Source organism: Ipomoea nil, unplaced genomic scaffold, assembly GCF_001879475.1.
Source record: "Ipomoea nil cultivar Tokyo-kokei standard unplaced genomic scaffold, Asagao_1.1 scaffold0642, whole genome shotgun sequence".
NCBI lineage: Eukaryota > Viridiplantae > Streptophyta > Magnoliopsida > Solanales > Convolvulaceae > Ipomoea > Ipomoea nil.
Window position 1 is genome coordinate 6720122 of NW_017617070.1, and position 72089 is coordinate 6792210.

General features: G+C 35.3%; 6 protein-coding genes across 7 annotated transcripts; 5 read left to right on the forward strand and 1 right to left on the reverse strand.

Moving 5' to 3' along the window:
- The first annotated feature begins 896 nt into the window (after nucleotides 1-896).
- LOC109174492 (oligopeptide transporter 5-like) lies at nucleotides 897-4926 on the forward strand. The gene is made up of 5 exons (XM_019323726.1): nucleotides 897-936; nucleotides 1444-1883; nucleotides 2550-3220; nucleotides 3737-3995; nucleotides 4109-4926. The coding sequence occupies exons 1-5, from the start codon at nucleotides 897-899 to the stop codon at nucleotides 4913-4915; spliced, it is 2217 nt and encodes a 738-aa protein (XP_019179271.1). The 3' UTR covers nucleotides 4916-4926.
- Nucleotides 4927-15488: 10562 nt separating this feature from the next.
- Nucleotides 15489-46320, forward strand: LOC109174372 (oligopeptide transporter 5-like). Of its 2 annotated transcripts, XM_019323610.1 has the most exons (6): nucleotides 15489-15506; nucleotides 41034-41119; nucleotides 43418-43857; nucleotides 44219-44889; nucleotides 45007-45265; nucleotides 45452-46320. In XM_019323610.1, the coding sequence occupies exons 2-6, from the start codon at nucleotides 41080-41082 to the stop codon at nucleotides 46253-46255; spliced, it is 2214 nt and encodes a 737-aa protein (XP_019179155.1). In that variant the 5' UTR covers nucleotides 15489-15506; nucleotides 41034-41079; the 3' UTR covers nucleotides 46256-46320. The 2 variants fall into 2 exon arrangements, with proteins under 2 accessions (XP_019179155.1, XP_019179154.1); XM_019323609.1 differs by lacking the exon at nucleotides 15489-15506 and having other exon boundaries at nucleotides 40979-41119.
- LOC109174373 (oligopeptide transporter 5-like) lies at nucleotides 15538-20022 on the forward strand. The gene is made up of 5 exons (XM_019323611.1): nucleotides 15538-15591; nucleotides 15879-16318; nucleotides 17538-18208; nucleotides 18613-18871; nucleotides 19051-20022. The coding sequence occupies exons 1-5, from the start codon at nucleotides 15555-15557 to the stop codon at nucleotides 19855-19857; spliced, it is 2214 nt and encodes a 737-aa protein (XP_019179156.1). The 5' UTR covers nucleotides 15538-15554; the 3' UTR covers nucleotides 19858-20022.
- On the forward strand, nucleotides 23596-24435 carry LOC109174493. The gene has a single exon (XM_019323727.1). It carries the CDS (start codon nucleotides 23596-23598, stop codon nucleotides 24433-24435), a length of 840 nt encoding a protein of 279 aa, XP_019179272.1.
- LOC109174494 lies at nucleotides 32524-36454 on the reverse strand. Its single transcript, XM_019323728.1, has 8 exons — nucleotides 35922-36454; nucleotides 35172-35790; nucleotides 34768-35064; nucleotides 34190-34465; nucleotides 33788-34090; nucleotides 33547-33704; nucleotides 33391-33425; nucleotides 32524-33242 (listed from the first exon to the last, which is right to left on the reverse strand). The coding sequence occupies exons 1-8, from the start codon at nucleotides 36452-36454 to the stop codon at nucleotides 32524-32526; spliced, it is 2940 nt and encodes a 979-aa protein (XP_019179273.1).
- A 17952-nt stretch (nucleotides 46321-64272) lies between the features above and the next one.
- LOC109174519 (oligopeptide transporter 1-like) lies at nucleotides 64273-68856 on the forward strand. The gene is made up of 5 exons (XM_019323748.1): nucleotides 64273-64410; nucleotides 65241-65680; nucleotides 66370-67040; nucleotides 67615-67873; nucleotides 68053-68856. The coding sequence occupies exons 1-5, from the start codon at nucleotides 64371-64373 to the stop codon at nucleotides 68854-68856; spliced, it is 2214 nt and encodes a 737-aa protein (XP_019179293.1). The 5' UTR covers nucleotides 64273-64370.
- The last annotated feature ends 3233 nt before the right edge of the window (nucleotides 68857-72089 follow it).

A 72089-nucleotide genomic window follows, 5' to 3' on the forward strand; every position in this document is an offset into this window, starting at 1 on the left:
TTTAATAAGGTTAGCTATGTCAAAATTATATTCCAGCTACATGATAATTACTTAATTGTGTTCATTTCTCTTTCCGAAACTATAACTGACGTTGCAAATTTTGTCATTTTCTATAGTTTGAGGACAAGAAGTGAGCCCGACTTGTTAAAAAAAATGACGAAATTTGAAGTGAGCACGATCAACAAGTAATTTCAAAATGTTTTTATTTTATTTTATTTTTTGTTTGTTTGGACTTTGTAGATAGTATGTTAGTAGGATTCTTATGATTTTGTTTTAAAGATTTTGTTAATACTTTTGGTAGGGCATCATTTATTTATAAGAACGGTGCCTCAAAAATCCAAAAAAGGGCCATGAAAACTATAACTGACGTTACAAATTTTGTCATTTGTTATAGTATGGGGACAAGAGTGAGCACAACGGAAAAAAAAGACAAAATTTGAAGTGAACAGGATTAACAATGATGAATCCTACAATTATTCTATAACTTAAGGACTAAAAGTGTAATTTTTTTCAAAATTTAACAAAGTACGGAGTAATATATTTGTCTTTGCATAAAGATACAATAATAGTCAAATATATTGGAACGTATATATATAGTTGTGTAAATAATATATACAAATTGAGTTTGATAATTGAATTGTCTTTTTCTGTTTAATGTTAGCTATGTCAGGCAAGACCTCCTTGTCACCCTTGTAACTTTTACTTCACCAACTTTATATATACTCTCTCTTTCGTTCCAAGAATTGGCTGGTCTGCATTCAAATTAAAACAAGAGAAAGAGTGCGTAATTGGAATCTCAGGGACACAAACGTTAACGGATTCGCTTCAACCCCCGGGCCATGATATGATATATAGTGTCCTCTTTCAACAACTAGCTTGTCAAGGTTGTTACATAAATGGAGAATACTGGGATATCTGCTGTTCAATCCTCTGCTGGTAAACCTCCATTTCTCCTCTTTTTTTTTTTGTTTTTTTTTTTGTTTTTTTTGTTTTGTTTTGGGTGACGAGGGAAACCCGCAGATATAGCACGAGGGTGTGTAATGGGAAAACCTTGATCGCCTTGTGACCCTAGTCGGCAAAAGATCATAAGTAGGTAAATCAAGGTTGCACCCACTCAAACCAAGAAGGCCAATAGGTCGAGTCCAACTTGTAACATTAGGAGTGTTTGGTAAATAGCTGTTAGCTGATTGAGTTAGTGGGTTTACTAGTTAATAGCATTAGCTGATTTTAGAAAAGTGTTTGGTAAATTAGCTGTTAGCTAATAGCTGATTACATACAAAAACGGATCGAAAAAGTTACTTTGATCAACTTTTTGAATTTTAGCATTTTGGAGTAATAAGATGTTACAAAACGCTAATTAATCAAACACGATTGTTTAACCAAGTCAATCCGCTAATAGTGGTCGAATAAGTCACTGACACCAGGAATTATAATTATGTGCAGATGAAATAAATGATTCCCCAATCGAGGAAGTGCGGCTCACAGTGCCAATCACAGACGACCCAACTATGCCTTGTGTGACATTTCGGACATGGGTTTTGGGTGTGACGTCTTGTGTCATTTTGGCATTCCTCAATCAATTCTTTGGTTATCGCCAAAATGCGATTTATGTATCGTCTGTCCCTGCTCAGATTGTTGTGCTGCCCATGGGGAAGCTCATGGCAGCATATCTGCCTACAAAAGTGGTCCAAATTCCAGGCACAAAATGGTCCTTTTCTTTGAATCCAGGGCCTTTTAACATGAAAGAACACGTACTCATCACAATATTTGCCAGTTCGGGTTCCAATTTTTCTTATGCAGTGACTATCATCACCATGATGAAAGCGTTTTACCACCGCGATATTCATCCCCTTGCAGCATTGTTGTTGACATTCAGCACTCAGGTATTTATCTATGATAGACTATGTTCTTTGGTTGATTTTGTTGGGAAAATGCAAAAGCTAAGCCAATGGAATTTTTGTGGTTCTCAAATATTCTACTGATTTAGTCTTGTTTTAATATTCACTACAAGTTGGTGAGTGACCAGATCTATTATAATAGGAAAATGCTTTATTCCCTTCTTAAATTTCACTTTTAATATTTCCCTCATGATGTGGCTTCCATTCATTAGTGAGTGACCAGATCTATTATAATATTCACTACTCCAATTCTCTATTTTTAATTTCCAGAAAATCATCCATTTTTCCATTTTAGTAAACAGCCCCTAAGGGTCTCCACTCTCTAGCATTACACATTATGATAATATGTGGCTTATACTACATCAGTTCAGACATCAAAGAAAACTTGTCTAATCTCTTTATGGTCCCTTTATTAGTGAGTATATACGGTATAAGTTTCGATCCCTGCTCCGGGTGCAGGGAGACAGGGATTGTTATGAGCCTGCACTGATAGTGACAAATTCGCTTTTATGCCAGTGGTTATACGACGCACAACATTCTTTATTTTCACATTATCAACTTAATTTCCCCCGAATAAATTTTTAATCTTTTCTATAATTTAATTTGTCAAACGCTTATGCTGAAGTAGTACGTTGTGGATTTGTTATATAGATGCTTGGATATGGGTTGGCTGGCATCTTCAAAAAATTTCTCATTGATTCGCCCTACATGTGGTGGCCTTCAAATCTTGTTCAAGTCTCCCTCTTTAGAGCGTTACATGACGTTGAGACCAGGCCAAAAGGAGGCCTAACAAGGCTGCAATTCTTCATAATAGTTCTTGTCTGCAGCTTCGCCTACTATGTTGTCCCCAACTACCTTTTCCCATCCATAACTGCCTTATCACTCTTGTGTTGGATATGGAAAGACTCTATAACTGCGCAACAGCTAGGATCAGGCTTAAAAGGCCTCGGCATTGGCTCGTTTGCCCTCGATTGGGCAACCGTGGCTGCCTTCCAAGGCAGTCCACTCGCCACCCCGGGCTTCGCCATCATCAACATGTTGATTGGTTACATATTGGTTGCTTACATAGCCATACCAATTTGGTATTGGACTAACTTGTTTGATGCTAAGAAGTTCCCTCTCTTCTCGTCTCATGTTTTTGATTCCAATGGACATGTGTACAACATTTCTAGGGTGTTGAATAAGAAAACCTTTGAATTTGACCAGCAAGGGTATGATAGTTACAGCAACATTTATTTGAGCACAACTTTTGTGCATACTTATGGTCTCAGCTTTGCAACCCTGGCGGCAACCGTCTCCCACGTTGCACTCTTCTATGGCAGGTAGGTATTTTAATCCCCTCCATTTCTTTTAATTTATTGGTTCGGGTGCTATAGTTTCTAGCAAAGGCACAACTTTTTTCCTTATATCATAATATTTTCGAGAGGTAAGGTGTTGGACTTGGCCCTTCTGGCCTCCATCCAACAATCTCCTAGCCACCTGGTGCTATATTTGACCATTCACTAGCCTCAGCCCAACAATAGCTAGTAGCAAGCGTACAACTTTATTTCCTTATACCCACCACATTTTCAAGAGGAGGATGCTAGATTTAGCCTTTCAGGCCTCCGCCTAACAATTACTCTAGCTGGACTTGAACCTTCACCTATGCCCAACAATAGCTAGTAGGGCAAATGCGCATCATTATTTTCTTATACCTACCATATTTTTGAGAGATAATGTGTTGGACTTGCCCCTTCAGACTTCTGCCTAGCTATTCCTTAGCCACTTGGTGTTAAACTTCTCCCTTCCTTAACCTTTGCTCAACTATATCTCAATATATATAAATAATGGATTTGCAGAACAATCTGGGAGCAAACAAAGGTGTCCGTGCAGGACAAGTTTAGCGACATCCATACAAGGTTGATGAGGAAAAACTATAAACCTGTGCCTCAATGGTGGTTCTACTTTCTCTTAGTAATCGTTGTTGGAGTGGCGCTGGTAGCTTGCCAAGGGTTCGGGGGACAACTGCAGCTACCTTTCTGGGGTGTATTGTTAGCAGTGTTACTGTCTTTAATCTTCACCCTTCCTGTCGGAGTGATAGTAGCAACCACTAATCAGGTAACACAACGCTATCTGTTGAGCATATAATATATAAATATATATGCAGAATCACATGCTTCAGTTTGTTATATAGTGTGCAATAAACTTGTTGTAAAATCTTGATTGTGCAGCAAGCAGGGCTGAATGTAATTGCAGAGCTGATCATTGGATACATGTATCCTGGGAGGCCTTTAGCTAGTGTGACTTTCAAGATGTACGGTACCAGTAGCCTCTCGCAATCTCTTATGTTCTTATCAGATTTCAAGCTAGGCCAGTACATGAAAATCCCTCCAAGGTCTATGTTCATGGTCCAGCTAGTGGGAACACTAATATCGTGCTGTGTGTATTTTGGCACCGGTTGGTGGCTCTTGACAACGGTGGAAAACATCTGCAACCCATCAAAGCTACCCGAGGGAAGCCAATGGACATGCCCGGGGGATGATGTTTTCTACAACGCATCGATCATATGGGGAGTGGTGGGCCCAAGACGGATGTTTGGTAACCTCGGGGTATACCAGGCTGCCAACTACTTCTTCCTCGTTGGGCTCCTCGCACCCATACCGGTCTGGTATCTGGGGCGAAAGTACCCAGAGAAGAGATGGGTCAGTTTGATCAACATGCCGATTTTGATATCTGGGGCAGGGGGAATACCAATTGTGAAATCTGTGAACTATGTGTGTTGGTTTGCAGTGGGGTTGTATTTCAATTTGTATGTGTATAGGAAACACAAGGGGTGGTGGGCTAGGCACAACTACATATTATCGGCTGGGTTGGATGTAGGGGTGGCATTCATGGCAATTCTTTGCTATTTTACTTTGCAGGGTGGTGGTATCAATGGACCAAAGTGGTGGGGTTTGGAGTTGGATGATCATTGCCCTTTGGCTAGCTGCCCTACTGCCCCTGGCATTGTAGTTCAAGGTTGTCCTGTATTTCAATAAGGAAAATACTATATGTGCATTCTTATTCTCTACTCTGGATTATTATTCACACACAAAATCTTGATATATACACTTACTAGTATTTTTACCCGTGTGATGCACGTAATGGATTTGTTGTAATATATTAAGAATATTTGAATCGATATTAAAGATATGATTTGGATCGTTTATGTATTTTGATGTTTTCATTGTTTGAATTTCTGCAAATAATTGCTCAAATTAATAGCTAATGTCTAGATGTACGCATGCGGTGCAATAACTTTGAAGATTTTATTTATCATTGTTTAGTATTTTCATAAATTAGGCAAATGTGCTCATTTTCTAACAACTCAGTTATAGGAATGAATTGCTATCATAATTCATTTGTATGGAAGATATATTTGTTGTCTAGATATATAGCAATTTTTTCATTTAAAAAAAAACATAATATCACCGAGTATATTTACACATTATTGAAACTTCTATGTAGACAACATTGATATTGGCAAAACAATCTTGTCCATCATCGTCTAGAGCTAACACCTTAAGTCGATCACGACGGGTTACTCGAGTGAAAATATATAATGGTAGAATATCACTGAATTAGTGATCCTTTTATATTTTCAGTCAATTAGTAATATCAGATTCATTTTCAGCCAACTATTCTTTTTTTATTTTCAATCAATTAGAATATCAAATGCAGTGATATTTTTACCTAATTTTCGTTCCATTTTTAATTGATGATGTAGATATTATTATTGAAATATTCCCGTTCCATTTTTAATTTACCTTTACTATTGTTTAAAATATGCATTTACTATTAATGATGTATAATATTATTATTGAAATATTTTCGTCCAATTTTTAATTTTCGTTCCATTTTTAATTAAAATGCAATGATCTGACCATTTCTTTTTTTTTATTTTAGTCAATTATGGATATTTTTTATTTGCAGTCAATTATTAATATTCATTTCCTTTTATATTTTTAGTCAATTAGTAATATTAAATTCATTTTCAGTCAATTATACTTCAGACAATTAGTCCATTAGAATATAGATGTAATGATATCTGTACCAAATTTTCGTTCCATTTTTATGTGATGATGTAAAATATTATTATTGAAATATTTTCGTTTCATTTTTAATTTCCGTTCCATTTTTAATTTTGCCTTTACTATTTTTAAAAATATACATGTACTATTGATGATGATTTAAAATAAGAAGTCATTAAGGCTTTTTATATAAGAGCATTTTGACTTCTCAATACTTGTCCACATTGATGGGCAAGCAATTATGTCTGGAATTATGAAGAGGAGCTCAAGAGCCCCTCTTTCCAAACATTTTCGATGTGGGATCAAATAACGGGCTCCCCTTTGTCTTTTTTTTTTAAAAAAAAAAAAAAAAACTTTAATTCTATTTTGTATATAGTTTTTTTTTTTATTATTATTTATTATATTATTAAATATTATTTTTGTTCCAATTTTATTTTATTATTACATTATTACATAATTACATAATAATAATAATATAAATTTTCTTTTAGATAATTTTTTGCTGTGTAGTCGAACATTAAAAAGAAAAGTGTTTTCTGGAAAAAAAAAAAAAAACTAAAATAAGAATCCATTAAGCTAATGCTCCTTAAATAAGAGCATTTTGACTTCTCAATACTTGCCCACGTTGAAAGGCAAGCAATTATGTTTGAAAGAAGAGCATTGCTCCTCGCTCAACAGCTCCTTTTTTCCAAACATTTTCGATGTTGGATCAAAATGATCCCACATCATTTACAAAGGGGAGTCACGGGCTCCCCTTTGTCCTTTTTTTTTTTTTTTTTTTTTTAATTTTTAATTTTTAATTTTATTTTGTATATAGTTTTGTTTTGATTATTATTATATTATTAATATTATTATTATTGTTATTGTAATTTTATTTTATTATTACAATATTGCATAAGAGAAAATTACACTTTTGGTCCTGTGACTATTATGGTCTTGTTAATTTTAGTACTTGACTTTAAAAATTATCAATTTAGTTCCGTAACTATGTAATTTTTAACACTTTTGGTCCTCCCGACCAAATCGCTGGCCAAATGTTGCCGGAAAAATATAAACTATTTTTAATTATTTAATCATGAGGGCAAATTAGTCATTTCATGTTCTTCTTCTTCCTCCCCTTCCCTTCCCTTCTTCGCCGTTCTTCTTCTTCCTTCTTGCAGTGACGGCCGGAAAAAAGCAAAAAAGAGGAAATTGCACCGCCTTCACCGCCGCCACTTCGGTATTTAAACTTTATGTGTGAAAGAATAAGTCCTAGCAGTTTTATTCAACTCCTTTTTTGGTGTTCTGTTTCTTTTTTATGATCATTGTTTTCTCTGATCTGTCCGTCCCTTTTCCGCACCTTTTTCTTTCGGCCTGCTATTTCCTCATGAGACTCATGTCTCTGAAGAAAGTTTGGCTGGCAAACAACAAGTTTTCAGGCAGGATTCCGGGGTGGTTTGGAAAGCTGCCAAATTTGATTGAACTTCACCTTGAAGGGAATGAAATCTCCGGCGAAATCCCCACCCTGGCTCAGAAACCCCTGGTTAATCTCGACGTGTCTAATAATAAACTCCAGGAGGAACAAAAAACTGTTCAGTGGTTTAAAGAGAGAATGGCAAATGAATAAATTGTATTAAGCAAAGTAAATCATCCATTTTTTTCCCTGTTTTATGGTAATAAAGTAAGCCCATTAAATCTTTAAGATACAAGAAAGAAGAAAAACCAAGAAATATACGATTGCCGGCCCAGATGACTGTTAAAATGCCTCAGCGAGAATGTGTACCTTCACAGTTTGAGTTGAAATTGAAGAAACAAAATTCATGAAATAATAATGGCTAGAATAACTCCATAAATTACGAAATGGATAATCATAGTAGTATTCATAGCCCTATTGCTAATCACCATCATGTTCAAGACGCAGAGCAATGATGATTTGATGAAGGCCGCAGCTAGGTTCTTGGCAGGTGGTGGATTGGGATCAGCTTGGGAGGTGGCGGCGGTGGTGGTGCAATTTTCTCTCCTATGAATAAACAAGTTTAAAGGAATTACGTTTTTCCGGCAACATTTAGCCGGCAATTTGGCCGGGAGGACTAAATGTGTTAAAAATTTCATAGTTACAGGACTAAATTGATTGTATTTAAAGTCAAGTACTCAAATTAACAAGACCACAATAGTCACAAGACCAAAAGTGTAATTTCCTCTATTGCATAATACTTATAATATAAATTTTCTTTTAGACAATATTATGTTGTGCAGCCAAACATAAAAAAGAAAAATATTTTCTTAAAAATAAAAATAAAAATAAAATAAGAAGCCATTAAGCTAAGACTTTTTAAATAAGAGCATTTTTTATTCTCAATACTTGCCCACGTTGATGGGCAAGCAATTATGTTTGGAAGAATGAGCATTGATCCTCATATATAAAGGAGCTCAAGAACTCCTCTTTCTGAACATTTTCGATGTGGGATCAAAATGATCCACATCATTTACAAAGGGGGGCATGTGGTTCCCCTTTGTCCTTTTTTTTTATTTTTATTTTTATTTTTATTTTTAATTTTATTTTGTATATAGTTTTATTTTCTTTTTAATGTTTGGGTGTAAAAAATTGTCTAAAAGAAAATTTATATTATTTATATTATTATTATTAATATGCAATAATAAAATTACAATAATAATAATATTAATAATATAATAATAATCAAAAAAATTATATACAAAATAAAATATTAAAAAAAAAAACAAAGGGGATCATGCGGTTGCTCATCAACGTGTGCAAGTATTGAATAGCGAAAAGGCTCTTATATAAAAAGCCTTATTTGTCTCTTATTTTAGTTCTTTTTATTAAAAAAATTAATTTATTAATTTATTAATTAGTTTATAAATTTATAAATTAGGGGGTTTTTGGAAAAGATTAATCTTAATCTTTTCCCAAAATGTATATGTGTTGTTTTTGTTTTTAACAGTTTGGAGCAAATTGTTGAGTTATTAACTAATATTTTTGGTGTTTTGATTAAAAACAAAATGTTAAAATGGGGGGTTTGTTAAAATTTTGGAGAATTTTTTAACAATCGAACAATGCTATTATCTAATAATTATTATGACAATTAACAAATTAATTGTATAGATATTAAAGTTCGCTTGTAAAGTAGGAAAATGATTTTTGAAAAATAATTTATTTTTCAGAAAATATTTTTCTTTTCAATGTTTGGCTGCACAGCAGAAAATTGTCTTTGTGTATTTGATTCATTTTTCAGAAAATGTCTTTGTATTTTTGGTTCATTTTTCGGCAAATGAATAAGAAAATGAGTCAAATTGTATACTTAAACATTTTAATTGTCATATATCCAAAAAAATTTAAACTTAAAATTTAAAAAAAAAAAAAAAAAAAAAGACAAAGGGGAGCCACGGGGCTGCACTTTGTAAATGCTGTGTGATCATTTTGACCCCACATCAAAAATGTTTGGAAAGATGAGCTATTGAGCTCCTGTATATAAGAGGAGCAATGCTCCTCTTCCAAACATAATTGGTTGCCCATCAATGTGGACAAGTATTGAGAAGCCAAAAGACTCTTATTGAAGAAGCTTTAGCTAATGACTTCTTATTTTAGTTTTTTTTTTTTTTTTTTTTAAATTTATTAGGGGGCCCGGGTTTTGGGAAAATATTAATCTTAATCTTTCTCCAAAATATGTGTTGTTTTAGTTTTTAGTAGTTTGGAGCAAATTGCTGAGTTATCAAATAATATTTTTAGTGTTTTGATTAAAGACAAAACGTTAGAATGACGAATTTGTTAAAATTTTGACGAATTTGTCAATAATCAACATGGTATTATCTAATAATTATAATGGGAATTAACAAATTAATTGTACAGATATTAAAGTTTGTTTGGAAAGTAGGAAAATAATTTCTAGAAAATGAGTTATTTTTTAGAAAATATTTTTCTTTTCAATGTTTCGCTGCACATCAGAAAATTGTCTTTGTGTATTTGATTCATTTTTCAGAAAATGTCTTTGTGTATTTGGAGAATTGTCTTTGTGTATTTGAGTCATTTTTCAGAAAATGTTTTTGTGAATTTGGTTCATTTTTCAGAAAATGAGTAAAATTGTATACTTAAACATTTTAATTGTTATATCTCCAAAAAAAATTATTTTTTATTGCTTTGTTTATAATATACTAACTTTTATTTTAAATTCCATGCAACATAAATTTTGGCTGTATTCAGTGGTGGTGGGCGGCGATGGCCGATGGGTGATTGGTTGCTCCACTGCTACAAACGGAAAATGACTTTCTCCAATAAAATGGGAAGTCATTTTCCAGAAAATTCTCCTCTCAAGCCAAACACTGAACACCCAGAAATGATTTTTGGAATCATTTTTCAAGTTTCCAAATGCACCTTTAGTATAATTGACTAATAATTATTATGATAATTAAGCTAATAATCTATCTATACTTATTATTAAAAACAAATTCATTCTTTCATTCTTGCCCAAACACTTCCTCCCAAACAATAGCAAAGGAAAAATAAAAACAAAAACGGAATTAACTTAATAATAATAATAAATAAATAAATAAATAAATAATCTATATCTATATCTATACTATATTTAAAAATAAAATCCTATTTACTTGATTTTCCGCCCAAACAATAGTAAATAATAAAGGTAAATTAAAAAAGGAAGATAAACTAAAAAATGAATAGAAATATGTCACAATAATATCCTACATCATCAATTGAAAACGGAACGAGAATTATGTAAATTGGAAAATGAAATGAATATTAATAATTGACTGAAAATTAAAAATGAAAAAAGAAATGGAAATTATGTTAATTGGAAAAGGAAATGAATATTAATAATTGACTGAAAATAAAAAATGATCCATAATTAACTAAAATAGAAAAGAAAATGGTCAAATTATTGCATTTTAATTTTTCACAATAATATTACACAGTAGAATAAATCAAATCACAATTATATCATAAATCTTTCACAATTTCAAACAATGGAACAAAAATTAAAAATGCAACGGAAATATTTCAATAATAATATTCTATGTCATCAAGTAAAGAAAAATTAAAAATGGAAATGAAATATTTGAATAATAATATTCTACATCATCAATAGTAAAGGCATATTTAAAAAAATAGTTAAGGTAAATTAAAAATCGAACGAAAATTAAAAATGAAACGGAAATATTTCAATAATAATATTCTACATCATCAAATAAAAATGAAATGGAAATTAGGTAAAAATATCACTGAATCTATATTCTAATTGACTAATTGACAGAAAGAAAAAAAAAAGAATAATTGGTTGAAATGAATCTAATATTACTAATTGACTGAAAATATAAAGGGAAATTAATATTAATAATTGACTACAAATAAAAAATGATCCATAATTGACTAAAATAAAAAAAATGAAATGGTGAGATCATTGAATTTTAATTAAAAATGGAACGGAAATTAAAAAGTGAACGAAAATATTTCAAAATTAATATTCTGCATCATCAATAGTAAATGCATATTTTAAACAATAGTAAATAAAAATAAAAAATGGAACGGAAATATTTCAATAATAATATCTACATCATCAATTAAAAATTAAGAAAAAATATCACTGCATTTGTATCCTAATTGACTGAAAATAAAAAAGAAAAGAATAATTGGCTAAAAATGAATATGATATTATATTATTACTAATTGACTGAAAATATAAAAGGATGAATTAGTGATATTCTACCATTATATATTTTCACCCGAGTAACCGGTCCTGATGGACTGAAGGTGTTAGCAACTCTAGACGAGGATGGACAAGATTGTGTTGCCACTACCAATGTCATCTACAAAAAGGTTCAAATAATCTGTAAATATAATCGGTGATATTATATTTTTTTAAATGAAAAAATTGCTATTTATCTAGACAAAAAAAATATATCTTCCATACAAATGAATTAGGATATCAATTCATTCCGGCCTATAACTGAGTTGTTAGAGAACGAGCACATTTGCCTAATTTATGAAAATAATAAATAATGATAAATAAAATCTTCAAAGTTATTGCACTGCATACGTACATCTAGACATTAGCTATTAATTTGAGCAATTATTTGCACAAATTCAAGCCATGACAACATTAAAATACATAAACGATCTAAACCATATCTTAATAACCACCACTAATATTTTAAGAAATAAATAAAGAAAAATATTTCATCGCGAACCACCGCTAATAATAAATAAATAGATATATTTAGCGATTATAACTGCCACTATTATTTAAAAGAATATACAAATAGATATATTTAGAGGTGGTTTCACAAAGTGAGGTACCTCATTGTTAATGACAATTATGAAATCACTGCTAAATGCAATACTACTGGTCAATAATTTCTATGATTGGATTGTAGAAAATCGTCTTTAAATTCTTTGCGACACATTATTTAATTACGAATGAAGAATTACCGCAGTATGACTCAGTATCATGGCGGTTATGAACTCTCGCTAATTCGCTAAACAACAATATAGCTGGCACTAAATAACCTTTTTGGTGTAGTGTAATATTGATTTCCAAAAAACCAAATAGCACCATTTCTTAAAAAGCTGATGTATTACCATTTAATTCAAGCTTCTAACTAAAAGAGGTGACAGGAAATGTTTGTTGATTTGTAAAATTCTTGTGATTCTCTATATATTCTTTCAAAAAACATATGACACAAATAAAACTGCCACAAACTGACAGAGGAGTCCATTTGTCAAACAAATTTCATTTTATTTTATTTAGTTTTTTTTTTTTTTTTTTTTGAAAGATAGTTTTTCATCTGCTGAATACGCGTAAGTGTAGCAAATTAAAGGATCTCTTTTGTTGATGGAATGAAGAGGATTAGCTTAATTAACTCTTATTTTATTTTATTTTTTTCTATTAAGAAGTGATTAAGAGCTCTGGGGGCTTAGGGAAGGTTTACAGCTTGCTAAAGTCCGGAGTTTGAACAACATTATGGTGGAAACAGATTCCGAAGCTATGATTCATGCTTTGGAGGCAGACACGTTAATTTTGGACTGCAAAATTCTCATGACCCAGTTTCGGACCATAACGCTAAAGCATGTTTATCGGGAAGCCAATCAATATGCAGACTTACTCGCCAACTCGGGTTAAACAATTCCCTTGGGCACTACCATATTGGAGGATCCCCCGATGGCTTAAGAGATCTTCTGGAACGTGATGCTTACAGCGTCTCTTCAACTAGGCTTCATTATATTAATTCCCGGGACCCTTTGGTCCCTCCCCTCTACCAAAAAAAATAATAAAATTAACAAGTGATTAATGGGAATGAAAAATGTGGCTGATCTGTTAGATTCCTTCTAAGTAGGGATTACATACTTAGGGGTGGTATCACCTCTCATCTTTTTCTTCTTGTATTTATTTCATTTTTACTTGCTAAAATCAACTGCCTTATATTCATACAATTTAACTGGTAATAAACCATCTGAGACAAGTAAATGACTGGTGGAGGCAAAATTGATATACCTCTCCCTTTTAGTATCCAAAATACTAAGGGGTGATAACCAGCTTGATTGATGTGAATGGTCATTTATTCTCTTTCCTTTTAAGGGAGGACATGACTCGGGTGTTCAAAATCTCCTCTTGTATGAAAAAATTAATATAACCAGCACTTTGACCTTTAATTGGGCTAACCCGGTATGAACGGAGAATAGTTTGAATATGATACAAGCTTAAATGTGTCTCTTATAATTGAAGTCTATTCAGGACATCTTATGGTCTAACTAAAAGTGTGCAACTGCATTTATTGTATAATTGACTTGACTAATCTCTTCTCCCAACTTGACTAATCTCGGAGATATATCGGAAAAGTGAACGAAGGTTGCGAAGAGGCTTATGCAAGTAAGGAAGATAAGTTTCTGTTTCATTAGTCTTACTGGAATGAAGAGCCAAGATTATATACAGAGGAAAGAGGCGGTAAAAACCGTTGAAACTAACCAAACTAATCAAGAAAGCAAAGTACATAAACGCCCTTGATTATGATTTGGCTTGATCATACTGCTCTTCATTCGGCTTGTGTGTATTCTTCAATAAGATATGCAAAAGTGTCCGTTGAAAAGCTCTACGTCTTTATTGTTATTAATTGCCTTTATTGTTCTAAAAAAATTGCCTTTATTGCATAGTTTACTCAACTGATTACAAAAGTCCTCTTTATTAATGTACAATTCTGATCTAGAGATTTCTATTTCAATCATGGTTTAGTTAGTTTTCTTGAGTACGTCCATGCGGTTTGGAGTCCAAACTTTGGACCAATATTGGCATTTCGTTTGTTTGTGTGTTTTTATCTTTTCATTGTTAATTGTAATATTTGATAATAATATTTAAAAATCTATATTAATACAAAATTTAAATTAGAAATAGTATCAATATATTAATACAAACCTTCAAATCTATAATGGTGGCACCAAGTGTTGTTACTTTCTATATGAAAGGTCTGGTTGAACATATACTATTGAACGTTATTTTGTAAATTAATAAACGATAATATAGAATCATGTCCGCTTGTTTATTCAAGTCCAATTACATATATGTTTCTAAAATTTTAAAAATTTATATAAAAATTATGATTTAAATAATATAGCATTACAAAATTTAAACCTCTAACTTTATGAACTTAATATAATCAGCTTACCAATTGTCTCAAGTTATTAAATTAATATAAAAGTGAACATTAATAATTTAAAAGATGAATTTCTCTTATGAATTAGAAAAAAAAAATAGCGTAAATTGTCAAGTGTACTCTAGCTAGTAGTGTTATGCATGTGTAAATTAACAAACGAAAAATACTATATAGACCCTCATTTTCTACTCTTATTCTCAAATTCTTGATGTGAATACTTCTTCTTCTAAAAGGTTGAATTCCTAATTTCAAGGGTCCCCCACGTCACGGTTTGACAAAATATTTGGAAGGATGTAAATTAGGGTGACTCAATGGCTAAGCAGATCAGGCAAAACCAAATGCCGGAGCTCATAAGGGATCTGTCCACTTTGGACATAATCCCCACACAGCCGCTGTCGAGGTTCGAACATTTGTCTTGATCTTTTCCTAAATACTGTCTACTGAACCAATGAGTTAAGCGTGTGGCTCTTAATGTGAAGACTTGTCCGGAAACTTAACTACATGATAAAAATAGTCTATCCTTGTTGACCACATCAATAATTTGAGAATATATATAGTACAAGGAATCTTAACAAAGTAGTATATTTGGTTTTACATAAATTAAAGATCCAATCATCCAATAATAGCCAAATATATAGGGACGTATACATAGCTGTGTAAATATATAATACAAATTCAGTTTTTTTTTTTTTTAATTGAATTATCATTTTCTGTTTAATGTTAGCTAGTCAGGCAAAGACCTCCTTGTCTCAACCGTTGTAACTTTTTCTTCACCAACTTTATACTCTCTCTTCATTCCAAGAATTGGCCTGCATTCAAAACAGGGGAAAGAGTGCGTAATTGGAATCTCAGGGACACAAACCTTAACGGATTCCCTTCAACCCGCCCCCCATGATATGATATAGTATCCTCCTCTTTCAAAAACTCTAGCTTGTTAAGGTTGTTACTCTAAATGGAGAAAACTGGGATTGCTGTTGAATCCTCTGCTGGTAAACCTCCATTTCTCCTTTTCCTGCATGCATTTTTTTTTTTTTTTTTTTTTTTTTTTTTTGTGGGTGACGAAGAAAGTCACAATCCCAAAGTGTACACTTGATAAACTTCACCTTGTGACCCTAGCGGACAAAAGACCACAAGAAGATCAGATAAATCAGTTTAGATTGACCATAGCTGACAGAAAAACGCCAATATATATTCCATTCATGCATGCATTTTTGTTCTTATATTTAGCTGTACGTGCTGTATTATTGGCAATGAGATCAAGAATTATTATGTGCAGATGAAATAAATGATTCCCCAATCGAGGAAGTGCGGCTCACAGTTCCAATAACGGACGATCCAACTATGCCATGTGTGACATTTCGGACATGGGTTTTGGGCGTGACATCTTGTGTGATTTTGGCGTTCCTGAATCAGTTCTTTGGGTATCGCCAAAACGCGCTTTCTCTCTCGTCTGTTCCTGCTCAGATTGTTGTGCTGCCCATGGGGAAGCTCATGGCAGCATATTTGCCTACAAAAGTGGTCCAAATGCCAGGCACAAAATGGTCGTTTTCTTTGAATCCAGGGCCATTTAATATTAAAGAGCACGTACTGATCACCATATTTGCCAGTTCGGGTTCCGATTCATCTTTTGCAGTGCGTATCATCACCATGATGAAAGCTTTTTACCACCGCGATATTCATCCCCTTGCAGCATTGTTGTTGACATTCAGCACTCAGGTATCTATGATATATAGACTATGTTCTTTGGTTGATTTTGTTGGGAAAATGAAATTTTTGTGGTTCTCAAATATTCTGGTGATACCTTCAAAAAAAAAATATTCTCGTGATTTAGTCTTGTTTTAATATTCACTATAAGTTGGTGAGTGGCCAAATCTATTATAATAGGAAAATTCTTTTTTCCCTTTTAAATTTCCCTTTTAATATTTCCCTCCTATGTGGCTTCCATTTATTGGTGTCATTTCCATTTATTGGTGTCATGAATTGGTTGAACCCATCACTAATTTAAAATCAAATTTGTCTACCAATTAGATGCTAGCTATTATGTCATGAGGGATGGATTAGAGAGAAAAATATTAGGGTCTCTACTCTCTTACATTACTCATTATGATAATATGTGGCTTATACTACATACGTTCAGAAATCAAACAGAAATTGTCTAATCTCTTTCTGGTCCCTTCCTTTATTAATCAGAGTATACAGTAAAAGTTTTAATCCCTGATCCGGGTGCACAGAGACAGGGATTGTTGTGTTAACATTAGAGACGACACCGTTGCTATGAGCCTGCATTGGTAGTGGAAAATTCTCTTCTATGCTAGTGGGGCAATTTATATCGCGCACCACGGTGCGCATAGAAATGTGCACCCAGGCACAAAACGCACGTGTTTCATGCTGATGTCATACTGATATCACTCCGTCCATCCAAACAGACCAAACCTCATTATGTGTATTCAGTTAAATATTTATGTGTATTGTGTTATGAGTTTATGTGTATTATGTTAACCAAATCCCATTATGTGTATTTAGTCAAAAGTTTATGTATATTGTGTAATGAGTTTATGTGTATTCAGTAAGAGTTTATGTGTATTATGTTAACCAAACTCCATTATGTGTATTCATTTAAATGTTTATGTGTATTATGTATTATGTAGATTATGTGTATTCTGTTATGAGTTTATGTGTATTCTGTTATGAGTTTATGTGCAATTGAAACATAGGATTTTTTTTTAACAACTTAACAAAACGACGTCGTTTTGGAGGCGCGGGGCACATAGTGCGCCCTAGTGCACGGTATAACGATTGATGCTAGTGGTTATATGACAGAAAACATTCTTTATTTTCACATAATTAGCCTAATTTCCTCCAAATAGATTTTTAATCTTTTCTTTAATATATTTGTCAAACGCTTATGCTAAAGTAGTATATTGTGGATTTGTAGATGCTTGGATATGGGTTGGCTGGCATCTTCAAAAAAATTCTCATTGATTCGCCCTACATGTGGTGGCCTTCAAATCTTGTTCAAGTCTCCCTCTTTAGAGCGTTACATGACGTTGAAACCAGGCCAAAAGGAGGGCTAACTAGGCTGCAATTCTTCATCATAGTTCTTGTCTGCAGCTTCGCCTATTATGTTGTGCCCAACTACCTTTTCCCATCCATAACTGCCCTATCACTCCTCTGTTGGATATGGAAGGATTCTATAACCGCGCAACAGCTAGGCTCAGGCTTAAAAGGCCTAGGCATTGGCTCGTTTGCCCTCGATTGGGCAACCGTGGCTGCCTTCCAAGGCAGTCCACTCGCCACCCCGGGTTTCGCCATCATCAACATGTTGATTGGTTACATACTGGTTGCTTACATAGCCATACCAGTTTGCTATTGGACTAACTTGTTTGAAGCTAAAAAGTTCCCTCTCTTCTCGTCTCATGTTTTTGATTCCAATGGACATGTGTACAACATTTCCAGAGTGTTGAATAAGAAAACCTTTGAATTTGACCAGCAAGGGTATGATAGTTACAGTAACATTTATTTGAGCACAACTTTTGCGTATACTTATGGTCTCAGCTTTGCAACCCTGGCTGCAATTGTTTCCCATGTTGCACTCTTCCATGGCAGGTAGGTATTTTAATCCCCTCCATTTCTTTTAATTTATTGGTTCGGGAACAATATCCAGAACGAATGTGTTAGGATCAAACATATATCACTACACCAGAAGCTATAGCTGCTAGCAAAGGCACAACTTTATTTCCTTTACCATCACATTTTCAAGAGGTAGGGTGTTGCACTTGGCCCTTCGGGCCTCCGCGCAAAAGACCCTTCACCTATGCCAACAATAGCTAGTAGCGCAAATGCGCATCTTTATTTTCTTATATTTACCTGCCATATTTTTTAGAGGCAGTGTGTTAGACTTACCCCTTCAGGCCTTCGCCTAGCTATTCCTTAGAAACCACTTGGTGTTGGACTTGTCCCTTTGCTAAACATTGCTCAACTATATCTCAATATATATAATGGATTTGCAGAACAATTTGGGAGCAAACAAAGGCGTCTGTGCAGGACAAGTTTAGCGACATCCATACAAGGTTGATGAGGAAAAACTATAAACATGTGCCTCAATGGTTGTTTTACTTGCTCTTAGTAATCGTTGTTGGAGTGGCACTAGTAGCCTGCCAAGGGTTTGGGGGACAACTGCAGCTTCCTTTCTGGGGTGTACTGTTAGCAGTGTTACTATCTTTATTCTTCACCCTTCCTGTTGGAGTGATAGTAGCAACTACAAATCAGGTAACACAACGCTATATGTTGAACATATAATATATAAACATAAATGTAGAATCACATGCTTCAATTTGGTATATGCACGTTGACCATCTAATATATAAACATAAATGTGCAATTTAACTATCAGCTCTGAAATTATTAGCATTGTTCAATCAAGTTGGTGGAAAATCTTGATTGTGCAGCAAGCAGGGCTGAATGTAATTGCAGAACTTATCATTGGTTACATGTATCCTGGGAGACCTTTGGCTAATGTGACTTTCAAGATGTACGGTTTCAGTAGCCTGTCACAATCCCTTATGTTCTTATCAGATTTCAAGCTAGGCCACTACATGAAAATCCCTCCAAGATCTATGTTCATGGTCCAGCTAGTGGGAACACTAATATCATGCTGTGTGCATTTTGGCACTGGTTGGTGGCTCTTGACAACAGTGGAAAACATATGCAACCCATCAAAGCTACCCGTGGGAAGCCAATGGACGTGCCCGGGGGATGATGTTTTCTACAATGCATCGATCATATGGGGAGTGGTGAGCCCAAGGCGGATGTTTGGTAACCTCGGGGTATACCAGGCAGTCAACTACTTCTTCCTCGTTGGGTTTCTCGCGCCCATACCGGTTTGGTATCTAGGGCGAAAGTACCCGGAGAAGAAATGGATTAGCCTGATCAACATGCCAATTTTGATATCTGGGGCAGGAGGGATACCTATAGTGAAATCTGTGAACTATGTGTGTTGGTTTGCAGTGGGGTTGTATTTCAATTTGTATGTGTATAAGAAACACAAGGGGTGGTGGGCTAGGCACAACTACATATTATCGGCTGGGTTGGATGCAGGGGTGGCATTCATGGCAATTCTTTGCTATTTTACTTTGCAGAGTGGGGGTATCAATGGACCAAAGTGGTGGGGTTTGGAGTTGGATGATCATTGCCCTTTGGCTAGTTGCCCTACTGCACCTGGCATTGTAGTTCAAGGTTGTCCTGTATTTCAGTAAGGAGAGAACTATGTGTGTACTCTTATTCTCTACTGTCAAATTTTACCTCAGACATAAAATCTTGATGTAGACCACTTATAATAAGATCCACACGAAAAAAAAAAACCAAACTTATCAGTGCCTATTACATGGAGAGTATATTAGTGTCCATCATGACATGAAATAAAATTGAGAGGGTAAGAATTGAGAGTACATATAATAGAAATCTTTCAGTAATATTATACTACTATTTTATTTTAACTTTTTTTAGATTTGCAGTGGGCCTAGGACTAGATCGGAATGGATGAATTGTTTTCAAGGCCAAGTTCCAAATGCATAGATGACAATACGACACATTATGTTAAAGATATAATAGTAAATTTTAGGGGTTCGCAATTTGGTTCGGTTTTCTCGAACCAAATCAAACTAATTCAGTTCAGTAATATACCGAATAGTCGAACGGTAATGAATTCTTGTGTATCGAACAGTTTGGTAAAAAATCAAATCGAACCGAACCGAACCAAAGTACCGTTCATTTGTTTGTTTTTTTTTTTCCTTTTTTTCTTTTTAATAATCTTAACTATAATAAAGCTATATGGTTTGGGAAGTAATTAATGTTACAATTATTATTTTGGTGAGTAATTATTGTTATGATCATTGTCTCTATCCTTATTAATATAAAATAGCCACAACATCCTTTACTAAAAAAACAAAAAAAAAAAAAAAACACAACATTTGAAAAATAAAATAGCTATTTTTTTCTAGCCCATAACAAATGATTACATTTATTGAATTAATGAAGTTATTAAATGTTATGATATTATGATTAAGGATTCCGATTCCCGATTAATAGAAAATATGAAACGATGCAATATTAATTAAATCTTTGACTTTACAATGAAAGTCTATTTGATATGCTTTTGTTATTTATGGTGCTTCTTGAGATTACAATATTAATTAAATTTTCGATGAAAGCCTATTCGATATCTGAAACAGTGCAATTAATGCAAGCCTCTAAATATAATTTTCCTCCCTCTCAAATGTTTCAAAGAAATGGCAGAATCGAGAAGGGATGGAAAAAGCAAATGCTGCGGGCCATGGGTCAATTATTGGACTTCAGAATTTAAAAAAAAAAATCATTTGAGCCATAAATAAAAATTTAAATATATATAAATGTATATATCGTATGGGTCTTTAATGTTTTTCTGGATTTCTAAACTTAGGACTTTTAAAAGAAAAAAAGTATATTTGATTTATCTCCACAAAAAGTGGTCTTGGACTTATAGAATGACATGTGCATAAAGAATATATTATATAATCATATAAAAAAATGTGTTCAATTAGAGTTTAAATTTACTCATACAAAATTTAAAATTTTCTTTCTAAATGTAATTATCTTAGTTATTATTCGTATTGTGAAAATTATAATATAGATGAAATACAATTAAGAATAAATCAATGTAATTATGTAAATTCTCTCTATAAGTTTATTTGAATATGTAAATAATTAGAGATTATATTAACCATACAAAATTTTAATTTTAATTTTAATTGTAATTTTGTATTCTATAAAAATAATAAATACTTGACCAATGGAAGCTCAAAATATGATTATATTAAATAATTTAAAATATTTTTATTTTTTCTATTTTTTATTTATATTTATAATAACATAATTTTTCCCCGTGCATCGCGCGGTTGAATTACTAGTAATAATAATAATAATTATAATAATAATAATAATAATAATAATAATAATAATAATAATAATAATAATAATAATAATAATAATGAAGTAAATTCAAGTCCCTTCGGCCTTTCAACTCTTATTCTCACTGGTGTCTCTCTTAAATATGATTCCTTTATGGATTGTTCTCTAATTTGCACTTTTGTTGTTTGCCGCAATTGTTCTTTATCTCATATTATCTCTAACTTGAGTTATTCTTACAATATACAGTATTTTCCTTAGTTTCATATTTATATGAAATTAATGTACTTCAACATTACTCTAATTTTGATTCCCAGTGCATTGAAAAATAATATTTCAGATATTCAGTATTTTCCCTAGTTTAATATGTTGGAAAAATAGCATAAAATAGAATTTTAAGTAATTATTTTGTGGAACAATTATTAGTGGGTTCACTTTCCAATTTGGGTCGGGTCAAAGTTGATTCATCTTCTTCGTAATGATACGAAAAGATTCATATATTGTACGCTCAAAACGGATAATGGGCAAATGAGATATTGATTCTCAAAGTAGACCTATTTGAGTTGGAAAAATGACGGGGAAAAGGTTTTATCATGAATTCAAAAAGAACATGTTATTGTTTATTTTAGAGCTCTATCACAAATTTTTTTCAACGCTTTAGACTTGGAAAATCGACGTTGTTTCTTATGTATTGTTCTTTAAAAAAAAATAAAAAATTAGATAAACAATGTCAATTTTTTCACTTCCGTATACATACGTTGACATCGTTTCTCTCCCTGCGACTAGGGTTTTCTGCGATAAGCTCCCTGCGATCTAGGGTTACGACAGCTTTCTTCGAGTTCGGCAACGGACAAGAGTGCGAAAGCCATGGATGTTCAGCGAATTATTGACTCCACGGCGGATATCAGCTTGGAAGATGAGGAGGAGGGCGTACGGTTTGAGGATGACGGGTATGGCGTCGGTCCGCAGCCGCAGGAACGCCGAACGTGGACGATTGTCGGGAGGTTTCTCACGGATCGAATCTTGAAGGTTGATATGATGAAAAGAGTAATGGCCTCGGCTTGGCGTCCCCTCATGGGAATAGAGATAACAGATGTGCTTCCAAACTTGTATCTCTTCACTTTTTTTGACGCGGCAGACATGCACCGCGTGGTGGAGGAGGGGCCGTGGGCGTTCGAGAATGCTACGTTTCTTTGCCATGTCTTGAATGATGGACAGGATCCGGAGCAAGTGGTCTTGAATACGGTGGACTTCTGGTTACAAGTTTATGATATTCCTTTGGGCTACCGGACAGTTAAGGTACTTGAGCGAATTGGGGATTTTGCGTGGGTGTTCTTACGCTATGATGAACGTAATTTTGAGAGATCGTGGACCTCGTTTTATCGGGTACGGATAACACATGATGTAACCAATCCACTTAAGCGTCGTATGAAGATGATCATGCAGGATGGGACATGGACATGGGTTAATTTCAAATACGAGCGGCTGCATATGTTTTGTTTCTTTTGTGGTATCATGGGGCATACTAATAAGTTCTGTTTAGCGGCAAGACGTTCTTTGTTATCTCCGGAACAGTACCCCTTTGGTACGGCCTTGAGGGCGGGATGGAATAACCCGGCACGGGTTTTGGGGGACAAGTGGTTCAAGCTGGGCCAAGATAGACGGAAAGAAATAGGTATTGGGGGTGGATACGGTTGGGGGATTGCGGCGGTTGGTGGGCAGCCTATGACTGGAATGAGGGAACGGGTAGTGGAGATTAGGGGACAAGCCGAGAGGGATGGTGGAAACTTGGGCTTGGTGAGGGAGAAGGAGTTAGCTAGGGAGGAGGAGGGGGTGAGAGTGGACCCAAAAAGACGACGCACGGACGGTGGATTAGGGGATGGAGTGGATGAAGGGGTGTGTGTGGATTCGGATGGTATGGGGTTGGGGGAGCCGAATGGTAGGGGAAGTCGGGTGGGTGAGAGACCAGTGATGGAGGAGGATGTTGCAATGACAGAGGTTCAAAAAAACTTGCTGATGGCGGGTGCTGCGGTGCAGACCTGCCCGACCCAATGAGTACATTGAGCTGGAACTGCCGTGGCTTGGGTAATCCACGGACAGTTCGGGAGATTGAGGACATAGTGTCTCGCAAGAAACTCGATTTTGTATTTCTGATGGAGACCAAGGTTAACCGGGATCATGCTGAGCGACTCCGGATTAAACTTGGATTTGATGGTTTGTTTAATGTTGATAATTCTGGATTGAGTGGGGGTTTAGCATTATTGTGGAGGACGAATAATACGGCGAGGTTGTTGAGTTATTCTGATAATTATGTAGACGTGGAGGTGAGTATGCCCGGATTTGAAAAGTGGAGGATGACAGGTTTCTACTGCTTTTCAAAGCGTCCGCAGAGAAGGGAATCGTGGGACCTTATTCGTACACTGGCAAATAAATCTGACCTACCGTGGGTTATGTTAGGAGATTTTAATGATCTCTTGTTTCAATATGAGAAACGGGGAGGTAATCCGCATCCTGATGCTTTATTGCGAGGGTTTGGTGAGACTATCGAGGAATGTGGATTGGCGCAGATGCCCATGACAGGATATCCGTTTACTTGGCAGAAGGGGAAGGGTACACCAAACTGGATAGAGGAGCGATTGGATAAGGTTCTGACCACGCAGGGATGGAGGGATCTTGTACCTGATGCTAGTGTGCTTAATATATTGACCCGGAAATCGGATCATTCTGCTCTTTTCCTTGGGATTCTCAATCTTCGGGAAAGGAGAGGTGGTCTAGGAAGGGGTTTTAGATTTGAGATGGCATGGTTACATGATGAAGGATGTAGGGGTGTGGTAGAAAAGGCCTGGGAGGACGGAAGGAGTAGGGGGCTGCAGGAATGTGTCACGTTTTGAGGTGAACGGTTAACACGCTGGGGTGGAGACCGTTTTCACAAATTCGGTGAGAGAATACGGAACTTGAAGAAAGAGTAGATGCGCGTTAGAGGGCGTACAGACCCGGGGTCTCTAGCTGAATTTCAGAGGATAGAGGACTGTCTGACCAGTATTGAGTTGCAGGAGGATACATACTGGAGACAGAGAGCCAAGCAACATTGGCTTAAGAACGCGGATGCAAACACCAAGTTTTATCACAGGTACGCTACTCACCGAAAGAAAAAGAATTCTATTATGAGAATTATGACTAGTAATGGGGATTGGATTGAGGGAGATGCCATGAGGAATAGTATCTTGCATTATTATCGTGATATCTTTGAGTCGAATTCTCCTGTTATTAATGACAATTTTTTTGAGAGCATACAACCGCGTGTGACAGCTGCACAAAATGAGGGCCTGTTGCGCCCTTTTGAAGAAAGTGAAATTAAATCAGCATTGTTTTCAATGTTTCCTGATAAGGCACCAGGACCGGATGGGATGAACCCTGGTTTTTATCAGCATTTTTGGGATGTGGTGGGTACTGATATTTCTGCTTATATTGTTAACTGTCTCAATACTAATTCGTTTCCGAGTAAATTGAATGAGACAAATATTATATTGATTCCGAAGAAGAAAACCCCAGAGATGATTTTTGATTATAGGCCAATTGCATTGAGTAATGTGGTGTACAGAATTATGGCCAAAGTTATTACAGCTAGAATGAAACCTTTGATGGAAAGTGTCATATCTGAGTCACAAAGTGCATTCATAGCTGGGAGATTGATTACAGATAATATATTGATAGCAGCAGAAGTAGGCCATTATTTGAACAGGAAACAATGTGGACTCATGGGTTGGGGAGCTTTGAAGCTAGATATGGCCAAAGCCTACGATCGTATGGAATGGTCCTTTTTACAAAGAATGTTAATGGCCTTAGGGTTTGATGAAAGATGGGTGGAATTACTGATGATGTGTGTAACCACAGTATCTTATATTGTATTAGTAAATGGGACACAGAGTGAACAGATAATGCCAACTCGTGGTTTGAGACAAGGTGGTCCCCTTTCACCATATTTATTCATTATTTGTGCTGAAGGGCTCTCACTATTATTGCAGCAGGCGCAGGCAAAAGGAGAAATACATGGCTGTAGGGTTGCAAGAGGTGCACCTTCTATTACCCATCTTTTCTTTGCCGACGATAGTTTACTTTTTTTCAAGGCAAATGTGCAAGAGGCAGAAGTAATTAAGCGATGTTTATCAGAATATGAGAAGATGTCTGGACAGGCAGTCAATTATCATAAGTCAAATATTTGTTATAGTAAGAATACACGTGGAGAGATAAGGGATGAGGTTGCCAATATATTGGGGGTGGTGCAGACTCAGAATTTTGGGAAGTATTTAGGACTTCCATCGTTTGTGGGCAGAAATAGGAGGGCAGCATTTTCTTATATTGAGGATAAAATAAGACAGAGGATCAGCTCATGGAATAAGAAATTGATATCACAAGCAGGAAAGGAAATTTTATTGAAAAGTGTGGCCCAGTCAATGCCTACCTTTTCAATGAGTGTGTTTTTACTGCCTATGACCTTATGCACCGCTATTGAGCGAACCATTAATCGATATTGGTGGAGATCCAAGAATGACCAAGGTATACATTGGAAGGCATGGGATAGACTATGTATTCCGAAGAAGTATGGAGGTTTGGGATTTAAGGACTTACATGCCTTTAATCTTACTATGCTTGGGAAGCAAGGGTGGCGTTTTCTGACACAGCCGTGATCTTTAGTTTCGAGAGTTTATAAGGCCAGGTACTATCCCGCTAATTCTTTCTATGATGCATGTTTGGGTAATAACCCGAGTTTTTGCTGGCGAAGTATTTTGGCGGCTCAGGAGTTAATTTGTAGGGGTGTGAGGAGGAGAATTGGGAATGGTGAAACAACGTTGATTTGGGACCACCCATGGTTGCATGATGAAAACTACCCGAGAATACAAACAGAAAAACCACCCCAATTGGCACAGGCAAAAGTGATGGGTTTAATGGATCAACAAACTGGAACCTGAGATCCGGATATTCTAACAGATATTTTCATACCGGAGGATGTGGAACGAATTAAAAAAATACCTGTATCACCTGGGTATGATGATTTGTGGTACTGGTATGGAGATCCAAATGGTGAATATTCTGTCAAGAATGGGTATAGGAGGCTAGTGGGCAATTACTCCCAACCACTAGGGACCATTGATAAATGGAAGGTTTTACGGAAACTCAAAATCCCACCGAAGTGGAAGACATTTATATGGAGAGCTCTAAATGATATTTTACCCACCACAAACAATCTACTTATAAAGAGAGTGGATATTGATCCAACATGTGCTATGTGTGGGGCTTCACATGAGGATATTGTGCATTCTTTGATCACATGTGGCTATACAACAAACATTTGGATACAATCTCACCTTCCAATCCCCAATAGTGTCACAAATGTTTTCAGTGATTGGTTTAATGATTTGATGAATGTTTTAGGTGATAATGAGATTATTTATGCAGTGGCAATTCTATACTACACTTGGCGTGCGAGGAATGGGGCTGTGTGGGACGCATGTTTGCCCAGGCCTCAGAAGGTAATTGCAATGGCGTCTTCAGCTGTACACTCTTGGAAAATTGTGCACCCGACGCATACACAGCCGCGAGTAAATGCGGCCGTGATGGAGCAAGTAGAAGCCCCAACCACACGGCAGCAAAATGCCGTAGGTCTCACTGCCGAACCGGCAGAAACTGGGCTGCCTTTGAGCAGCAGTATAATGCAGCCACACGGACAGCAACAGCAGCCGAATGTGCCTTACGGGACTCCCCTAATGTACTACTTCGACGCGGCATACGACCCACGAACGAGCAAGGCGGCAGCGGGTGCAATTATTCTAGATGCGCAAGGAGGGTATATTGCCGCAATGACCACCCCTATGTCAGATTGTTTTACACCTTTAATGGCGGAGGCTCTAGCGTGCAAAGAAGTTTTGGCATGGTTGAGAAACCGCGGTATAGACTCTATCCAGCTCTTCACAGATTGTTTAGTACTACAGCAATATCTATCATCTACGACTCGATCACCACGGTCTTATCTGGGCTATGCTATTGATAGCTGCAGGACTAGTATATTGGCTTTTGAGAACTGTTTAATTCGATACGTTCCTAGATTAGATAATTATTTAGCTCATATTCTAGCATCTATTGCCTCTACTCAGACGACAATTATGTATGCGGACTCAAGTCCACCAACTGCTATTTCAGCATATTTTGAATAAATGCCGCACAGGCTCCTTTCAAAAAAAAATGTCAATTTTTTCAAGAAAATCGACGTCATTTATATAATTTTTAAAAAATTTTAAAAATAAAACGGTGTCGATTTTTTAGGAAAACCAACGTTGTTTCTTATATAATTTTTTAAAAAAAAAAAAAAAAACATAAACATACGACAACCGACGTCGTATGTTCAATATAGGCAAACAATAAAAATAGAAATAATTTTTTTTTTTTATATTATGTTGGTTTTTTTAAAAATCAACATCTTATCGTTTTTAAATTAAAAAAAGTTCCGTAATGACGTCGGTTGTTTTTAAAAACCAATGTTAAATTTTTTTTTAAAATAATTATTTTATTTAGGCTCTGTTTGACAGGGCTTATTTAGGAGCTTATAGCTTATTTTAAGCTACTAATAAGCTATAAGTTCTGTTTGGTAATGTTTCCAAAATAAGCTTCTAGCATAAAATAAGAGCTTATTTTGGAACGCTACCTAAGGTAGCGTTTCAAAATAAGTTCCTAGCTTCTTAAATTTTTTCCTTCTTTATCCTTATTATTTTAAAGAAATTACATAATTACCCTTCCCAATTAAAACCCTTTTCTCTTCTCCTTTATCCACAACCGCAAATATTATTATTATTATTATTATTATTATTATTATTATTATTATTATTATTATTATTATTATTATTATTATTATTATTATTATTATTATTATTAGATTCGTAACAATATTGCTACTTCATTATGAGATGCTAGATCATGATTATGCTAATAGTTTTATTTTAAAATGTTATTTTTTTTAAAGACAAAATGTTAAATTTTAATATGTAAACAAACTAATTTAAATTTTATGAAGATGTCCTTTTTAGCCTTTTTACATCTATTAGCCTATCAACAAGCTAATTTTACCAAACACTTTCAATCATAATAGCTAGCTTAAGAGCTCTTCAGTTTTCAGCTCCGAGCTTATAGGTTTCCAGCTTTCAACTCCTTTTCAGCTTTCAGCTCCTAGCTTATAGCTTTTCAGCTAGGTTTGCCAAACAGAGCTTTAATGTTTTAACGACGATTTTATAAAATCAATGTTATGACTTGTATTATAAGTGCGTTGTTATATGGTCTAGTGTCTCTTTTGATATCCTGTAATTTCCGTGTTTGGTTTAATTGAGTGTACTAGTTTGGATTGGTTTGTCTGTGTAATGTGATTAATTAATGTCACATAGCTTTGCTTTGCCAAGTGTGTGTATATATATATATATATATATATATATATATATATATATATATATAAGAGCGCTAATATGTGGTCATGTCATTAGGTGTGGCTGTGTGGTTATATCTGTGTCGTTGAATAAGTTTAATCTAACGACAGTGGCTAATTCTGAGAATTTTCGCGCGTTTTGGTAAGTGGGGGTGTTATGGTAATTACAGTTGCCATTTATAACGGCCGGGTTCCATAATACACCAACAGTGTTGACAACATGCACCAATAGTGTAATAAAATACACCACAATGAAACACACCAATAGTATATTTCCGAACACTGTATGGTGTATTTTTTCATATCTAATGGCGCGTTTTTTGTGATGCGTACCTAATTTGTGTATGTTTTTTTTTTGCTGTAAATGCATTTCATAACATGGATGGTGTTTATTTGTATAACAATTGGTGCGGCCGCACTAACCACACGGGAAGGCGTTGCCGCACCTGAACTTGGCACCAATGGGAATCTACAAATACACCAGAGTAAGACTAATAATGCACCAATTACATAAATAAAATACACAACAATGTGATTTGCCTTATTCCGGTGCCCTATGACGAGTTTACCCTTGCAGTTCGCGGGGTAGGAGAATGTGCGCGAAAATATTGGAAGAATCTTGATTAATGTGATTCATTGGATCTATCTAATCTAATGGTGTGTAATTGACCATATGACCACACCTAACAACATGGCTACACTTGATCGCCCATATATATATATATATATATATATATATATATATATATATATATATATATATATATATATATATATATATATATATATATATATATATATATATACTAGTATGATACCCGTGCGATGCACGGGATGAATATTGTTCATCTTATTGTGTAATTGTGTGAAAAACTTAAGAGATGATGTACTATATAAAAAGTTGGAACAGAAATATAAAATGGAAAATAGAAACAATAAAGGAATTACTTTAACATACAATATAGAAAAATAAGAGTGACAAAATTATAAATTATTGAAAACTTCGTGGTACACCACGTTGGTTGTTGATGTAATAGAGGAACATGAGTTCTTGGCAATCAATATTTTAAGACCATCTTGGTTGTTAACTCGAGAAGCAGCCACATACAACTGATCATGCACAAAAATTGGTTTTTTAAGTAACAATCCTACATGTGACAATGTTTGACCTTGACTTTTGTTAATAATCATTGCATATGATAACATCAATGGGAATTGTCTTCGTTGAAACTTGAATGGCAACCTGGTATCAGATGGTGACATTGACATTCTGAGGATCAACACTTTTGTTCCTTTGTTAGCACCATCCATTAACTCAGTTTCAATTACACGGGCTGCTAACTTGGTGATTACCAACCACGTACTATTACACAATCCAATTGAATGATCAACATTTCTTAACAACATGACTGTTGAGCCAATTTTTAAAGTTAATGAATGGTTTGGTACACCTGAAGCTCTAATGCCATTCAAAAATTTCGGTGTGTGTACATCACCAGTATTCCAACGTCTGCATCGGCTTTGCACAATGTGTCACAACTAAAATATGTTCTACTTTAAGCCATATGCAACTCACTCATATGTTGTACATTTTTGCATGACAAAACTGAATGAGTCAAACAACTGGATTAGGGTTGTCATAGTTGACATGCTGTAATAGTTGATCAACATATTGCTCACAGAATGTGCAAGGTAAACGTCTCTCTCTGAAAAGAGAAAAAAAAAAGATTGTTATAAGGCGTACACACATTAGGAAACACATATAATCCATGATTAAGTGTAAAGTTGATTAATATAACATGATTTACTCATGATCCTAAAGAACAAAGTGGATGAACTTGGTCCCCCATCCATTAATTATGGTTATACGTGGAGATTCAATCGAGACAACAGAACCAATCAAATCTATAGAGATTTATCATCATAACAATAACTAATATATATATATATATATATATATATATATATATATATATATATATATATATATATATATATATGTATATATGTATATATATATTATACTTGAAATGATAAACGAAATGAGAACCCCGTAAATAAGTATTACCAAATAGTTCGAAAGTATTAATTTGGGTAGGACCTGATCGAAAGCTTTCAACATGTTTGTCATGTTTGGAAAGTCGTTGTTGTTATACTGAAAGACTTTTGTAGAATGCATGAACATGATCTTGTATTTGTGGCGCGTAGTTTTGAATCTCATGTCATTTGTTGAAATGATAAAGTTTTTAATGGAGTACAAATGACCCTCGAAAAAGATTTTTTTTAAATTCATCAACTTAAGCCTTTTTTTTTTTTTTTGGTTGCATGTATACGCGTACCCTAAATTAGCAAAAAACTAAAAATTTAATGGAGATCTATATTATAATAGAATATGAAATTCATGAATATGTGTTATATAACAAACATATTAGCATGTGAACTAAAATTAAGAAAAATATATATTGGTATTGAATATATTATGAAATAATCTATCTATATATATATATATATATATATATATATATATATATATATATATATATATATATATATATATATATATATATATACACACACACTAAAAGATAATCTATATATATATCTATACTAAAAGTGACGAATATACCTCTGAATCATGAAACACATACTCCAAAGTATGAGAATTGTAGGTGTTATTGTTGAATGTTGGCTCGTACATTCGGATTAGACGAACTTGTAGCGCCCAATTCGTGGAGTTAGCAGTGATTTGGTTAAGTAGATTAAAGGTGGGAGTCATATTGAAAAGTTGAAAAGTTTAGCGTATGAAAAGTACCGGAAGAGGATTGAAAATGAATGAGAAGCAAGACCAATGAGGTATTTATAACTATGAATTTGTGCAAGTGAATTACAAATGAATAATTTAATTTAATTATTTAATTATGAAATACTAAATACTAATACTAATACCAGGACTATGTGGTCTAATGGTACCCGGGTTTGACTTCCATTTGGAAGATTACGAGTTCAAGCCTCAGTGGAGGCGTTATTGGTTCTTTGTGTTTCAATAGGTTGAGAAAGTATATGAACAGATACTACAATGTAATAGAGCCAGTAACTTTCAAAAAAAAAATACTAATACTAATAGTTATTGCATGATTCCAAATACCATGAATTACACATGCATAGTAATTATAGTAATAATAATTCGTTAAGGCTAATAGAATGCATGATTCCGGGTTTTTGTATGTGAATAATTCCTTTTGTAAGGCTAATTCGTTATTATAGTATTATTATAGTATAGAATTATTATTATTATTATTATTATTATTATTTATTATTATTATTATTATTATTATTATTATTATTATTATTATTATTATTATTATTATTATTATTAATAGTAATAGCAATTATAGTAATAATAATTGGCTAATAGGATGATTCTGTGTTTCTGTGTTGTTATTAAGCTGATTTTACGCTTTGTATTAAGGATTGATTTTCTTTTTTTGAAAGCCAACAATAATTGATTGTATTAATGAAGCAAAGCTGCAATAGAGTCATGAGGGATTGAATCCCATAACATGAACTGGTCCTGAGAAAAAGCTAAAGAAGCTAAAACATGTGCAGATGAATTAACCTGTCTAGAAACATAACTTAACGAGCAATAAGTAAACGAAGCCACCATCGACCTACATTGGTCCACTGTGACGCCAGCATAAGACATTATAATCGTTGATTCCTGGCGCATGGCATTCCGGAGTTGCAAGCAATCGGTGAGTAGATCCACGTCCATTATATTCCATTCGAGCAACCAGGATAGAGCCTCCTTACAAGCTAAGGTTTCCGCCATAAATGGTGAGAAGCAAGTTGGCAGCCTTCCATTTTGCACTGCCATAAACGTTCCATCCGACAAGAGTAGCACCGCACCGAAGGTGGCCTCCCCCGTTGCGTGCCGGTAGCCTGCATCTACATAACACCTTGGCCTGACGTGGACGCCTATATCTGGTTCGTGCGGAGCAGAGAGCGGAGGCCGGTGATTGGCTTGACGGTACGAGTTCATGGCCGCGGATGCCCTCCTCCATAGACCGGCGGGGTGAGGGAGTGTTTTTTCCCACATGGCTGAGTTGCGACTCTGCCATAAATGATATAAAACCGCCACCAAAACACCACTCTGTTCCTTTGTCAAAATTGCAAGTGCAGCTGTTAGCCAGGCAGGGAAAGAATCTGTAATAATATTTGTGACAGGTAAGCCTGTAATATTCCAAACAAGTTTAGAATAATCATAAGCAACTAGTGCATGCATAACATTCTCATGCATTAAACCACACATCTGGCATGTAGGATCAACATCCACTCTTTTCATAATTAAATTAGCAGTGGTAGGTAGGATATCACAAACTGCTCTCCACAGAAAAGTCTTCCATTTTGGGGCACCTTCATTTTCCACATATTAGTCCATCTATCAAACTCTCCTGGCGTATGCTCATAATTACCCATAATACTTCTGTATGCATTCTTTACTGTATAAATTCCATTAGGGTCCCCAGGTCAATACCATGACTCATCATAACCAGGGCTTACAGGGATCCCGAGTATACGATTGACATCCTCAGTAATAAATAAATCTAACAAGATATGGGGATCCCACATATTAGTCTGGTCATCAATTAAACCTGCAACTTTAGCATGTCTTAGTTCCTCAGGCATATCAGTCTGAACGAGGGGACTAGGATCATCTGGTAACCATGGATATCCCCAGATTAATGTTGTTTTACCATCCCAATCCGTCTACGTACCCCTGCAACAACCATATCATGTGCCGCCATAATACTCCTCCAGGCATAACTTGGGCAACTGCCCACCTTGGCATCAATAAAAGATGTAGCGGGAAAATATCGTGCCTTATAAACCTTTGCAACCAGGGAGCTGGGGTTTGTGAGAAAACGACATGCTTGTTTTCCCAGCATAGCCAAATTAAAGCTTTTGAGATCCTTAAATCCCAAACCACCAAACTTCATAGGGACACATAGTTTATCCCAGGCTTTCCAGTGAATCCCCCTTTCTCCACCACTTCCCCACCAATACCTGTTCATAGTCCTCTGAATTGACATGCAAACTGTGTTAGGCAATAAGAAAACACTCATTGAAAAGGTTGGCATTGATTGCGCCACACTTTTCAATAAGACTTCCTTACCTACTTGTGAAAGCAATTTCTTGTTCCACGATCCAATCCTTTGTTTAACTTTATCCTCAATATAGGAGAACACCACTCTCTTATTCCTTCCAATAAAAGAGGGTAGCCCCAGGTACTTCCCAAAATTGGGCGCCTGATCCACCTGCAAACATTCTGCAACCATCTCCCTGTCCTCTTCCCTGGTGTTTTTACTGAAACGTATATTGGATTTATGATAATTTACCTTCTGCCCAGACAACTCCTCATAACGTTTCAGACACTCCTTTAACACACATGCCTCCTGAGTATTTGCTTTAAAGAACAACATGTTATCATCTGCAAAAAAAAAAATAGATGTGATACCGGGGGGCCCCCGCGTCACTCTACACCCATGTATAGAGCCAGCCATCTGAGCCCTCTGTAATAACATAGACAACCCTTCTGCACAAATAATGAATAAATATGGGAAAAGCGGATCTCCCTGTCTGAGACCCCGGGTCGGTATTAACCTGCCACTATTAACACCATTCACCAGAATATTATACTGAACTGTAGTAACACAATGCATGATTAGATTAATCCAGCGTTCACAAAACCCCATACCTCCAACATTCTTCGCATGAATTGCCATTCCATTCGATCACAGGCCTTAGCCATATCTAACTTTAAGGCCCCCCAACCTATTATACCACACTGTTTCCTATTCAAATAATGTCCCACCTCCGCAGCTATAAGAATATTATCAGTAATTAGCCTTCTAGGGATAAAAGCACTTCGCGATTCCGAGATTATGTCACCCATAAGCGATTTCATCCTGTTAGCTATTACCTTTGCCATAATTCTATACAACACATTACTTAGAGCAATTGGCCTCATATCAGCTACAGTTTCAGGCATATTCTTTTTTGGGATTAAAATCACATTAGTATCGTTCAAACCCTCAGGGAAGGTGGCAGAATTCAAGCAATCTATGATAAAAGCAGACACCCCCCCCCCCCCCCCCAAACTATATCCCAAAACTGCTGATAGAAGTCCGAGTTCATACCATCAGGCCCTAGTGCCTTATCAGGAAACATCGCAAATAAAGTACTCCCAACCTCATCAGATTCATAGGGACGTAACAAAGCAATATTTTGCTCATGAGTCACACGGGGAGAAAAATCATCAAACATGGGATCCTCACACACAGATTCAGAAGAGGCAAAAATAGCTGCATAGTAATCCAAAATAACCCTCTTCATATTATCCCCCTCTACCCAATCACCAACATCATTCTTTAATCTAGAAATATAATTCTTACGTTTATGAGCAGAGGCATACTTGTGATAAAATTTTGTGTTGGCGTCAGCACCACGGAGCCAGTGCTGCTTAGCCCTCTGCCTCCAAAACACATCTTCCTGAACTTCCACCTGACCCAGCATGACTTCGATCCGCCGAAACTCAACCAAAGCAGTTGAATCCCTCCGGTGTCGTAGTGCATCTTGTTCATTTCTCAACTGCTTTATATGATCACCAAATTTATTCCAGTGATCCCCACCCCACTGCATAAGCCTACCACCACAATATTGCTGACAATTCAGCAAACCCCTATCCCTTCCATCCTGCCAGGCAGTCTCTACCACCTCCCTGCAACCATCATCATGAACTCAGGCCATCTCGAAACGAAAACCCCTCGGTCCTCCTTGTTCGCGCACTGTTATATTAGTGTTTAGAAAGAGCGGTGAGTGATCTGAGTTGCGAGTTTGGATATTGTCAACCCAGGCCCCCCATGTATATCAGTCCATGGTGCCGTTACGAGTACCTTATCCAATCTCTCTTCTATCCATCCATCCGTACCTTCACCCTTCTCCCATGTAAACTGATGTGTTCTCATCGGTAATTGGATTAGGCCACAGTTATCCAATGTTTCCCCAAAGCCTCGCAAAAGGTCATCCGGATGTGGATTTCCCCCTCTTTTCTCCTGTTGATATAGGAGATCATTGAAATTTCCCAGTACTACCCATGGCAGCGTAGACCTACCCTTCAAACCACTCAACAATTGCCAGGCCTCCCTCCGCCTATTCCGCTGTGGAAACCCATAAAAACATGTCATACGCCATACCTCATCCCTTATAGCTACCTCAATATCCACATGGTTCTTCGAGAAACTCAATAGCCTAGCAGTGTTATTCTTCCTCCATAATAATGCCAAGTTACCCCCCACACCTACACTGTCCACATAGAATAAGCCTTCAAAACCAATCTTTATACGTAACCTTTCAGCATGAATTCGTCCTACCTTTATTTCCATTAAGTAGACGAACTCGGGCTTCTTTCAGGACACAAGGTCCACTATTTCTCGAACTGTCCGTGGATTGCCCAAACCACGGCAGTTCCAGCTTATCATACTCATGATGAAGGGCGGGCCTGAACCACAGGACCCGCCGCAAACCCATTTTTTGGCACCTCTGTCATTATCACATCACCATCAGCCTCCCTCCTCCTCTTTGAAACCGCCACCACCCCCAACCCCTCACCTTCCCGCACTCCTTCCGGCTGCACCGCCCCCTCCACCTGTACCTGCCACCACCACCTTCCCATCCACACCCCCTACATCCCTCCCCTTCCCATCCAACGGAACAAGCCACGGCTCGGCAACCTGTCGCGGACCACGGCTCCCCCCCCCCTCCCGAGCCTTCAACTCAGCCGTGTATGGGTATTGATCCGGGGTCAACCCCGACCTTCTTGCCAGCTTACAAAACTTATACGAATGCCCCAACATACCATAATAGAAGTAGAAGGTATGCAGGCACTTGTATCGAAATTCACCTAGTAGCTTGTCTTGTCCCTTTTGATTAGTTTCATCCTTGTTTTTAGGGGCTTGTCAACCGGGATCGAAACACGGACCCGGTGAAATGTTTTCCATGATGCCCCGGCAAAACGATCATCCACCTTAACAAATGTACCAATAAAATTGACCCATGTCTGCTCAAGAACCACATCTGATATATAGCCCACCGGAAGATCATACATTTGTATCCACATGTCCACGGAGATAAGCTCAACATCCCCTGGCCAAATCCCCGCCTTAATCTGCCGGCAAACCAGAGTATTATTATCAAACGACCATGGCCCTTCATCGAGTACCCTCTGCATATCAGTTTCATCGAAGAAGATAAACATGAACACGCCTGGCCGAATCTCCGTAGCTTGCATCCCCCAAACCGGCCGTCATATCGAAGCCATCACTTGCCGCATGTACTCAAGTTTGATTACCTTGGATGTCAAGAAACGCCTCACGCATACCTACGGCTTCTCATCCTCCTCTGCCACCACTCCGACATCATCTCCCACCGGCTCGAAACCAGCCACCTCCTCCTTCTCCTCGAGCACCAGGTCCGCCCACCTCTGCGTAAGGCGCGACACTGCCTCGTCCACCTTCTCATGCAGCGCTGCCTCGTCGTGCTCTCCAGTATGCATCGACGGCATTGGTTGGCCGATGATGGAGCACACAACGTCGCTGACGAACAGAAATCGTTAATGGAACACCGGAAAGCAACTGGAATCTCCAGTATTATTTTTACTTTTTTGCTAATTTAAGGATTGATTAAATTAAGGTTGATTTAATTTAAATAATTTAATTAAGGATGATTAAATTTAATTAAGGATAATTTAATTTAATTAAGAATGATTATTTGTAATACTAAATATATAGGCTGATTTAATTTAAATGATTTAATCAAGGATGATCTAATTTAATTAAGAATGATTATTTGTAATACTAAATATATAGGCTGATTTAATTTAAATAATTTAATTAAGGATGATTTAATTTAATTAAGGATGATCATTTGTAATAGTAAATATATATAAGGTGATTTAATTTAATTAAAATACTATACTATAATAACGAATTATAATTATAATAATAATAATAATAATAATAATAATAATAATAATAACAACTAATATTATATTCTTCTTTTACTCAACATCTTAAATTACATGAATTTATTTATAAATTGGCAAATTCGTTATTATAGTATAATATATTATTATCATTATCATTATTATTATTATTATTATTATTATTATTATTATTATTATTATTATTATTATTATTATAGTAAATAGTAATTATAGTAATAATTTGGGATGATTTAATTTAATTAAAGATAATTATTTGTAATACTAAATATATAGGCTGATTTAATTAAGGATGATTTAATTTAATTAAGGATGATCATTTGTAATACTAAACATATATATATATATATATATATATATATATATATATATATATAAAGAGAGAGAGAGAGAGAGGGAGAGAGAGAGAGATTTAATTTAAATAATTTAATTTAATTAAAATCTCAAAGCATAATAAGCCTCAATTAAGGTTATATCCTTGATTTATGTCCCTCTTTTTGTATGCAAATAAATGTGTACATTTTACTTTAAATGTTGTACATTCTCTTGTTATTAGACAAAACTATCCTTACACCGTTATAACACCATTGGTCTTTAATTTTAACATTGATAACACATCATTATTACCATACACCTATATCTATCATATCTTTTTCCTATTTTTTAATTATGATTTTATTAAAATTATTATATATTAATTTAATACTTAATTATGTTTTAATTAAATTTCGATGAATGATAAATTATATATGTGTGTGTAAAATATGAATTTCAAATTATAATCCTCTTTTTATATTGAAACTCGTTGTGCAACAGTCATTATATTCTTTTCTTCTTATACCTACAATTGAAGGTCTTTTTCTTCCCCAAGCTCTGAAATCTCCCACTTCCGTTAGATATAAGAAGAAAATAATGACGGTTATGCAATGAGTTTCAACATAAGAAGGGGATTATAATTTGAAATTCTTATTTTAACCCTCTATTATTAAATTGTTTTTAAATTTTCCGTTAGCTGCAGACAGAATATCAACGCTAGGGACCAAACTCGCCACTTTGCTCATAACTAAGGGACTAAATTCGGATACTGCCATAACATAGGGACTGAGTCGGAACTTGGTTATAACTCAGGGACTAAAGATACAATTTTCCCTAAATTTTATGAATCTAAAATATAGATCTACAGTATAGAAATTATGAATATATAGTATGAAAATTATGGATATTAAACCGTGCCCACCTTGCAAGGTGGGCACGTGCTCACGACATAATTTGCCATATATATATATAGAGCCCTGCTCAAGTGTGGCCCATCTCCGCCATGCGGCCATGCGGCTAACTACAGCCCATTAGATTAGATAGATCCAATGAATCACATTGATCAAGATTCTTCCAATATTTTCGCGCACGTTCTCCTACAAAGCGAACTGCAAGGATAAACTTGTCATAGGGCACCAGGATAGGAAAGATCACATTGTTGCGTGTTATATTTGTGTAATTGGTGCATTATTAGCCTTACTCTGGTGTATTTGTAGATTTCCCTTGGTGCCAAGTTCAGGTGCAGCAGCGCCTTCCTGTGCGGCCGCACCAATAGTTATACAAATAGACACCATCCATGTTATGAAATCCACAGCAAAAAGCATGCTCAAATTAGGTACGCATCACCAAAAATGCACCTTTACATATGAATAAAAGCACCACACAGTGTTTGAAAATACACCATTAGGGGTGGATAGTTATATGGTGTATTTTTTGAGTGTGTTGTGTATTTTTTTGGTGTATTTGTACATTTCATTGTTGTGCTTTTTCCTAACACTATGTATTTTGTCAAGTGGCCACTATAATTACCATAACACCCCCCACTTAATAAACGCGAATTGGACTTTCCAAAATCCAGAAGTTACTACCACCGTTAGATTAAGCTAATTGGACGACAAGGATAAGGCCGCACCTAACAACATGACCGCATATGAGCATTAATATATATATATATATATATATATATATATAGAGAGAGAGAGAGAGAGAGAGGAACGTATATATAGTTGTGTAAATAATACAAATTTAGTTTGTTAATTGAATTGTCATTTTCTTTTCAATGTTAGCTATGTTCAAATTCCAGTTACTTGTTAATTGTACTCATTTCTCTTCCTGAAACTATAACTAACATTACAAATTTCATCTTTTGTATAATTTCGAGACAAGAAATGAACACTACCTGTTAGAAAAAAAAAAAAAAAACGTAATTTGAAGTGAGCACGATCATTAAATAAGAATAAATCTTACAATTATCTTATAACTTAAGGATTAAAAGTGCAATTTTTTCAAAATTTAAGGGCATTACATAAAACATACAATAATAGTATAATATATTGGAACGTATATATAGTTGTGTAAATAATACAAATTCAGTTTGTTAATTGAATTGTCTTTTTCTTCTTTAATGTTAGCTATGTCCAAACTCTAGCTACTTATGTGCTCATTTCTCATCCCGAATCTATAACTCACGTTACAAATTTTGTCCTTGGTCTTATAGTTTGCGGACAAGAAGTAAGCATGGCTTGTTAGCTTAGGAAAAAAAAAAAAAGACGAAATTTGAAGTGAGCACAATCAACAAGGATGAATCTTACAATTATTTTATAACTTAGGAACTAAATTTGTAATTTTTCCAAAATTTAACAAAGAAATATATTTGGCTTTACTACATAAAGATACAATAATAGTCAATATATTGGAACGTATATATATATAGTTACGTTGTGTAAATAATACAAATTCAGTTTAATTGAATTGTCTTTTTCTGTTTAATTTTAGCTGTCAGGCAAGACCTCCTTGTCAACGTTGTAACTTTTTCTTCACCAACTTTATATATACTCTCTCTTTCGTTCCAAGAATTGGCTGGTCTGATCTGCATTCAAAACAAGAGAAAGAGTGCGTAATTGGAATCTCAGGGATACAAGAGAAAGAGTGTCCTCTTTCAAGAACTCTAGCTTGTCAAGGTTGTTACATTAAATGGAGAATACTGGGATTTCTGCCGTTGAATCCTCTGCTGGTAAACCTCCATTTCTCCCTTTCCTGCATGCTTTTTTTTTTTTTTTTTTTTTTGGTGATGAAGGGAAACCCACAGACACAACACGAGGGTGTGTAATGGGTAAATCTTGCCTAGTGACCTTAGCTGGCAAAAGACCACCTGGAAGTAAATCGGCCTAGTCCAAGAAGGCTAATAGGCTGAGTCCATCTTGTAACATTGGGGAAGTTTGGTAAATAGTTGTAAGTTGATTGAGTTGGTGGGTTTGATTAGTTGATAGCATTAGGTGTTTGGTAAATTAGTTGTTAGCTGATAGCTTATTATATGCAAAATGACTTTCTTAACAAGTTTATCGAAAATGCTGCTATTTTCCCGCTCAAACTCATTGTATTGATCAAATTATTTAATTATGATAGACTATGAAAAAAATCTTGGAGTAATTAATCACGGAATATTTTGAACCAATTTAAAATGGTAATATTACAGTAATATTACACTCACCAATTTAAGATGGTAAAAACAAATCAATATTTACGATTACATATTTACTCCGAAATTCTGAAAATTAAATAAGTTAGAAATCTAATTTTAAGTATGTAGTTTCGGATAATTTTAAATGAGTAAATTGAATAAAAAATATTTAGACTATAGAATAAATAATTATGATAATTGAAATTATATTATAGAAGAATATGGCAGAATATAAACTAATTAATTATGAAAATATTATTATACTAATATTACATGGAATTCTGTGAACCATTTCATAAATTAGTCAATTGAATAAAAAAAATATTTTAAATGTGACAGATTATAGACTAATTAATTATGAAAATATTATTATGGTAATATTACACAGAATTGGTTGAACCAAATTATAAATGAGTCAATTGAATAAAAAAAAAATTTAAATATGCCAAAATATAGACTAATTAGTTATGGCAAAATATAGACTAATTAATTATAAAAATATTATTATGATAATATTACACAGAATTGGTTGAACCAAATCATAAATGAGTCAATTGAATAATTTTTTTTTTTAAATATGACAGAATATAGACTAATTAATTATCGAAATATTATTACGGTAATATTACACGGAATTGAATTAAATAAAAAATGGAACAAAATTTAAAATGAAAAAAAAAAGATTTCAATAATAATATTATACATCATCAAATAAAAATGGAACAAAAATATTTCAATAATAGTATCTGCAATCTACATCATCAATAGTAGCATAGTAAATGCATATTTTAAAAAAATAGTAAAGTAATTTAAAAATTAAACGGAAAAATTTAATAATAATATCAACATCATCAATTAAAAATAGAACAAAAATTAGAAAAAATACCACTGCATTTGATATTCTAATTGACTAATTGACTGAAAATAAAAAGAATAATTGGCTGAAAATAATCTGATATTACTAATTGACTGAAAATATAAAAGGATCACTAATTGAGTGATATTCTACCATTATATATTTTCACCCGAGTCACCCGTCCTGATGGAAAAGATTGTGTTGCCACTACCAATATCGTCTACAAAGAGGTTTCAATAATGTGTAAATATAATCGGTGATATTATATTTTTTTTAAATGAAAAAATTGCTATATATCTAGACAAAAAATATATCTCAATACAAATGAATTAGGATAACAATTCATTCTTATAATTAACTGAGTTGTTAGAGAACGAGCACATTTGCCTAATTTATAAAAATACTAAACAATGATAAATAAAATTTTCAAAATTATAGCACCCCATGCATACATCTAGACATTAGCTATTAATTTGAGCAATTATTTGTATAAAATCAAGAAATGATAACATCAAAATACATAAACGATCTAAACCATATCTTTAATTGCACTCTATAATATTTGATGTTCTAATTTAAATAATTATATATCGATTCAAATATTCTTAATATATTACAACAAATGCATCTCATGGGTGAAAATACTAGTTGCAATTAATAAGTCAATAGGCTTATTAACTTGGTTGGGGTTGCGAATGACCTTGTGGTCTAGTGACATGAAATTACTCTTTCAAATGAAAGGTCTTGAGTTTTAGCCTTGACTACTTCGTTGCTATGAACAATGAACAGATACTACAAACTTAGTAGGGATTGCCGTGTGGCATGCAATGCATGCATTTTTGTTCTTATATTAGCCGCTTCGTTGCTATGAACAATGAACAGATACTACAAACTTAGTTGGGAATGCCGTGTGGCATGCATGCATTTCTGTTCTTATATTATCTAATTTCTTGTTGCCAATGGCACCAAAAATTATAATAAATGATTATGTGCAGATGAAATAAATGATTCCCCAGTCGAGGAAGTGCGGCTCACAGTGCCAATCACGGACGACCCAACTATGCCTTGTGTGACATTTCGGACATGGGTTTTGGGTGTGACATCTTGTGTCATTTTGGCATTCCTCAATCAATTCTTTGGTTATCGCCAAAATGCGATCTCTGTATCGTCTGTCACTGCTCAGATTGTTGCTCTGCCCGTGGGGAAGCTCATGGCAGCATATCTGCCTACAAAAGTGGTCCAAATTCCAGGCACAAAATGGTCGTTTTCTTTGAATCCAGGGCCGTTTAACATTAAAGAACACGTACTGATCACCATATTTGCCAGTTCGGGTTCCGATTTTTCTTATGCAGTGAGTATCATCACCATGATGAAAGCGTTTTACTACCGCGATATTCACCCCCTTGCAGCAGTGTTGTTGACATTCAGCACTCAGGTATCTATGATATATAGACTATGTTCTCTACTCTCTAGCATTACCCATTATAATAATATGTGGCTTATACTACATCAGTTTAGACATCAAACAAAAATTGTCTGATCTCTTTCTGGTCCCTTTATTAGTCGAGTACAGTATAAGTTTCAATCCCCGCTCGGGGTGCACAGAGACAGGGATTGTTATGAGCCTGCACTGATAGTGGCAAATTCACTACTATGCCATTGGTTATACGATGCACAACATCCTTTATTTTCACATCATTAGCCTAATTTCCCCCTAAATAGATTTTTAATGTTTTCTTTAATTTAATTTGTCAAACTAACGCTTATGCTGAAGTAGTACGTTGTGGATTTGTTAGATGCTTGGATATGGGTTGGCTGGTATCTTCAAAAAATTTCTCATTGATTCGCCTTACATGTGGTGGCCTTCAAATCTTGTCCAAGTATCCCTCTTTAGAGCGTTACATGACGTTGAGACCAGGCCAAAAGGAGGCCTAACTAGGTTGCAATTCTTCATCATAGTTCTTGTCTGCAGTTTCGCCTACTATGTTGTTCCCAACTACCTTTTCCCATCTTTAACTGCCCTATCACTCCTCTGTTGGATATGGAAGAACTCTGTAACTGCACAACAACTAGGCTCGGGCTTAAAAGGCCTCGGCATTGGCTCGTTTGCTCTCGATTGGGCCACCGTGGCTGCCTTCCAAGGCAGTCCACTCGTCACCCCGGACTTCGCTATCATCAACATGCTGATTGGTTACGTATTGGTTGCTTACATAGCCATACCGGTTTGGTATTGGACTAACTTGTTTGATGCTAAGAAGTTCCCTCTCTTCTCGTCTAATGTTTTTGATTCCAATGGACAAGTGTACAACATTTCCAGAGTGTTGAATAAGAAAACCTTTGGATTTGATCAGCCAGGGTATGATAGTTACAGCAACATTTATTTGAGCACAGCTTTTGTGTATACTTATGGTCTCAGCTTTGCAACCTTGGCTGCAACTGTCTCCCACGTTGCACTCTTCCATGGCAGGTAGGTTGTTTAATCCTCCATTTCTTTTATTGGTCCGGGAACATTATCCAGAACAAATGTGTTAGGATCAAACGTTATCAATATGCCAGAAACTATATATATATAATGGATTTGCAGAACAATCTGGGAGCAAACAAAGGAATCCGTGCAGGACAAGTTTAGCGACATCCATACAAGGTTGATGAGGAAAAACTATGAACCTGTGCCTCAATGGTGGTTCTACTTGCTCTTAGTAATCATTGTTGGAGTGGCACTGGTAGCCTGCCAAAGGTTCGGGGGACAACTGCAGCTTCCTGTCTGGGGTGTACTGTTAGCAGTGTTATTGTCTTTAATCTTCACTCTTCCTGTCGGAGTGATAACAGCAACCACGAATCAGGTAACACTACGCTATCTGTTGAGCATATAACATATAAACATAAATGTATAATCACATGCTTCAGTTTGGTATCTGTGTTGAGCATTTAATATATAAACATAAATGTGCAAGTGTGCAACCCATCTATCAACTCTGGAATTATTAGCATTGTTCAATAAACTTGGTGAAAAATCTTTGATTGTGCAGCAAACAGGGCTGAATGTAATTGCAGAGCTGATCATTGGATACATGTATCCTGGGAGGCCATTAGCTAGTGTGACTTTCAAGATGTACGGTTTGAGTAGCCTCTCACAATCTCTTATGTTCTTATCAGATTTCAAGCTAGGCCACTACATGAAAATCCCTCCCAAATCTATGTTCATGGTCCAGCTAGTGGGAACACTAATATCGTGTTGTGTGCATTTCGGCACCGGTTGGTGGCTCTTGACAACGGTGGAAAACATCTGCAACCCATCAAAGCTACCCGAGGGAAGCCAATGGACGTGCCCGGGGGATGATGTTTTCTACAACGCATCGATCATATGGGGAGTGGTGAGCCCAAGGCGGATGTTTGGTAACCTCGGGATATACCAGGCCACCAACTACTTCTTCCTCGTTGGGTTCCTCGCGCCCATACCGGTCTGGTATCTGGGGCGAAAGTACCCGGAGAAGAGATGGGTCAGTTTGATCAACATGCCGATTTTGATATCTGGTGCAGAGGGGATACCTATTGTGAAATCCGTGAACTATGTGTGTTGGTTTGCAGTGGGGCTATATTTCAATTTGTATGTGTACAGGAAACACAAGGGGTGGTGGGCTAGGCACAACTACATATTATCGGCTGGGTTGGATGCAGGGGTGGCATTCATGGCAATTCTTTGCTATTTTACTTTGCAGAGTGGGGGTATCATTGGACCAAAGTGGTGGGGTTTGGAGTTGGATGACCATTGCCCTTTGGCTAGCTGCCCTACTGCCTCTGGCATTGTAGTTCAAGGTTGTCCTGTATTTTAATAAGGAAAATGCTATGTGCATTTTTATTCTCTATTTTGAATTTTTACTAATACACAAAATATTGATATAGACCCTTATAATAAAGTCCGCATGAAAAAATATATATATATATATATATATTTAAATGCCTATTACATCTAGAGTATATCAGTGTCTGTCATAACAAGAAGTGAAATTGAGAAGGTAAGAATCCATAGTTTACATAATAGAACTCTTTCCGTAATAGTACACTACTATTTCATTTTTAACTTTCATTAGATATGAAGTGGGACTAGGACTGGAATGGATGAATTGTTTTCAAGGCCAAGTTCCAAATGCATAGATGACAATACGACACATTCTGTTAAAGATATAATAGTAAATTTCTTTACTTTATTCTTTTGTATATATAGTATACGACTATCTATTAATTTGTGTATGTGTCAAAAATTTTTTTGGACACATCTAAAATGTTAATTGACAAAAATTTCTGTGAATCCATCTCATCGTGTGATGGATCAAGTAAAGATGAAAATGTAATATCTATACGTACAAATATAATTCTAATTATGAACAAAATGTTTATTACTTATATGTGATAATGTAATAATTTTAATGGCCGAAAATATAATCCTTTTACATTTTGATTTAAAAGTATTAAATTTTTTCTTAAAAGTATTATATTTTTCTTTATAAGTAACAAACACTTGTCAACATTACTTATTAGGGAAATGTAATACTTTTAATGGAAAATATAATACTTTTACATCAAAACGTAAAAGTATTACATTTTTCTTCAAATGTATTACATTTTCATTTATAAGTTATTAACATTTAATTTTATTCGTAATTAGTATTATATTTGAGCATATAGGTATGACATTTGCATATTGATCCAACACAACTCGACCCGTCTCACGAATATGGATTTGTGAGACGGTCTCACACAAGTGTGACCCATATTAAAATGATAAAAAAAAAAAAAATTGACCACATTAATTTAGAATTGTGAAATACACTTAAAAATGACAAAAATGTCAATTTCGCCCTTAGTTTATTCCAATTATACCAATTTTGCCTTTTAAAAAAAAAAAGAAAAAAGAAAAAAAGATCATGTACACCCCCTAAACATTATACGTGATTTGAGCCAAATTGTAATTGTTTTTAGTGTTGGTTTGAATATAATTGTTGGAATTAAGTTCATGAATTTGTCACATTAATTGCATTTTCCCTTGTTTTATCATTTAGATATGATTTACATTTGTTTTGAATGTTTTACGGTATTTGTTAGTGTTTTGGAACTATTGTAGGTCAAGTGCAAAAGCAAGGGACTTCTAGGACAAGTTTGGAGCAAAAATGGAGTGAGGGTGCTGCTACAGGGGATTGGACGCGTCGAGTTCGAACTCGACGCGTCCAAAAATTACAGAATGGCTAGGCTCGTGCATTAGCGGACTCGACGCGTCGAGTCGTTCCAGTAAGCATCGGCCGAGAAGTCACGCCAAGCTCGACGCGTCGAGTCGGCCTGGTGCTGATTTTTGGCACCTTCCAAATTTTGCGTGGAAAATTTCTAAATCGCCCCAGTTTGACTCCCGCTATAAAAGGACGCCTTCCTCAACCATAGATAAGACTTTTGCTCAGTTTTGGAGACAAGAAAGAAGAGAATTGAGAGCCAAAAATTGTCTTGGGAAGTAAGGATCAAGCTAAGGAGATTTGGGATAATCGCTTGGTTTAATCCTTGTACTCTTTTAGATTATTTGTATACTCTTAATTATTGTTATGTATTGCATCTTAGCCATGTGTGGCTAAGTTTTCTTAGAGATTCTTAGGTGAAAAGTATTTATGAACCTTTGTGCCTAGTTCTTTAATGCTTTAATATATTATTATTTGGGTTTTAACTTGTGTTGTAATTGTGTTTCATATTGTTGTTGCTAGTAGTTTAGAGTCCAAATTATTTGCTTCATAGCTTTGTTTGTGTGACAACGGGAGTTGAGCATAATTTAGGGCACACACAATTGCACTTAACTGTTGTACCTTGGGAGATGACAAATTTGTTATGGAGTTCAATTCTTAATTGTTGCACATCGGGATATGGTAGTAATTAGGGATTTAATACGAATGCTTGTTCTTTCATTGCTGGGTGTTTATATCACGGGAGTGAATAGTCACTAGGGTTAGAGACTATAGAAGTAACTCTATACCACATTTGCATTCTCACACTTGTTAAACCCAAATTTTAATATTGTTCTTAGGATTGGCACTAGGTGATTAAATACTTAATTCTCAGGAATCTCATTCTTTCTAAATTATTTCCACAAACTTGCATACTTGTTCTTTTATTTGGTTTTTGTCATTGCTAAATCATGTCATTCGTTAGGATTAGCTTCTCGTGAATAAATTAGTAACTAGTGCTTATAATCCACTTCCCTATGGATCGAGAACCCGATACTCCGGGTATTATTTGTTTGACAAATATACTGCAATCAATACGAAAAGTCAATAAGACCCCCAGACTTTAAAAGTTTCATTTAAGCATATCAACATGTCATTTTAGTGCATCGAAGCCAAAAATCAATTAGTGACCAGCAATAGCATGCCATTAGGGTTCAAGGAATGTTTCAGCTAATTTTGGGTAAAAAAAAAATTGGTGACGGGTCACCTTCTTTGTAAAGGAGGCAACCATTCAATAGTCACCAATTTTTTGTCCGTAGTTAGCTGGAACATTGTTGAACCCTAACGATTTGCTATTACAAGTCACTTATTGATTTTTGAGTTTTGATGCATTAAAATGACATGTTGATATGCTTAATTGCAACTTAATTTTAATCATACAAGAACATGAGAACATCAATAAACAAGAGATCCCCTTGAGCTACTTTCTCTTGTCTACTCTATTGTACATACATTTTATAAAAACTCTCGATACATATATACGATATACACTACGCATACATCGGATAATTAACCGTGTATATATATATATATATATATATATATATATATATATATATATATATATATATTTTAGATCTGGTGAGGTTACCTTTGTCAGGCAAGGTGGTGAGGCTTGATCTGGTACGTCTATTTGTTTTTTTGGATGGATGAGATTAGGCTGAATAAGGTGCCACGTGCGTGTGTTTAGTGTGCATGTGGGGGTGTTGATGTCTTTTTGGTGGTGTCTTTATTAGGTTGTAATAATTGATTAGCATATAATATGGGCTTGTACACTACTAATTATGGTATTTATGGGATGATTAAATATTTCAACTGCGCCATTTCCTTATCAAAACTAATGTTCCATTACCTTTATTATATGAATTCAAATAGTTTCTTCGTTACATGTTTTATATTGCATTTTTAGTCCTTGTTGCACGAGCCATCTAAATGCACATGGTAACTCAAACTCATGCACATACTACTTTCAAAATAAATCAAGCATTGTTAGATCTGCACGCGAAATGCACACACACGCCGCACGGAAAAAACCCAGCATGCATGTTGTTGCTTTAATTTTATCAACTTTAGATTGCATAAATAATCTGTACCAATTATTTAGTCAGTCGGTACTAAATACTTAGACGTCATATGCACATACTCACAAACACAGTTGCTAAGCGTATCATGCACATGCTACGAATATAACATGCACAAGCTGAAATATTTTGCATGCATGGGAACAACATAACATGCATATAAAGTCCTAACTTGCACATGGGAACACAATAGCGTACACAGGCTGAGAATATAACGCTATTACCATGTGTCTTACATGCCTAGGTTCAGGAATTAACTCGCAAAGACTATCCCTCACATTTGCACGGGTGTCAACCAAATTAGCATATTATAATACAAACGTCTACCATGTTTGTTAACCCAATGTCTTTTTTAGCTAACCACATATCATATCAAAACACAATGTCTGATTGCCCATTCGACTTTTAAAAACTCAAGACATTTCATACTAAACGCACAGTGTAATGTGATTTGTATTAAACTCCTTCCGCATGCCCTCATTTCACACACGTGGAATCCTCTGCACACACTTCGGACACTTAGCGCACAGACTTAACAAAATAGATGCACAGACATACAGAAAACCAAAAAACACTTGCACATACCTCCTTCCGCATACGGCATCATTGTTGAGGAGAGAAACCAGCGCGTCAACTTTGTTTCCGTTTACACATGCTTAAATACATCTCACACACTATCAATTCTAATTTGTTGCCATTAATATATTATTCAATCACATAATTAGTTGATCCTTTGCATGGAATATATTCCAATTTATTTCGAACCATATATAGCTCCAATATTACAATTACATATTCACCCTTATGCATAGTCTACTACCTTAAATGGATAATAAAACTCTTTCAATCTCACCCTTTGATATGCAATGATTTAATGGATGAGATGAGGCCTCATCATCTCATCCATCTAAGTGACCTCATGGGATCCGGAGCCTATATATATATATATATATATATATATATATATATATATATATATATATATATATATATATATATATATATATATATATATATAGCCTTAAAATACAAACATGAGGACAAAATCTAGCCATAGGATGTGTGCAGATGGACGGATTAGATGTAGGGAATTTAATTAAATAAAGATTCTGTTTTAGTGGGAAAATGGTACGCAAGAAATTATGGATTAGATTTATATTGAGGTTACGCAAGAAATTAGGAAGACTAGGTACGGTAGGAATTGTCTTCGTCCCTTCCATCGCGAAGCACTTGCAGAAGCCGAAGTCGCACACACCGGTCGGTAGCAAAGCGATAGAGGCAAAAAAGTCAGGTAATTACATCGAACTCATCATCATTCTTGTACATGAAATTGCGTGCATATGGTTTTGAATTACAAACATTAATTGTGCATCGTTTACTCCGGAATTTGTATATGAAATTGCATTGTTTACTATTAATCTAACGTTGAAGGGATTTAAGGTTAAGCAAAACAACGACATGAAATTAGAATGTGCAAGTGATCATGGGTAGATGAAATAAAAAAATGTCTGTATATTGAGGGTTGCATGGACATGGGTAAGGTACTAAGGTAGTACACACACAATGGTGTAGAGTGCACACAGCGAAACTCATGTCAATCTGTGTGCAAACAGTGGAGAACTATGTGCATAGTGTAATGTTAGTTGACAAAAGAGATAGGTTAAATGGTAGTACCAAACAATACGGACTATGTGCATGTTATAATGGGGGTTGCATGACTATAGGGGCACCCACTGCACAAATGATGAAAATGGAACAATATGGGATGGGTGATAAAATGGTTAAGCAGTAGGAGAAACATAGCGGAAAGGGGAGTTACGCAGCATATGAGCTTACCATGCACACAAAAAAATTCGGTGATGCACACACCTTAAATTCCAAAATGTGTTCATTCATAATGGAATATGGGTGTGCATATAGACACATAGGTGTGTGCACAGGTAGAACTAAGCCTAAATTAAAACCGCCAGAAATTGATAGTCTCGTTCACTACTATGTGCATTTTAATAATCATATGTGTGCACTAATTGTATTGACGGATTTTTAATACAGATACAAATTAGTCTTTGTCTCATTCATGGGGTGGATAACAATAAGAAATCAATAACATTTTGAGTGGGCCTTATTGCAAAAGAAGATGTGGACTCTTATGAGTAGCTTCTGGACAGATTCAAAACCGCCATGCAATATGCACCTCAGTGTACTGTCACCAATTAAGACCCAACAATGAAAATAATTGTCCTAAAAATACTCCCAACAACGAGGCACCGGTTCTGTATGCGGCATATAATGACTAAAGTGGGTTAAAAGGTAGGAACTGAATTAGCAAAAAAATGAGACATTTAGGAAAGAACTTAACAGTATCGTATGGGATGAAACGCTAACTATAGCCGAGTTCGAGGAAAAATGGGCAGCCGTAATGCTAAAATACAATCTAGGTGATCATCGGTGGTTTGCACCCACCCCCATGGGAGGCTTCCTGAAAACAACATCTAAATCCGAGGCAGAGAACGGGTACTTTGGGAGATTCACGAACCACCACTGTAGCTTGGTTGAATTCTTCATGCAATAACAAATATATAGATTTTTCAGTAGTTGGCGTGCGGACTAAATAGACTTTGGCTATTTGTTGACTAAAATGAAATATACGGAGTAATTGATTAAATTGAAGGACACAATAGCTGGTTTTGAATGTAGTGCATGAGTGAAACTACACTAAAGGTCCCTCTATGCACACACTGCTCCTCGTCAGTGCACACAGGCACCAACATGGATGCTTGATACGTTGGGAATTATTGCATACATGTGCTTTATTCTGCCTAAGTTTTGATCTTTTTATCGAATCGACTTCTGGGTATAAAGGGACTGAATGTTAGATAGATATAGAATGGTAGTTTAATTATTAAGTTAACTAATTACGAGGTTGCTGGATTTTTATACATATATATACAGCTTACATTTAACAAGAGGGATTGTATATGTGCTGCATTTGTTAATGTTTGGTCCTAATTCAATAATACAACAAATGTGCTGGATTAGATCTTTATGTTGAAATTTGAGATATTATCAAGTGCTAGTGAAAATGGATATCTCTACTTACCTATGCCATGTGCTTGTTTAATACAACACACATTGAAATACGGCACTGCACACGGGTGTGTGCTGGTGTGCACACGCTTTAACATTGCAAAATTAGTGAGCAACACCCAAAACAAGTTTGTTCGCACCTAATTAATGAGCCAAATGATACATTCATTCTTTCCAGGCATACATAAATATTGTGCACCCACATCGATACATTATGCACAGTACATTATGCACAATATTGGACACCACATATATGTAATGAAGCTGAGTTATCACTAGTCAATAAAATAAAAAGAAATAGCATAACGAACTAAATATGGCTACCAAACACCAAATAGGTACAGCAGGTAGAATAATATAGTATCTGTCAAAATGTTAACAACCTAGAACGTCAAAGGTGTTGACACTAAATCATCGGCATCATCAGAAATCCCAAATCCACCAACTTCGACATGAGGTAGCTTGGATTTCTTACCTGCAACAACCAGCCAACATGCAAAACGTGTGCAACCACCCACACAGTTAAAAAAAAAAACAAAGAACACGTCCTTTCATAAAATGCACAAATTCGCCCCCCCCCCCCCCCCCCCCCCCACCAAAAAAAAAAAACAACCCCTAAAAAAAACCTAGGGTTGCTCACAGTCCCACAGAACAATGCACACAGACTATACGAATTAAACTACTGTGAAATGCAGTTCTTCAAATATAAGACTTTGGAATCATCGCTAACGCAAAATATATGAGGTGTTTAAATTTTGTTTCCAACTTATTAACATCAACAACTCTATTTTGCTCATAACATGTATGATATATATTAATTAGTTGATTCATTTAAGCAATTTGGCGTCCATAATCACCATGTGCACACAGTCCCATAGAATAATGCACACGGACTATACGAATTAAATTACTTTGTAATGCAGTTCTTTAAATATAAAACTTTGGACTCATCCCTAACACAATATATGAGGTTTTTAAATTTTGTTTCCCCCTTGTTAACATCAACAACTCTATTTTCCTCATAACATATATGATAGCTATATATATATATATATATATATATATATATATATATATATATATATATATATAGAGAGAGAGAGAGAGAGAGAGTTTTTTCCCAAAATGGTCCCTTGACTATCGCTCATTCTCAATTTTGCATTTCGACTTTTAATTGCACCCAGTGTGGTCCCTTGACTTTTAAAAACTCCCCCAAATCGTTCCTCCGTTAGAAATTCCGTCTATTGAGTGTTAAAATAAAGGGCATTTTCGTCCGTTTACCTATTATATGCCTAATATACTCTGAAAAATAGTCGAGAGACCATTTTGGGAATAGTCGAGGGACCATTTTGGAAAAAATTCATTTATTTATTTCCATTTTTTAAGACTATCATATTAGAATTTCTATAGATTTTTTTTCTTACAAATATAAATAGTTTTTAAACTTTCTCTACAATTTTTTCCTTCTGTCTAAACATACAAATTTTTCCTCTATCCCTATCAAGTTTTACAATAAGTTTCGTACTTTGGTAAACAAGTTTAACTTTCAAATTTAAGTTTATTAATATTCATATATAAAATGCAAACAAACTTCAAAATGACAAGAACTTGTAATATTGAAAAATGATGAGGCTTTAGGTTTAGAATTGCTTGTTTTGTGCTAATTATTTTTGCATTTGGTTTATTTTACTTGTCCTTTAACACATGAAATTGATAGCCATAGTTGTAGACTCTCTTTAGCATGATGTACTTCTTGGTAGATAGGCATTTGGAAATGGTAGTTATGATTTGTACTAACTTTGGAATGAAACTAATGGCCTTGCAAGTTAAGTTAAGCCAACTTTTCAAAAATATTTTCTAAGATTTTGTCATTGACCGAGAAGTGACGCGTACTTCTCAGTTCCAAGAAGTGCTAGAAGCATATCGATTGATTGTAAAAATAATAATTTTATTTTCAAAGGCATACTGACCAAGAAATGAAGCGTACATTTTGGGTGTCTAAACTGATAAAAATAGTAATGTTATTTTTATTGGTAAAAATAATATTTAATGTGATACATAGTGATAGGGCTGTGCAATACCCGAACTACCCGAAGAACCCGCCCGACCCGAACCAGCGCTTACCGAACGGAGATGAAATCCGACGGGTTCGGGTCATATCCGAACCGACCCCACGCAACGTGGCTATTAAAGACGGGCGGGTAGGGTTAGGAAATATCCCATCCGAACCCGTCCGAGAACCGAAATATGGCCTAAGTATAAAACGTTGCGTAGACCTAGGGTTTGCCATTCTCTCATTCTCCACTCGGCCACTCTTCACTCCCCAGAGCTTCTTCTCGAAATCTCCTTAGTCTCCTACTCTCCTCTAGCCATCCCCATCCGATCTTCAGTCCTTCTCATCTAATCTTCTTCCTTAATCTCCTTCTCCGGTGAATCTCTGATTCTCTGAAGTCTGAACTCTGAGTCTCAACTGAGAGTCTGAGAGTATCTGTGGTTCTGAACTCCCCTTCGACTCCTTCGAGGCTTCGAGTCTTCGACAGTTCGACGGGAATCTTGTGGAAGTGTCGGGAATCTTGTGGAAGTGTCTGTGGCTTTGTGCAAACTGGAAAGACGGCAAGAAGGAAGAAGCCGGACGACAGTGGAAGTGGAAGTTTGACGCCTTGAAGCCCTAGATCTCAGAGGGAACCTTTGAGAAAACAAGTAAAATTTAACTCTGTCATTTTTTTCTTATTTTCCTGTTGCATGTTTGTGAGTTTGTCTGTTCTGTTCTAGTTCTATGATGTTGCATGCACCCTAATTTGTAATTGAACCCTAATTTTAAGGGGTTTCCACATACGTGATGAATTTGTGCTTATTCTGATATGTGATGAATTTGTGCTTATTCTGATATGTGTTTGTAAGTTTATGGTTAAAGGACCCTTAAATTTGTTATTTCAAAATGTATGGTGGTGGTGGAAGTGTGGAACTGTGGAAGCCTACTGAATTTGTAATTGATATTATGAATTTGTGCTTATGAATTTATGATGTCCATGTTGGAAGCATACTGAATTTGTAAATTGTAATACTGTTGAATGTTGTTGAATACATGAATTGTTGATGGGTTGATGGTTGACTGTGGAAGTGTTAAGCCCTAATTTGTGGCCATTTCCATAAAATGATGAGTTCATGATTCATGAATCATGACTCCTGATTATGGAATGAATTTGTTAATGTGTTATATGCTTATATGTAATTAAGTCCTAAAATCAGGACTCCATAAAATGAGGAGTTCATGAATCATGAATCCTGATTATGGAATACATATCACTGTGACAGTGTATGGCCTTATATGTGCTTGTGTGAAATTTGAATCCTATTTGCTCATCCATAAATCTTTATAGATGGAGAGCAATCAAAATATAAGTGGAAGTGGAACTGGACCTCTTCCATCTTCAACAGTGGATGAACAAGGAGTACAAACCCCAAGCATTGAGACAAGTGCTCAACAGCCTATGGCTGCTTTATATGATGACTATGCAGCTACATACTCTCTCAGTTCTACCCAGACAGCATCCTCTACTCAAGCAGTCCAGTGTGAGGCTAACCAGGCTACTACTTGTACAGTTGGTAGGCCTCAATCATCTTTGAAGAGCCAACTTAAAAAAAAAAGAGATTGGAAAGTAGTGGAAGCAGTAAGCAAACTGAGCTGCAAGTATACTTAAGTGAAAGTCTTGTGGAGGATGATGAATCTGTCCCATTTGATGTGTTAAAGTGGTGGAAGAGCCATAGTGAGAGATTTCCTATTCTCTCCAAAATGGCTAGAGATGTCCTTGCAGTTTCTATCTCCACAGTTGCTTCTGAGAGTTGTTTTAGTACATCTGGAAGGGTACTTGATCCATTTAGGAGTTCCTTGACTCCTAAAATAGTGGAAGCACTAATATGTACTCAAGATTGGTTGAGGGCACCTAATCAGCCAATCCAAGTTGAGGAGAACCTGGAGGAGGTTGAAAGATTAGAGAAAGGTAACACTTATCACTTTCTTAGTTACTTTTTTTTTATTATACTAAGTTTATTTCCTTTTCACTTTCTTTCTTACTTATTATGTTTTTCACTTTTGCAGAATTGCCCACTGGAGCTTCATCTACTATACCATCAATGTTGCCTACAATCACTGTAATGTTTTTAATATCAGTTTACAATGTGTTCATTTCTTTACTGAGTTTGATATTATGTTATGTACTCATGTTGTTGCAAGTGGTGTTTAGCCTCTAAGTGGCTTGGCAACTTTCTGTTATTGATTTGTTGCTGCCATTAGATGAGTTGAGCCCAATTTTGCCCATTTCTCTGCACTCTGGAATTATGGTATAACTCTTCCTTGCTTCTGTTTTCAGTTTGAATGTATTTGTTTTATTTGGTGGCTATGATGAAGTTGGTATGTTGCCAATGTGTTAATATAACACATTCAGAGCAATTTGCCCACATTCTTACTTGATATGGAAAAATGCACTCTGAGCCACTTAGCGTAGTGAATAATTGCTTAGTATTGTTACTCTAAATGTCTGATTGTCTGTTTTCTAAACTCTAAACACTAATATCATTTTAAGTTTGAATACTAGCAGGAAGAAGAGTAGATTATCTAGATGACTATATTAGTGTTGATTTTGCTGAATTGCTGAAAGAAGAACTGAAGAGTACCGGTGCTGACAGCTCAAGTCTATGATTTTTTGTATAATCATTGGAATTCAAAAATATGTAATTATTAACTTAGTTTGAAACTGTTATAGTTGTATAGTAGTATGTTTTGCTAGTTGCTACGCTATGGTAATGAAACTCAGTATTACTATTATCTATTTTAGAATTTTTAGAATTTAGAATTTGTTTTATTTTAATTTATTATATCCGATTTCAATCCGAAATCCGAACCTATGCAATCCGATAGGATCTGTCCAAAAAAATAAACGGATAGGGGGGTACAAAAGAAATCCGAAATCCGATCGGATGGACGGATTGGACATCCGATCCGTCCGAATCTGACCGATGCTCAGCCCTACATAGTGATTGATTGTCTATTGAAGTTTGTCTATATATATATATATATATATATATATATATATATATATATATATATATATATATATATATATATATATTAGTTTATATAATCATTGTATCTAGTTCACATTTTCTCCCATATTGTTAAACCAGGAGATAGAGCTTAGCTAGATTATTCTCCATTATTTCAAAGTTTATTCACAATACTCATAATCACCAAACCAAGTAAAACTTGCTTCTTGATGTTCACAGTACTCATAATCACCAAACCAAGTAAAACTTGCTTCTTGATGTTCACAGTACTCATAATCACCAAACCAAGTAAAACTTGCTTCTTGATGTTCAGCAGACATTTTGTCAAACACATCAATGCAAAATATGCTTTCTAAGCAATGTATGATATATATTAAATAGTGGATTCATTTAATCATTGTTCATAATCATAGTGTGCCACAACAGACGAAACCATCACCACCCCAAGACAAAAAGAAAAAAAAAAAAAAAAAAAAACAACACATATAGGTACACCAAAAACAAATAATAATAAAAAATAACAGACTTTACTAAATCAAATGCAAAGGCTTACATTCAATCAACATAGTCTAAATAAACTGTAGAATAGAAATAGTCTAAAACCCAAACGAGAAAGCAACGAGGAAAACCTGCTGTTCAGACCCCTACCCAACCCAAAACCCCAACAATCGCAACAAAATCGGGAAGCCCGCCCACCCTAATGTGCCCAAAACCTCCAAAATCGAGACAAAATCCGGAACCCCGATCCCCAACTATGAACATAACCCACCGGTAACCCAAAAAAATTTGAAAACGCCAAAAGGGAGAAAAAATACCTCGACATACAGCCCGAGCTGGTGGCACCCGGCACTTGGCTCCACTGCGGTCTTCACCGAAGACCAACGTCCGATGCTGATGATGAAGGGGAATTGAACGGTGTAGGGGAGTTCATCGGCAACGTGTGATGCAGAGAGAGAGAAATCGGGCTAAACAATTTGAAGTGGCATGTGAAATGTAAAAGTATAATATGATACGATTACAGCAATAGTAAAATCCCTAAATTACCCCATCCACCCTAATAATAAAAACAGGCGCACACCATTTAAATCTCTCATAAATAATTAAATCAATCTTATCCATCCAACTCCACAATCCAACAATCCTAAGCAATCTTTATATGTTTGTATTTGAAGGACTGTTTGTATTTGCATATATAATGGATTTGCAGAACAATCTGAGAGCAAGTGGGAACACTAAGCTAAAATCATGCTATGTGCATTATGGCACCGGTTGGTGGCTCTTGACAACAGTGGAAAGCATCTGCAACCCATCAAAGCTACCTGAGGGAAGCCAATGGATGTGCCCGAGGGATGATGTCTTCTACAACGCATCGATCATATGGGGAGTGGTGAGTCCAAGGTGGATTTTTGGTAACCTCGGGGTATACTAGGCCGCCAACTACTTCTTCCTAGTTGGGCTCCTCGCGCCCATACCGGTCTGGTATGGGTCAGTCTAATCAACATAGAGAAGAGATGGGTCAATCTAATCAACATGCCAATTTTGATATCTGGGGTAGGGTGATACCTATAGTGAAATCTGTGAACTATGTGTGTTGGTTTGCAGTGGGGCTATATTTCAATTTGTATGTGTATAGGAAACACAAGGGGTGGTGGGCTAGGCACAACTACATATTATCGGATGGGTTGGATGTTGGGGTGGCATTCATAGCCATTCTTTGCTATTACACTTTGCAGAGTGGGGGTATCAATGGATCAAAGTGGTGGGGTTTGGAGTTGGATGACCATTGCCCTTTGGCTAGCTGCCCTACTGTCCCTGGCATTGTAGTTCAAGGTTGTCCTGTATTTCAATATGGAAAATACTATGTGCATTCATATTCTCTATTTTGAATTTTTACTAATACACAAATCTTGATATAGACACTTATAATGGAGTACACCTGAAGAAAAAAAAAAACACCAAAACCTTATCAATACTTATTACATCAGGAGTATCAATGTCTGTCATAACTGAAAGTGAAATTGAGAGGGTAAGAATCGAGAATTCACATAATAGAACTCTTTCAGTAATAGTACACTACTATTTCATTTTTAACTTTTATTAGATTTGCGGTGGGGCTAGGACTGGAATGGATGAATTGTTTTCAAGGCCAAGTTCCAAATGCGTAGATGACAATACGACACATTCTTTAAATATATAGGCTCTGTTTGGTAAATATAATGTCTGTTAGATGTTAGCTGATTGGGTTAGTTAGAGTGTATAATTAGTTGATAACATTAGTTGATGGTAGAAAGGTATTTGGTAAATTAGCTGTTAGCTTATAGCTATTTGGTATAATTTCTTTTCTCAAAAAAGCTAATTGAAAATTTTGCTTTGAGCAGCTTTTTGAATTTTAGCATTTTGGAGTACAAAAAGCTAATTAACCAAACACTTATATTGATTTTTAAACAAAGTCAAACAACTAATAGTGATTAAATCAGCCAAAATTGACCAATAGACTAACTATTATATTAAACATGGCCATAATAGTAAATTTCTTTACTTTATTCTTTTGTATAGTACGACTATCTATTAATTTGTGTGTGTCAAACAAATTATTTGGTCTAATCTAAAATGTTAAATTTGTGTGAAACGTCTCATCGTGAGATGGATTAGGTCAAGATGAAAATATAATACTTATACGCAGAAATATAATTCTAAGTATGAATAAAATGTTTATTATTTATATGAGATAATGTAATACTTTTAAGAGAAAAATATAATACTTTTACATTTTGATTTAAAAGTACTATATTTTTCTTCAAAAGTATTATATTTTTCCTTATAAGTAACAAATACTTGTCAACATTACTTATTAGGGAAATTTAATACTTTTGATGCAGTGGCGGATCCAGAAATTTCTCCAATGGGGGCAAAAAATTAAAACTAACGAGATATTATTTTTTTAAAAAATGAAACACTTAGAGACAATGTTGAAAAAATCGCGCCTAGGCGCTAGGCGCCGCCCGGCCACGTCAAGGAAGGTCGGAATCGGCCTCCTCCGCGGCCAGGCGGCTAGGCGGCCGCCTAGCCGGCTGAACCGGTGATTTTTATTTTTTATTTTTTTAGGGTTTAGGATTAAAAACTTTGCAAAGGCATAACTTTTGACTCGGTTGTCCGTTTTGGATATTTTTTTTTTCAAATCGCGTATTTTTTCGTTATTTACCCACCAAATTCTCAAAAAATGTTTCTTTTGCTCTTAATTTTAGTTTTTATATATATATATATATATATATATATATATATATATATATATATATAGATGGTTTCAACAATATTTTGAACAATTTTATAGCCAGTTAAATAAATAGTTTGTAAGAAAAAACTATGAGAACCTTATGTTTTATTAGTTACGTTAATTTTGATAATTTTTAATTAATTTTTTTAAATTAAAAAAATATATAAAAAATCGATTTGGCCAATGTTCGACTAGAAATATATTGTCTTGTACTACTTTGTTCCAGTCTATCAGACTCCAAGGAGGGACCGTTCATATGCATGCTCCATTACTCGTGAGTGTAAGAGTCTTGCTAGTAGCATGGTTGTAGTATACGTTATATTAGTAGACATGTCAATAATCTAGCACATTCTCTTGCAAATTAAAGGAGGACCGTTCATATGCAGGCTCCATTACTCGCGTGTTTATCTCGTTCAGTCTAATTAGACGTACCTTTAAGCTTCTTGGATATTTTGATTGATTAATACAAGTCATGGTTTACTTTAAAAAATATAAGATTTCATTTATAAAACTTAAATTGGTGCGAATAAATAATTCAAAAAATAAGTATAACGAACTTTAGACAAAGTGTACACAATTTCTTGATAGCTTATGCTATGAGAAAACATAGGCCCAAGCATCAAGCATATGCAATGGAACAAGACTTGGAAGAATGAATAAGCTAGATTATTCATCAAAAGACTTGTAGGGACTGTTTGGTAAATGATTGTTAGCTGATTGAGTTAGTGGATTTGACTAGTTGATAGCATTAGCTGATTGTAGAAAAGTGTTTGGTAAAATAGCTGTTAGCTGATTATATACAAAATGACTTTCTCAAAAAATTGATAGAAAAAACTACTTTGAGCAACTTTTTGAATTTTAGCATTTTGGAGTAATATATATTGTTACAAAAAGTTAATTAATCAAAAACTCATACTGATTGTTTAATAACCAAGTCAAACATCTAATAATGGTTAAATAAACCAAAATTGACTGATATACTAACTATTTTATCAAACAGGATCATAAAGTTTCTTTCGGAAAAAAAAAAAAAAAGACTTAGAAAGCTGCTTTCTAAAAAATAAATAAAAAAATAAAAAATAAAAAAAGACTTAGAAAGCTGCGATGTAACTCATGTAAGTAATTATCGGGGCAAACATAAGCATTAAGCATGACCAAGACTGTACTAGTTATCACAAGACTTGGAAAACATTATTGGAAAATGATTCGCATTTGGCAAATTAAAGTGGCAGACAAACCCTCTGTCACGAATTTTGTTCATCCCTTTAGATTTGGAAAATCGACATTGTTTCTTAATTATTATGTATTTTTTTTTTTTAATAAATTTGATAAACCACGTCAATTTTCTCAAGAAAATCGACGTAGTTTCTATAATTTTTAACCGATGCAGTATGTTAAATAGACAAAATCTGTAATTATCAGCGACGTCGGTTGTTTTTAAAAATTGATATTAAATTAAAATCATTATTTTATTTAATATTTTAATGGCGATTTTAGAAAATCAGCGTTATAAGTTATTCTTGTACACAAAGACCTAATAACGCATCTATTAAGGCTCGAACTCACAATTACCCATATGAGAGTCCAACCCAGGTGCCATTAGATTACAAAGTCTTGTCATTTAAGATAGTTATTTGGTATTGTGATATAATAAATCATAATATTCTCTACCAAGAAAAAATAAATCATAATATTTATTATAGAAAATTTAATATTAATTTGAAATAAATAAATTGTTGCTCATTATAATAGATATTGCAATATTTATATATTATAGAAAATTTAATATTAATTTGAAATAAATAAATTGTTGCTTATTATAATAGATATTGCAATATTTACATGTGAAATTGTGATACTATTTAGGGTAAAATAATTATTACTATTAATAAATATTGTAATACTTATAATTAAAATTGTGATATTTACAAAGTGTAATTAAATATTATAATATTTACATATGTAAAATGTTACTTATGAAAGTAATTCATATTGTAAAAAATTTAATACCAATTTAAATACAAATAAATAGTTACTTATGATAGATATTGTAATACTTATATATGAAATTATGATAGTATTTAGGGTAAAATTAATTGTTATTGTATTTTCATATTTTTCTTTTGTTCTAAACTAATTAAAACGGTTAAAAATGAAAAAATAGCAAAAGAAAAATATGAAAATATAAAAATACTTTTACTAAAAATAGAAAAAGTCACGAGAAAGACTAAAATGTCCAAAAAAATAATAATTTGAAATGTTAAATATAATGACAAAAACGATAGTTTAAGACTAAATTTATAATTGCCACAAAAAGCAAGCGGTATGATAGAATTAACTCCTCCTTTTAATTATGATTTAGCTAGTTTTCTAGAGTACGCCCATGCGTTTTGGAGCAATATAGGTATTTCGTTTGTTTGTATGTTTTTATTTTACATTGCTAATTTGTAATATTTGATCATTTGATAAAAATAATAATATTTTAAATAAAAATTTAACAAAGTAATATATTTAGCTTTACATAAATAAAGGTACAATAATAGTCAAATATATTGGAACTTATATATAGTTGTGTAAATAATACAAATTCAGTTTGTAAATTGAATTGTCATTTTATGTTTAATGTTAGCTATGTCCAAATTCCAGCTAAGCTACTTGTTAATTGTGTTTGTTTCTCTCCGCGTAACTATACTGACATTGCAAATTTTGTCCTTTGTTATAGTTTGGGACAAGAAATGAGCACCACCTGTTAAAAAAAAAAAAATGAAGTGAGCACGATCAACCAGTAAGGATGAACCCTATAATTATTTTATAACTTAAGGATTAAAAGTATAATTTTTTCAAAATATAACAAAGTTATATATTTGGCTTTATATAAAGATACAATAATATTCAAATATATTTGAACGTATATATAGTTGTGTAAATAATACAAATTGAGTTTGTTAATTGAATTGTCTTTTTCTGTTTAATGTTAGCTAATAGCTATGTCAGCTGACAAGGCTCAGCGTTGTAACTTTTTGTTCACCAACTTTATATATACTCTCTCTTTCGTTCCAAGAATTGGCTGGTCTGATCTGCATTCAAAACAAGAGAGAGAGTGCGTAATTAGAATCTCAGGGACAGAAGAGAAAGAGTGTCCTCTTTCAAGAACTCTAGCTTGTCAAGGTTGTTACATTAAATGGAGAATACTGGGATTTCTGCTGTTCAATCCTCTGCTGGTAAACCTCCAATTTCTCCTTTTCCTGCATGCTTTTTTTTTTTTTTTTTGGGTGACGAGGGAAACCTAACGGCACAACTTAACACAAGGGTGTGTAATTGGTAAACCTCGGCTTGTGACCCTAGTCGGCAAAAGACCACAAGAAGGTATATCAACCTAGATTGCACCAACTCAAACCAATAAAGCTAATTAAAAGGCCGGTTCCAACTTGTAACATTGTGATTATTATGCCATCAGACTTATTAACTTGGTTAGAGTTGCTCCTGCGACATGCATATATGTAGGGCTGGCACTGAGGGCGGGCGAGATGGGCACCCAGCCTGGGCCCAATGTTGGGAGGGCCCCTTAGCTTTTTTTTTTTTTTTTTTTTTTTTTTTTTTTTTTTTTTGATAAAGTTAAAAAATTACTTGCATATGCAAAGATTTAAATTCATGACTTCAAAAGTATTTATTAATTTTAAATCCACTTAACAATTACAACCATGTGATATACTTATCTCAGTTAATAGATATAACTCGCCACCGTTGAATTAATTTCTTTAGGGCCCAAAGTTTGAATGGACACTATCAAAACATTATATGTATACAAAAATTCAAAATTATCAATTAGTTATTTGCAATTAACCCATACAATCCTTTAACTTCATATGTTAAATGCCCTTAGTTTTTATTTTGCCTTGAACTTATAAAATAATAGGATTGATTTCGGTCGATGATGTGTGTATGATCAATTGGTTATGAGGTTTCAAAATATGCAATAGATTTTTCAGTTATTGGTCGGTTATTAACAGTAACCGACCGATGCTCACCACCTAATTATAATTATGTGCAGATGAAATAAATGATTCCCCAATCGAGGAAGTGCGGCTCACAGTGCCAATCACGGACGACCCAACTATGCCTTGTGTGACATTTCGGACATGGGTTTTGGGTGTGACGTCTTGTGTCATTTTGGCATTCCTCAATCAATTCTTTGGTTATCGCCAAAATGCGCTTTATGTATCGTCTGTCCCTGCTCAGATTGTTGTGCTGCCCATGGGGAAGCTCATGGCAGCATATCTGCCTACAAAAGTGGTCCAAATTCCAGGCACAAAATGGTCGTTTTCTTTGAATCCTGGGCCTTTTAACATGAAAGAACACGTACTCATCACAATATTTGCCAGTTCGGGTTCCGATCCATCTTTTGCAGTGGGTATCATCACCATGATGAAAGCTTTTTACCACCGCGATATTCATCCCCTTGCAGCATTGTTGTTGACATTCAGCACTCAGGTATCTATGACTTCCCTAATTACGCGATACACCTTTAAGTTCGTACCATATTCAAACTAATTCGAGTGTGCACCGGGCCTGCATATTGGTGACCATATTGGTTTTTCCATATAGGAGAGAGTTTGAACTCTCCACCACTCTTAAGAGATGAGAGTGCATGCATGGTCACTCACGCCAACCAAATTTATATGACTATGTTCTTGCATTGGGTGGATTTTGTTGGGAAAATGCAAGTCAATGGAACTTTTGTGATTATGATGATTTACTCTTGGATATAATATTCACCACAAGTTGGTGAGTGTCTAGGATATATTATAATAGTATGTGGCTTATATTTATTTGGCCTATACCGATAGAGATTGTCTGATCTCTTTTTTTTGTCTCATTTGGTGTGTAATTTCTAATCCCTACGCCGGGTACACGGAGATGGGGATTGTTGTGTTAACCTGGGGGTAACGCTGTTATTGTGAGCTTACACTGGTAGCAAGGGCAACGCTGTTGTTGTCAGTCTGGTAGCTGGCGAATTTGCTTATATAGCAGTTGTTATACCAAGGGACAAGTAGACAACATTTTTTATTTTCACATTATCAGTCTAATTTACCCGTAAATAGATTTTTAATCTTTTCTTTAATTTAATTTGTCAAACTAACGCTTATGCTGAAGTAGTACATACATTGTGGTTTTGTTAGATGCTTGGATATGGGTTGGCTGGCATCTTCAAAAAATTTCTCATTGATTCACCCTACATGTGGTGGCCTTCAAATCTTGTTCAAGTCTCCCTCTTTAGAGCGTTACATGATGTTGAGACCAGGCCAAAAGGAGGACTAACTAGGCTGCAATTCTTCATCATAGTTCTTGTCTGCAGCTTCGCCTACTATGTTGTCCCCAACTACCTTTTCCCATCCATAACTGCCTTATCACTCCTATGTTGGATATGGAAGGATTCTGTAACTGCGCAACAGCTAGGCTCAAGCTTAAAAGGCTTAGGCATTGGCTCGTTCGCCCTCGATTGGGCCACCGTGGCTGCTTTCCAAGGCAGTCCACTTGCCACCCCGGGCTTCGCCATTATCAACAAGTTGATTGGTTACATACTGGTTGCTTACATAGCCATACCAGTGTCGTATTGGACTAACTTATTTGATGCTAAGAAGTTCCCTTTCTTCTCGTCTCATGTTTTTGATTCCAATGGACATGTGTACAACATTTCTAGAGTGTTGAATAAGAAAACCTTTGAATTTGACCAGCAAGGGTATGATAGTTACAGCAACATTTATTTGAGCATAACTTTTGTGTATACTTATGGTCTCAGCTTTGAAACCCTGGCTGCAACTGTCTCTCACGTTGCACTCTTCTATGGAAGGTAGGTATTTCAATCCTCCATTTCTTTTAATTTATTGGTTCGGGAACAATATCCAGAACAAATATGTTAATTAGGATCAAACGTTTATCACTATACTAGAAGTTATAGCTGCTAGCAAAGGCATAACTTTATTTCCTTATACCATCACATTTTCGAGAGGTAGGGTGTTGGACTTGGCCCTTCAGGCCTCCACCCAACAATCCCCTAGCCACCTGGTGCTAGATTTTGCCCTTCATCAACATTAGCCCAACAATAGCTAGTAGTGAACGCACAACTTTATTTCCTTATACTCGTCACATTTTAAAGAGGAGGATGCTGGATTTAGCCTTTCAAGCCTCCACCCAACAATCACCCTAACTAGATTTGACCGTTCACCTATGCCAACAATTGTTAGTAGCGCAAATGTGCATCTTTATTTTCTTATACATACCTGCCATATTTTCGAGAGGCAGTGTGTTGGACTTGCCCTTTTAGGCCTCCGCCTAGCTATTTCCTAGCCACTTGGTGTTGGACTTGTCCCTTCACTGGCCTTTGCTCAACTATATCTTAATATATATATATAATGGATTTGCAGAACAATTTGGGAGCAAACAAAGGCGTCCGTGCAGGACAAGTTTAGCGACATCCATACAAGGTTGATGAGGAAAAACTATGAACATGTGCCTCAATGGTGGTTCTACTTGCTCTTAGTAATCGTTGTTGGAGTGGCACTGGTAACCTGCCAAGGGTTCGGGAGACAACTGCAGCTTCCTTTCTGGGGTGTACTGTTAGCAGTGTTACTGTCTTTATTCTTCACCCTTCCTGTGGGCGTGATAGCAGCAACCACAAATCAGGTAACACAACGCTATCTGTTGAGCATATAACATATAAACATAAATGTACAATCACATGTTTCAGTTTGGTATATGTGTGTTGAGCATATAATATATAAACATAAATGTCTAATCCAACTATCAGCTCTAAAATTATTAGCATTGTTTAATAAACTTTGTGGAAAATCTTGATTCTACAGCATGCAGGGCTGAATGTAATTGCAGAGCTAATCATGGGATACATGTATCCTGGGAGGCCTTTAGCTAATGTGACTTTCAAGATGTACAGTTTGAGTAGCCTGTCACAATCCCTTATGTTCTTATCAGATTTCAAGCTAGGCCACTACATGAAAATCCCTCCAAGATCTATGTTCATGGTCCAACTAGTGGGAACACTAATATCATGCTTTGTGCATTTTGGCACCGGCTGGTGGCTCTTAACAACAGTGGAAAACATATGCAACCCATCAAAGCTACCCGAGGGAAGCCAATGGACGTGTCCGGGGGATGATGTTTCCTACAACGCATCGATCATATGGGGAGTGGTGAGTCCAAGGCGGATGTTTGGTAACCTCGGGGTATACCAGGCTGCTAACTACTTCTTCCTCGTTGGGCTCCTCGCGCCCATACCGATCTGGTATCTGGGGCGAAAGTACCCAGAGAAGAGATGGGTCAGTCTGATCAACATGCCAATTTTGATATCTGGGGCAGGGGGGATACCTATAGTGAAATCTGTGAACTATGTGTGTTGGTTTGCAGTGGGGATATATTTCAATTTGTATGTGTATAGGAAACACAAGGGGTGGTGGGCTAGGCACAACTACATATTATCGGCTGGGTTGGATGTAGGGGTTGCATTGATGGCAATTCTTTGCTATTATACTTTGCAGAGTGGGGGTATTAATGGACCAAAGTGGTGGGGTTTGGAGTTGGATGACCATTGCCCTTTGGCTAGCTGCCCTACTGCCCCTGGTATTGTTGTTCAAGGTTGTCCTGTATTTTAGTAATGAAAATATTATGTGCACTCTCATTTTACACTTTTAACTTTTACTTACAAACTCAAAATGTTGATATAGACGTATGTAATGGAACTAACATAACAAAAAAAAAAAAAAAAGTTATCAACCCGTCATAAAATTAAAGGAGTAAGAATTAGAATTAGAAATACATATAATAGGAGTAAAATCTATATCTATATTATATATAAAAACAAAATCCTCAACTTAACTTCCCAAAATCCTCAAATTTTAATATATTGTTTTCTACTTTCCTATTCGTACTATAATTCTACATTAAAATTCTCATTCTAATATATTGTATAATAGTGTAATACAATTCCTAATAGAATATATATATTCTTTCCTACTTTTCTATTCGTACTATAATTCTACATTAAAATTTCTATTTTAATATTGTAAAATAGTGTAATACAATTCTTAATAGAATATATTATTTCCTACATTTCTTTTTTTTTTTTTTTTGAAAGGAGCCGGTGTGGCATTTTACTCAAAATAAGCTGAAATAGCATCAGGAGGGACAGAGTCCCAGTACATAGGAGTAGTAAAACTCAAAGCGGTAGCTGCTAAAGTATGAGCTAAATAATTATCTGATCTAGGAATAAAACTAATACGACAGTAATTAAACGTGGGTATGTAAGCCCTGCAGATATCGATAGCATAGCCACTATACGACAGTAATATGACAAGTACTGTTGTAGCGTTAAACAATCTGTGAACACCTCTATTGATTGCTCGCCACAGTCTCGTAGCCATGATAGTACCTCCTTGCATGCTACGGCCTCGGCCATGAGCGGTGAGAAGCACTCGGGCAGGGCGGCAGCAAAGGCCGAAACATATGCGCCTTCTCCGCTGAGGATGACCGCCTCCACAGTTGCCTTGTTCTTTGCATGATGATAGCTTGCGTCGAAGCGGCACACAACTCATTAATCTCCACTCGGCGCCGGCGGCATAACAATTTAAGCAAACTGTTGAGCAGCGGCGGCTTCTCCCTGAGGCAGCGTAGCGGTAGTAGACGCTGCTGGTTGGCGTGAGTCCGGATGGACTTGGCGCCAGGACTGCATAGCTGTTGATGCTGCCGCAACAATAATACAATAAGACAATATAATAGAATATATTATTTCCTACATTTCTATTCATACTATAATTCTATATTAAAATTTCTATTTGTAATACAATAGGACAATATTAAAACACTATTATAATACTTCGTGCGTGACAAATAAATCTGGCTGTACAAATACTAGAAATATGAAGCAACATATATTATAATTATTGTTAATTTCATCGTTATTATAACATATATATAATATTTGAACATATATCAGTCAGAAAGGGATGATTGAGTAGTAAAATAGTCAAACATAATATTAGCAATACAACAATATTAAAATTTGTTGTAAAATCTAATTATGGACATTATTCTAGCATTAATGATATGATTGGTAACGGCTTTATATTTATGGTATGATCTTTTAATAGCTGTTATATATATTGATGTAATGATGTACAGACTTTGACGATGAATAAGAAATCTCTTTTCTCTGTTCTTTATTTTCTTCTTCCTCTTCTTACTGTTCTAAGCGAGCTAAAGGCCTGCAAACAAATATGCAATACAACACATTATTAGCACGACCGTGAGAGGTGGAGGCGACGACTGGTGTGGTTGATCACCGTTCGGTCGGCGGCGGCTGATCGCGATCGTCTCCCCGCCGGTTGCATATGGCGATGGCGACTGCAGTGTTGTGCGATCATCCGGCGGAAGGCAGAGACGCGGCGCTCCGGGAGAGAGTCGCGGTGTGGAGCTCCGGCATAGGGATGGCGGTGCTGGGCGACGGTGATGTGCGGTGACGCTCTCTCCGGCTGGCGATCTCCCTCTCCGCTCTCTCTCTCTTGCTGCGTATGTTTGTTATTGGGGCAACTAGGTTTTGCTGATTGTTGAAAAAAGTGATGGATCATGGTTTGGGTCGGGTCTGGCCCAATTTGTTCAGACCTGGTCCATTTTTAAAAAAATGGGCATATTTTGTTGTTGGACTCATTTTTGTGTGTTCATAATTCATTGAACAAAATGATAAATTATTTTGTTAGGCTTTGCCTGGCCCAATTCGGCAAACCATAAAATGGGGAGTCGTTATCCTGTGCATCTGTGTGCACCACGGATGCAAAAACGACGTCGTTTCGACGTCGACTTAAAAAAAATAATAATTCAGAATTGCATAACTACACATCCATAATTTCATAACTATATATCCAGAATTGCATAACTTATACATCCAGAATTGCATAATTATACATCCAGAATTGCATAACTACACATCCATAACTTCATTACTATACATCCAGAATTGCATAACTACACATCCATAACTTCATTACTATACATCCAGAATTGCATAACTACACATCCATAATTTAATAACTATAAATCCAGAATTGCATAACTATACATCCATAATTTCATAACTATACATTCAGAAATTATGCACAACATAATGTTGTTGACAGGAATCAAAACTGATTTTTTTTTTTAAGTTGGACGCACGTTTTTAATCAAAACGACATTGTTTTTGCATCCGTGTGCACCACATGGTGCACACGGATGCACAACATAATTTGCAAAAAATGGGTTTATATGAGTTCATATGAATATTATATTCAATTAGCATAATTATTATGCGAATCATAAATCATTCTTAAGAGGTGGACCCTCGCTTTTAGTCAGTCTTAGTATATATAGATTTTTTTTTTGAAAAATCTCAATCTTGGCTGCTATCACCTAGTGTGACTTCACCGAGCTTGGTTTCAACGGGAGCAATTACTCATAAGTCCACGAGTAATGAGGCCTTGAAAGCTAAAAGCCCTAATTTTTTTCCCTCTTTCTCGTCATTCCTGAAAATGACTCCTATGCCTTATAGAAATCCCCGAAGGATGGTTTTAACTAGCAATTATTCCTAACCCTTCCTTAGACACAATTTGATTGACTTAACTTGAGATTTCAAGATTTTAAAGTCAGTGATTGATTATAATTTGGTTTTACACAAAATTGTGTCCCAATTTAACTTTGCACCGGTGCCCGAAGCACATGATTTCACCTAATTGTGCAACACCAAGAGGGGCTGACGAAGAAGACGGTGAAGAGGTAAGGCCGAGGTGGCAAGAACAATAACTCCCGAAACCAGAATAAAAAGCAAAAATGATCCAACTCGTCAAGAACAACAACA

Bases quoted from the DNA above. Each gene is read 5' to 3' on its own strand.
- LOC109174492 (XM_019323726.1), top strand. From the start codon at position 897: ATGGAGAATACTGGGATATCTGCTGTTCAATCCTCTGCTG. The intron at 937-1,443 runs GTAAACCTCCAT...AATTATGTGCAG, and splicing joins TGCTGTTCAATCCTCTGCTG to ATGAAATAAATGATTCCCCA. The intron at 3,996-4,108 runs GTAACACAACGC...TTGATTGTGCAG, and splicing joins TAGTAGCAACCACTAATCAG to CAAGCAGGGCTGAATGTAAT.
- LOC109174373 (XM_019323611.1), top strand. From the start codon at position 15,555: ATGGAGAAAACTGGGATTGCTGTTGAATCCTCTGCTG. The intron at 18,209-18,612 runs GTAGGTATTTTA...ATGGATTTGCAG, and splicing joins GTTGCACTCTTCCATGGCAG to AACAATTTGGGAGCAAACAA. The intron at 18,872-19,050 runs GTAACACAACGC...TTGATTGTGCAG, and splicing joins TAGTAGCAACTACAAATCAG to CAAGCAGGGCTGAATGTAAT.
- LOC109174493 (XM_019323727.1), top strand. From the start codon at position 23,596: ATGAGTACATTGAGCTGGAACTGCCGTGGCTTGGGTAATCCACGGACA.
- LOC109174494 (XM_019323728.1), bottom strand. From the start codon at position 36,454: ATGGAAATAAAGGTAGGACGAATTCATGCTGAAAGGTTACGTATAAAG. The intron at 35,791-35,921 runs GTTGACAATATC...TGATGGTTGCAG, and splicing joins GATATACATGGGGGGCCTGG to GGAGGTGGTAGAGACTGCCT. The intron at 34,466-34,767 runs GTATGGGGTTTT...GCAAATACTCAG, and splicing joins TCATGCGAAGAATGTTGGAG to GAGGCATGTGTGTTAAAGGA.
- LOC109174372 (XM_019323610.1), top strand. From the start codon at position 41,080: ATGGAGAATACTGGGATTTCTGCCGTTGAATCCTCTGCTG. The intron at 44,890-45,006 runs GTAGGTTGTTTA...ATGGATTTGCAG, and splicing joins GTTGCACTCTTCCATGGCAG to AACAATCTGGGAGCAAACAA. The intron at 45,266-45,451 runs GTAACACTACGC...TTGATTGTGCAG, and splicing joins TAACAGCAACCACGAATCAG to CAAACAGGGCTGAATGTAAT.
- LOC109174519 (XM_019323748.1), top strand. From the start codon at position 64,371: ATGGAGAATACTGGGATTTCTGCTGTTCAATCCTCTGCTG. The intron at 64,411-65,240 runs GTAAACCTCCAA...AATTATGTGCAG, and splicing joins TGCTGTTCAATCCTCTGCTG to ATGAAATAAATGATTCCCCA. The intron at 65,681-66,369 runs GTATCTATGACT...TGGTTTTGTTAG, and splicing joins TGTTGACATTCAGCACTCAG to ATGCTTGGATATGGGTTGGC.